Raw genomic sequence first — 72,089 nt, 5'->3', positions numbered from 1 at the left:
CAAAAAACGAGATTTCAAGAAAGAAAAAAGATCACCTCTTTTTTGTATTTCTCTTCCTTCTCTTTCTCCTTGTCTCCTCAATCTCCTCCTTTCAAGAAGTTACTTTTGTAATCTCCTCCTTCCTCTAACATCTTATTTGAAAAATGGTATGTTTCCTCTCTTTTGTAGGGCCAGTCCACAACACCGAGCGGGACGTACTATTTCAGGTAAGTGCTTCCTCTTTTTTCCATTTATTATTTTTTTTATTTGCATTGGCCTGCAGCTAGCGCCTTAAGCGCTAGCTGCAATGATGGGTGTAGGAACCCTCTCTTCCCCTCAATCTTTTTCCTTCTTCTCTCCTTCAATGTCTTTTCTCCTCTTTTTCCCTCTTTCCTTTTCCTCTTCTTCTCTCTTTCTTTTCCTCTTTTTCCCTCTTTCCTTTCCCTCTTCTTCTCTCTTTCCCCCTTCTCTTATGCTCATGCATAAACATAAGCATGAGCATAAGAGAAGGAGACATATGCTCATGCTTATGCTTATGCATGAGCATAAGAGAAGTAGACATATGCTCATGCATAAGCATGAGCATATGTCTCTTTTTTCCTCTTTTCTCTTTCCCTCTTCTTCTCTCTTTCTCTCCCTCTTTCCTCTTTTCCAATCTCTCTTCTCCTCTTTTCCCCCTCTTTTCCCTCTTTCCTTTCCCTCTTATTCTCTCTTTCCCCCTTCTCTTATGCTCATGCATAAGCATAAGCATGAGCATATGTCTCCTTTTCTTATGCTCATGCTTATGCTTAAGCATAAGCATAAGCATATGCTAGCTTATGCTTATGCATGAGCATAAGAGAAGTAGACATATGCTCATGCATAAGCATGAGCATATGTCTCTTTTTTCCTCTTTTCCCTTTTCCTCTTCTTCTCTCTTTCTCTCCCTCTTTCCTCTTTTCCAATCTCTCCTTCCTTTCCCTCTTCTTCTCTCTTTCTTTCCCTCTTTTTCCCTCTTTCCTTTCCCTCTTCTTCTCTCTTTCCCCCTTCTCTTATGCTCATGCATAAACATAAGCATGAGCATAAGAGAAGGAGACATATGCTCATGTGGGAAGACTAATCACCTCTCAAAAGACTGCTTCAAGATCAATCCATGCAAACACTATGGCAAAAATTATCACCATGGATCATCTCTCATATGGCTGTAGTAATAGTCAGCCCAATTTGTCTCCTGGAAATTCACCATTCTTAGCAAGATATTGGACACAATGGATTGATGATGGTCCATGTGCTTCACTTGCATGAGACATTGCAGGGCTCTTGCTGGGCACTCTACCTTAGGCTTGTGGATGGTGGTGAACTCGATGCGGCCTCTGCACTTGTGGTAGTCATAGTGATAGACCATCTTTAGGGAGTCGAGCTTCTTTTCTTGCTTGGAATATGTTTCTACCACTACTGGCAGGTTGAATGCTACGTGCACTGCATTCTGATTGATCTGGTAGTGGTGGGGGTTGCTTGCTCCATCCCGCAAGACACCAACATTGGTGTTGCTATCATATGTCTTGAGGAATTCTGCCGGCAGCATCATGTCTAGGTGGCATGGGAAATGGTCTACTACTCTTCCCAAGCCTGCAAAGTTAAGTGCCTCCACAACTACCGGGTCCTAGAGAGTGGCATATGCTACTACAGTGTGGTAGTGGAGGGTGTAGTCCCGACCCTCGTAAGCAAAGCACGAGTGGATCATGCAAGCATCTAGCTCTTAGAGCCATGCTTCTCCCAATGGTGAGTGCACTTGTGAACACAATCTTATACTCGCTTGCGATTAGCATCGGGCATGCTTTCGTGTTTTTGTGGGGGGCATGCCTACTGTAGCTGGCTCTTTCTAGGCAACGTGTCTGTGGAGGTGTCTTCATCCTGTAAGTCCTCCGCAAGTATTTCAGTCGACATTTGAATAGGGGCAGAAGGAGTGCTCTAATAATATGATGGGCCAGTGGCCTATAGAATAGGGCGAGGGTGGAGACCCAAGTCAGCCTTAAATTCGAAAAAGTCATGTTCGGATTCCATCACAAATAGGAGGGGGAGTTGCATGATGAGCGAATCGGTGGATGAGGAAGAACAGGAGGACAAAAATTTGCCAGTGCGAATGTAGAGAAAGTGGGCAAGAAACTATCAGATTTCTGGATAAATTTTGTTAGAGTTTTGCTGTAATAGCTATGGTGACGACTCGGCGGGGTAGGCCTACTTTTATAGATTTCTATCCCCCCAACCGGTGGGATATTGGTATGGTGACGGTTGGTGTTGAATTTGATGGTGACGGTCAGTGGCGAACCTCTTAGGCCATGGCCAACGTGGAGTTTCTTAGGTCACAGTTGGCATGGTACTCAAATGGCGAGGGGTAGTGCTGATTCGATGGCGATGACCTAGCAGGGTATCATGATCACGACGATCAACGGGGAATATTTCGGCTACGATCAGTGGTGAACGCTTTGGCGACGGTCAGTGGTGAACATTTCAGCGACGGTCGATGGGGTAGTGACTGTGTGAAAATAGGGAAAAGAGAAGGAAGGTGGAGTGGGGTGGGGGAAATGCCGACTGAGCGGAGTGCACCTGTATTGTGCAACGTGATAGTGGGATCAATATGCAAGAACATGAACACTTGTAAAAATGCAACAACGGACTCTAATGGTCATGTGTGCACATGCGGTGTGTTTGACAGGGACTAGTGGGCTACAGGTGCGTTGGGTGAGATACCTAGCGTACTGACTTGCCTAGACTAAACGTGATAATTATGATGAATGTGGTGGAGGTGGGCATCGTACTGTAGCATAGCGAGTGAGGAGCCATGTAGAGTATGCGTCCAACTTGGTCCTTACCTTGGATGCCAGAGGCACCTTTGTGTCGGACTTTGTTGTTGTTGCAGGATCTAACTTCCTTGGAGAAATGAGCTTTTGTGAATCTATCTGTGGGGCTAGCCCCTACTTGTGTGAGTGGGGCGGTGCCATTACCTTCGAGTGTCCATCCCCAGGGGAAGGTTCTTGTGTAACTCTTTGTGGGGTGGAATGTGGTTCCTATGGAGTTCCTCGACTGGTGACGATGCTTGTGTTGAGTCGACAGCCTGTGGCACCAATACGTATTTGGTACTCGGAGGCTAGCCTACTGTGTCAAGATCATTGGCAAGTTCTTGTGGTGCTATATCTTGGGAAGAAATAGGTTCTTGTGGTACTTCCTTTGATGCCTTTAGGGTTTGTACTATCTTTTTTTGGATCCAGGCAACTTTATTGCCTTGGCCACCTAAGCGGGTGGTGTTGCTTGAACTATTGGCGATGCATGGTAGTGGATGAGATGTGAGCACTGGGCATAGCTTTCTCCGGGCAGTAAATGCGTGTGGACGGAGCAATCTTGAGGTGACCGGAGCTAGTATTGTAGCATTACCATTCTTGAGGCATCAATTTCAATTGAAGTGGCATTGGGCATAGAGGATAGCATCTTGTACTTGTTGCAGCTTCTGAACTTCTTGAGTGGAGGATGGTAGTGTGGGTTGAACGTGCAATGGCATTGGTTTACCACTATGGCAAGCTTTGTTCTCCTTTCAAGCTGGGCCTTTGAGTGGTGTGTTGGTGAAGGCGCTTCCAGTTGACTTTGTTGTGTCGCTTCATTGTCGTGAATCGGCAAGGTCGAGGCCGAAGAGAGGGGGCTTGATCTGTACAACGAGACTACTACCGTTTCATTGCCATTGGTAAGCGAAGAAATTCAGGTGTGCCAGTCAATTTGGCAGTTGACAGTGTAGCACTAGGTTCTTCCTAGAATAATCTACTCTTCGGTGGCTTCTGTAGGGAGAACATAAAAGTGTATATCCATAGCTTGGCAAACAACCATTAGACTTAGATTTACATAACCCAAGGTTTTCATAAGTTGGCCATTTATAGCTCATATTGAAGCAATAGTGAGGGTTAGGCATACCTATAGCTTTTCCCATACCTTTGGGAGATGAAATTGTGGCTCGCTCTTGGGTCCACAAGTGCTTTGATGCGCATGCATGGTACTTGTAGCTAAACAAGCAACCTAGCTGGCTCTATTGTTAGCTCATCCATTAGTTGCATTTGTTCAATCGTTTCCTTAATTAGGGTCATTTGTCTACGCTATTGGATCTTAGCATTACAGATTCTGGCTTCCTCGATGGCCTGGCACTTCATCCTGGCCACCTCTGCCTTGAGTTCTTTTTCTCTGTGCATGGCTTGAAGGGTGGAGATAGTGAGTCGTCTATAGTATCTTTTCAATTTGCTTCTGTTTAGGTAGCCATCCACTTTTGTTCCATCAATGATGGCTATTCGGCACGACCCTTGGGGGGTGATCTCAACTACATAGTAAGGACCCATACCTCGGTACTTAAGCTTACGTTTGGTGTTGCAGACACTATACAGGAGTGCCAATTCTCCTTCCAACAGGCCCTTGTTCTTGAGGTTGCAGTAGAACCACTTTTTATGTCAGGCCTTTCTACTCAAAGAGAGTAGGCTGCTCGCAACCTTGTCTCTTCTAGCTTTTTGATGTTGACTAGCCTTTCGGCTAGCATGTTTTTTGTGAGTCTTTCCTTTACGGCAAGATGGAGGCTAGGCACTACATACTCCATTGGCATTACTGCCTCTACCCCAAAGGCTAACTTGAAGGGGGTACAATGTGTTGCCACCTTGTAGGAGGTCTTATAGGCCCATAACGCTACTATGAGTTTATGCACCTAGTAGGTACGATTGGCTTCTATCGTACATGTGATAATCTTACAGCATGTTTTATTGGAGCTTTCATCCAAGCCATTTGCTCTAGGGTAGTATGGCATTGACTTCCTATGAATGATCATAAATGCACTTGTCAGGATTGCTATGGTATCATTGAGGAAGTGAGTTCCTTGATCACCGACGACTAACTCCAATGGGGATCCAAACTACATGATGACTTATTCATATAAGAACTTGGTGGTGGATCTTGTGTCAATCTTTACCGTGGCTCTTCCTTCTACCCACTTGGTAAAGTAGTCAATGGCTAGGATGACATATCAAGCCCTGGTCCTGAGCCCTGGTCCCCTTAGCGGTGGCTGGGCTTATGGGACCAATGAAATCGATGCCCCACTTCTAAAAGGGTTGGTCAGCCAGGATCCCAGTCAGGGGCATCATGTTTGCCCTATGTGGGATTTGGATGTGCTGGCAGGGGTCACATCGTTTGACAAATTCGGCCACATCTCCGAAGAGTGTTGGCCAGTAGAGACTAGATTGCAGCACTTTACGCACTATAACCTCTGTGGTGACAAAATGGCCTCCTATGATTCCTAAGTGGGCTTCTTCAAGCACCTCAATGTATTTGCATTCGCACATGCATCTTCACACTATGCCATCATTACCCATGTGGTAGAGTTGGCTTGCTATCAATTCATATGGCGCTGTATCCTTAATGAGTTTACAGGCTCTATCCTTCTTAAGGTCTTGGCTTAGGGGTAGTCAATTGGCCAAGTAGTGTCCGATTTCGGTGGCCCATTATGAAATGACATCGAGGAAGAAGAGGGAAGCATCGGGGAGATCATCTTTTACTCCTGTTGGAACTTTGCCATTTGGGATCCTCGATAGGTGGCCGGCTAGAACGTGGGTTTTTTCCTTATGCATAGTGACTATAAAGTCAAATTCTAGTAGGACCAACATCCACCTAGTGATGCATCCTGTCATGCAGGGTTTGTTGACCAAGTACAGTAGTGCTTGATGGTCCACGAAGAAGACAAACTTGTTAGCTAACAAGTAGTGCTTGAACTTCTTGACTGCATAGACCATGGCAAGACCCTCTCTCTCGATGGTGGTGTAGTTAACTTTGGCCTCATTTAGTTGACAGCTCACAAAGTATAGCGAGTAATCCAAATTATGCTCCATGGGCTAGGCTAACACACATCCAATGGCAAAGTTAGAGGCATCAATGTGGATGTGGAATATTAAATTCTAGTCAGGAGATCTTGGTACTAGGGCGGTGGCTAGAGCTAGCTTGAGGGTTTCAAAGGATGTTGGGCATTCTTTGGTCACCACTCAAAGGATACTAACAATTTGTATAGTAGGTGGGCTATATTAGCGCAGAACAAAATAAATCTCCAATAGTAGGTCCATGACCACAAACCTGACAGGGTACATGAATCTAAACACCTTAACGTTTATGCTAGTCAACACTGCCAAATGTTCAGTGATTCCTCCATTGGCTAGCTTTACTACCAAATGGGTCTACTCGAGTTCAGATTTTCCACATTTTTCCCAGCATTCCTTGGTGCAGACACTCACTCCTACTCCCCCATCCACGATGGCTTCCACTTTCTGGTGTTGGTAGACTATAGGGATTGAGGCGTTTGTGTCATCACCCTCAAAATACTGGCCTACCTTGTTGATGGGAATCTTGGATAGGCTCTTTCCCTTTTCTAGAGTTGATTGGTTGGGCTTAGGGCTAGTAGGGGCTTGAGGTAGGAATGGCATGTTCATCCAATTGGACAAAGAATGACATAGGATGTGATTTCCCCTTAGCAGAGATGCAATCAACATTTTGACTTCTAAAGATAGGAAGGTAGCTAGCCCGGCACTGTCGCAGGGTTCTGGTGAAGCTTCTTCCTCCATGGACAACATGTCATCGAAGCCATACAAGTATCCTTCATCTTGGAGGTTATGCAACACTGGGTCTTCTTGGAACATCTTCTGCATTAGATCCGAAGCTTCCGATTGCTCCACGCTGAGGGGTTCCTCTTCCTCCACTCTTTTTAAGACCTTGAGCGATTTCGCTCCTTGATGCCCCATTAGCTGGGTTGGATGGATAGTATCTGACCCCCTACTAGCCTTTAGCCGATGCGCAAACTTATCTTGGCACTCATGCACCAAGTTCTAGGCATCCTTTATGGATTGCTTCTCTAAGACTGGGTCAGGGTAGCTATCTTTATAGGTGGGTGCCGGCGTGGTGCCAGGCCCTGCACTGGTTGGTTTACTTTTGGAATTAGGGGTACCTCAAGGTCACCCTGAATGGGAGACTATTCAGAAGCAGAGGAGGTGGCAAGGGTAGCCGTCTCCTCATCAGAACCATCTTAGATGAGCACCTCATCAACACTGTCACCTACTCGAATGGCCTTCTTGGAAAGAGTTAGAGGCTGTAGAGGAATCTTGGAACCAGGCAATGGGGATACCTTACCCTTCTTGGTGAGCATCTTCATGGCCTTGCCTTGTGCCTTAGCCTACATCCTTGTAATGACTTGTAGTGGCACTATGGCCACATGGCCTTGTTCAATGCTAAGCAAATTGAGGCTTGTGCTCTTTGGCAGGGTGAGTGGAGTGGTTGGTCTTCTCGTGGGACAGTCCTGGAATAGATGCTCCATGTCGCATCCTACGCACAAGGGGGTGGGGTTGGTTGCGGTTGGGGCAGTGGGTGTATAATCCCTATATGGATAGTAATTTGAGAAGTGTGGGCCCTAACATTTGAAACAGGACACCGATGGGTTTGAAGTTCCTCGGTAGGGGCATTCACTTGCTCTATGGGGACATTGGCAAGTATAACATTGGAGGGGGGGCCTTCGAGCGATTGAGTTCAGATCTCTTACTCTTACATTTATGAGGGAAGTCTAGAATACGGGAGCTTGTTGATCCTCTGCTGGGAGGTAGTGAGCTAGGGCTCCACTCCCCTCCTCATAGGGATAATAATTATGAGGTCCATGATCAGGGTCCATTTCCTCCTAGTCGTTGGTCAACTCTTCTACCAACACTTGATTGACTGGGGCAATGCAAGGTAGTAGGGGTTGTGGACCTAGTATGGGTGGTGGCAGTGGAGCTGGCTACACCTGGTACTGGGCTAGAGCTAGCCACAAGACCACCTTGCAAGATCTGGGGGTTGTGTGGGGTTGTGAGGGCCAATGGGGGTCGTATTTGGTACATGGGTTGGGGAAGGGACCTCAGAAATCAACATTGGGAGGTATCATGGTTTCCCCACCTATGGCAGTGTGCACATTAGAGTGCCAGCCTTGCCCTTAGGCATGGGCACTCATTGGAGGGGTGGTTGCCATTACATAACTAGACATTGTCTCTCTGACGAAACAAGTGAGGGTTGCTCGGCACCTCTTTGGAGGTTTTTGCTCTCCATTGCTAACCTAGTTGCTCCAACAGATTGGAGGCTAGCTCACTCACATCCAAACTTTTAGGCTCGTTAGCCTCCTTCTTACTTGACTCTACACTCGAGGACCTAACCGATGGGGCTACTGTGGAGGGGGCCGAGGCCTTGTCTATTGCCAAAAAAAAAAAGTCTGGATTTTTAAACTGTATGAGGAGAAGGCATTTGAGTAGCTCGGTTATCCGGTAGGTCCTGGTTTGGACACCAGATGGGGGCCATGTGTGGCCTGATGGATGGACGGCTTCAGATAGAGTTGGCACACCGCCAACTAGGCTACATGCAAGTGCGGGAAGGCATCCCTTGACTGACCGCACTGAGGGTAGACGGAGCATTTCTCGGGATAGCCCACTCTCGGGTTGCGGGGCCCGTTTGGAGCCTCAGATGATCCCAGATGGTTGTGGGCCGAACGACAACCGCAGGTTAGTTGCTTTGTTTTGCGCACCGGTTCTTTTGTATGGTCGGTGGCCTAAATCCACTTTATCCATCGTATTGTCACAAATACGAATAGCCACCCTACTGCATAGATCAAAGGAGGTGGGGTTCATCACCATGAGGTGGTCATGCAGCTTTGGGTCTGCTAACCCAATAAGGAAGCAAGGCAACAATCATTCGTCGCTCATCTGCTCATAGGGTTCACAGCGATCATTGAGGTGCTTAATTCTCGCAATGTAATCCCTTAGGGATTCCTTGTCGTTTTGTTTTACCCCATACAATTGGTTGATCGGGTTCCATTTATGGCCGCTGGGGGCAAATACCCCACTAAAAGTCTTTCTCAATGTCTCCCACTTGATCCTTTTTGCTAGGGTGAGAGCCCTATACCATTGACCTGCCTTGCCATCCAGCGAATGCATTAGCCATCTCGATGTCACCTGGTGCACCAAAGGCTTCACAAATCTGCTCAAACCTTTCCATGTGGGAGACCGGGTCTCCTTCTCCAAGGAATTTGGTCATTAGCTTGGAAATGGCTATGGGACGGCTTCTCAAGGGATTTGCCATTCTTGCAGGGAACACTGGGGCGGGTGGAGGTGGTGTTGCCCCCCTTCTTAGGGCGTTCACTAAAATAGGCATTGCTTCATCAATCAACATTGTTTAAGCAGCTAGCGGGGGTGGTGTTGCTATGGGCCTGACAAGTCACAGGGCTAGCCTTAGGCCTAGCCCAAGTGGTGGTGTCCATGTAGTTGCTAGTGTCAGCATTGGGACCTAGATCAGTGAAAGTAGTTTCTATCCCAGTCTATGGCTTGGGAACTGTATGTTGTTGGCCTTCCCTTCCTATAGACATGCCAGAGCAAAGGGGTTTTCCATGTCCACCAACTCTGTTCATCCTAAGCGGCCGAACATGTTAGAGAATGTACCTCTAAGCCTAGATGCAACCGAAGGTCCAAGAGAGTTGGGAGAGGCTACACTCGTGAAGGAGGCTTTTGAGGCCCTTGGACATGAGGGTTCTTGCATCACTCCTTCAAGGCTCTCTATTTCATCTGAACTAGATGGAGTGTCTGAATGGGGACCCACGAATGAGTGGAGGCTTAGGATCAAAGGCTCAGGATCAAGCTTCTAGACTCCCAACTAGGATGGAGGGTGGGTTGAGCATAGCTCGACGTACTTTCTTCTAGCACAAGAACCTTTGGCAAAATTCTTCCAGACCTCAAGTGCATGTGGGATGCCTCTCTATCTGGGGACACCCAAGCTAAACTGAGGTTCTAGAATCTTTTATAACTTCCTTAGCTATGCCAAAGGTATCGCACCGGTCGGCGGGATATCTCTACAGCACCTGTCAGTGTGCTACGAGTATAGCAATAGGCAATGTAGTACGGTTTTGGCAGCAGGCAGTGGCATAAACTTTGAGTGAACGATTGACAGAATAAGGAATTTGCACCGGTCGGTGTGATGAATGTATCGTGATGATCGGTGTGATGAGATGAGTGCCACGTGGTCGGTGCAATTGGTTGGAAGGGATATCCCCATGGGCGTAGGGATATCAGATAACAGCGCATGGCGAGATAGGGAATCGGTGAAATCTTACTAACGCACCGGTCGGTGGGCTATGATTATAGCAACGACAGTGGGGTAAGCGTAAAACATCAAATGGCAGAGAACACAATGATAGGCACTGTGATGGAATTAGCGCAATAGGCAGAGGGGAACGATTACGACTACGGGGGTGGGGGTGGGTTCACTACGTCGGCGACGGGATAGTAAGATAGCAACGGTCAGTGGGGAATCACTATAGCACCGATCAACATGCTGTCAATTTGATGCGGAAGTAACTCTGACATGCATTAACTCCGAATGATGGGGTAAACCATAGTCAGAGGTTAGGTTGGCAAGGAAGCATTACAGCACTGGGTCAATGCAGGTTGATCGGCGAAATTCGGCTAACGTGCCAGTCAGCAAGGTATCTGGTCGGTGCAATACACTACAGCGCCGACTCGGCAAGATAGTCATACATAGTTTCATTAACTGAGATTTGATGATTTTTGAGAATTTTGTAGTGTGTGTTCATGATTTTTTGTGATGGGGGGGTGCTACATTACCTAATCTACCTACTCAATGAAAAAAAAGTTGAAAACAAACACGTTTTGAAAGCCAAATGCAAAAACTCAAAAAAGGGGAGTTCTAGAACTTGAAACTACTTCAAAACTTGACAAAAATCCTTACTTTTATTGTTTTTTGAGGTGATTAGACCACACACACACCTTAGCAATCAAGGCCAGTAAGTTCCTATCAACTTGAAACACCAAAAAGCATTCAAAACAAGCTTCCCATGCTCACAAATGGCATTCCTACATGAAAAAATAGATTTTCATCCTCTCTCTCTCTCTCTCTCTCTCTCTCTCTCTCTCTCTCTCTCTCTCTCTCTCTCTCTCTCTCCCCTCTCTCTCTCTCTCCACCTCTCTTCTCTCCCACAACTCCACTAACAAGCTCTAAGGTAAGCTTGAAACTTGTGCAATGGGTAGACATCGAAGGAAGACAAGTGCAAATGTAAAAGCGTACCTTTTATCCCCGACAGTGGTGCTAGAAATGTAGTGGGTCTTAGTGGTGACTCACGTGGCATGGGGTAGATGAAGATATGCCAATGGAGTCTCCACTCCTAGCTACTCATTGTGGGAGCAATGCATAGCACGAGCCATCTGCAAGTGTCATTCAAGCCTTCCTCCAGATTGTTGCAATGTGGTTTCACATGAGGAAGAGGGAAGAGGAAGAGGGGAGGGGAGAGGGAGAAGGAGGGAGGGGGAAGGGAAGAAGGAGAAGGGAGTGAAGAGGGATAGAGTGACAACCACAAAGGCACTACAATGGAAACAAGAGAACACCCAAAACACTCTCTTGGAAGAGAAGAGGAAGCTCGTATTCAAACTTGTGCAAACAACAATGAAAACCAAAGTCAACCATTTGGCCTTTTATACAAGTCACCTTTTGAAGGGAGGGCCAACCCTTTTCCTTTTTAGCACTCTCCCTCACTTTACAACCATGGGCTCTTGGGCTCATAGGGTGCCAAGGCATATTGCTCTTCTTACCGACTCTCCCTACTAGCGGAAATAGCGCTTGTGTTAACCATATTAAAGCGCTTGGGACAGTGCTTGGGACAAAACCTAGTATCAGGAGGTGGTCCTAGCCGGTTCCCAAATAGTGCTTATGTTAGCCTCACCACTCCTAAGCTTGGGTGAAAAAACTCCTTGAGCGCCCTCACACCTTCACCTATTTGGGGTTCAAACCTCATAGACTAGCTCAAAACTTGGAGTGACGAGGCTCGACTTCTGTGAGACACTTAATGGTAACCCTGAATGTTGCTGGGAAGCCTTTTCTTCAGAATATTTGGGGAACAAACTCCTTGAGTTTGAGCTATACTCTTTTCATGGCTATTTTCATTGGTGTCACTATTTCCTATGGATGTGGAGCTGAAGAGTGCAAGGCGCATGCACTCTTCATGGCCCAGAAGTGTGCATCTCCTTGTTCCTAGTATACACCTCCTTGTTTAGGGCAGGGACAGCTAGAACAAATAGCTTGTGCATGTTGCCTAGAATCTTTGAATCCTTGGACTTTGGAGCGGACTTTGGGTATTTGGGGATCAAACTCCCTGAGTTTGAGCTATACTCCTTCCGTGTGCACATTGCTTGTAATCATTAACCTTGGTGTATTTGGGTATCAAACTCCCTTGAGCTTGTCCTGTTGGAGTAGATCATTTGGTTTGGTCACGTTTACTCATTAATTACCCTACATTTGGTGACTGTACTCTATAGATGTTAACAAACCATGATGTAATAATGGGAGATAAAGGAGTGGTGAGAGTATGGTAGGGGTCAGTGAGTAGTAGGGGTACTTATATAGGGAGAAGTAGAATAGTCGAGAATTGGAAGGGTTAGTTTCGTGTAGTTTAGTTTGAAGTGTGTAGCATAAATAGAAAAATAGGGAGAAAATAGCTACAAAATAGGAAAATTAGGGAGAGAAGAGGGGGGTCTGGGGAAAAAATTAGGGAGAGACAAGCTAGAAGAAATGAAGGATAATAAGAACCATGAGAAAAATGAGAAAGTAAGGAAAATAGAAAAGATGAAAGATAATAAAAAATAAGCAAAAATAATGAAAATTAATTAAGAATAAATTATAGAAAATACATTGAGTAAATAGGGGGAAAGAAGGAAATTTTAAAAAATAAATAAGAAAAATATTAAGAGAAATTAAGAAAAAATAATAATTGAGAAAAATAAGAACAAAATAGAGAATTAAGAGAAAAATTATAAGAAACAAACTAGGAGAAAATTTAAGAGGAAATTTTAAGAAATTAGGAGAAAATTTAAGAGAAAACTAGAAACTTAGAAAAAAATAGAGAATAAGAGGAAAGTTTAAGAAGAAACTAGGAAATAATTAGGGAAAAGAGGAAATAATTAGGAAATTTTAAGAAATTGGGAAAATAAAGAAGACTAGGGAAAAGGGAGGAAATTAGGCAAAATATTTATTAAAAAAAGGAAAAAGTGTAGGAGGAAAATTAGAAAAAAGTAGGAACAAATAAGGAGCAAATTGGGCAGAAATAGGAAAAAATTGGGGGAAATTATGAAAATTTAGGAGGGAGAAAATAAGGGCACTTGGGGGGAGGGAAGATAGTTTAAACAGGTTTCCGAAGGATTATAAAGGGAAGAAAAATAATTAGTATGGTCAAAAGGAAAAAGGGATAGTAAGTGTGGGGGGGGGGGGGGGGGAGAAGACAAGACAACAATTCCTTTTGCATAGTGAAACGACAAAAGAGTCAAGGTGAAGGATAGAAAGAGAACATTATAGAATTAAGAAAGAGTTTGAGTATGTAGGTAAAGCACCTATGAAATTGCATAAAAAGTATGCAAGAGCTTTGATAAGATATGACAATAATGTTTTTGCCAAAACCATTTTGCAGAAAGAAAAAGAGCTTGGTGAAGTCCTGATAAGCATCTCTTTTATTGAAGAAGAGAGTCTGCGTACCTGCCACCATCCAACAAGAAAACATGGTAAGAATCAGCTTAACTTTATTTGGGAAAACAGGTGTCATAAACACCCCTCCCTTGTTATCAGGGTCACAATAAAATAGTAGCTTAAACACAGACTTAAACAACTCGATGTGGAAAAAAAATGCATAGAGAGAATTTAAAAAAAGGAAAAAGGATTTAAAAAGTTAGTTTTAAAACATTAATAAAAATTATTGGGGGGAAATCAAGTGAAATTAGGGAAACTTATAGGCGAAGGAAGAGGAAAAAATAGGGAAGAAAATAGGAGAAAATTACTTAAAGATGCGAGGGGGAGAGAGAGAGAGAGAGAGAGAGAGAGAGAGAGAGAGAGAGAGAGAGAGAAATTGAAAAAAAATTAGAAGGAATCAAGAAAAATTAGGGTGTTTGTGAAAAATAGGAAAAGAAAAATTAGGAAAAATAGGAAAAGGGAAATTTTGAAAATTAAATGGATGCAAAAGAAAAAGGAGAATAATAAGTGTGTGTGTGTGTGTGTGTGTGTGTGTGTGTACCCACCTTTGCCCCAGTAGGATACAACACACTCGGTGAGACAGTAGGTCATCACCTAGTGTGATGACCTATTGTCTACCCAAAAAGGACTAGAAATGCTTTAAATGTGTCAAATAAGCAGTGGAAAAAGAGTAAGAGCAGTGCTTGAGTAAGACATGCGATTTTGGAGCAATGGGAGCTGCATGGGAGCTATTGGTTTTGCAATGTCTCCTAGTTCATCACCCTATTTATCATTATTTGTACTTGGCGATGCTCACAAAGTGTGTACTTCTTCATCCATGGATTGTGTATCAGTGGTATTGGCACATTGTATCAGTGGGTAGATTGCAGACTATTATACATTTGCACTTCACATTGCCACCATTGTAAAGCCTTTAATTAGGCTATTTTCTAGCATTTGTGCACATCATTTTTTATCCTTGTAAAGCCTCTTGGCTATTCCCAGCATTGTTTGCCACAAGCCTTGTAACATATTGGATTATATTACAGTTCTATCTTCACCGACAGTTCAGATTTCACTTGCTATAGTCAATGTTTTGCAGTTGATATAGACAATGATTTCACAGACAGTTTGAGTTCATTTCTTGCACCATTTCTACAACTAGCAACCTCAATCTAGAGGCATCTGCTAAGCTAGACAACTCCAATTATGGAACATGGAAATACCAAATGGAGACCATTCTTGTACTTTAAGACAAATGGGAATATGTCGATGGATCTACACTTAGACCATTGGACGATCCAGCCAGCAGTAGCTCTACTCCACCTGTTGTCACACCATTAGCAGTAGGATCTCCAGCTTCACAAATAGTTTTTGCACCTGTAGTAGATCCTGCCATTTCTCAAGCACAAGTAGAATGGGACAAGAAAGACAAGTATGCATATCATATGATCAAGCAGAATGTGTAAGATGTCATGTTAGGACAGCTCAACATTGTCAAGATATCAAAAGAAGCATGGGGTATGTTCGCTTTTCTACGAGTCCAAGAACACTTCCAGGATTGACACCGAGAAACCAAATCAACCAGAGTTTCCACAACAGTAGCGAAACCGATCATGCTTACGTACTCAGAATCAAATATTACAACAATCAACTCGTAGCAGCAGGAGAGACTATGAATCTTGTAGAAATGGTTCAAGTCATCTTGAATGGACTAGGAGAGGGATATGAGAATCTAGTTCAGGGTATTCCCATTCAATGACAAATTCTGACAGTGGAAGAATTTCAGTCAATTTTACTTGGTGAAGAACTCAGGACTCAAGCCATGCATGCACGCAAAGGCCATTCCAATGATCAAGCATTCACAGCTTCTTAGAGAAGCAGAGGCAGAGGTAAATCATTGCATCAGCGAAGTGATCATCATTAGCAACAAAGTCATATTAAAGTGAGAATCAGCATCAGCATCATCCTCAGTGACATCAAAATCAACAAAGAGGAAACCATTCCAATCGAGGAAGATTCCAAGGACGAGGGAATGCATCCACCACCGTGTCAAACATTCAATGCAACTATTGTCATAAGTAAGGACACTATGAAAGAGATTGCCGCAAGAAGCAGTACGACCAAGGTGGTCAATCCAATAGTAATCGAGGGAATTTCCACAGAAGAGGAAATCATCGTGGTGGACATTCTAGTCACAGTCATTATGCAAATGAACATGGGAATATGTTCCTTGCAAACGAGGAAATGCAGAAGACCGATACAGTGTACCTAGACACTTATTGCAATTCAAAAGAGGATTTCATCTATCAAGTTGACCAAGCAGATCAGGATCATTGGTACATCGACAACAATGCATCATCTCATATGACAAAGCATCAAGAATGGTTCATAGAGATGAAACCATTAAAAGGTTAGAAGAATATCATCTACACAACAAATAATAAATACATCGAATCTAGTTCAAGGGATAGGCGTTATCCCTACGAAAATTTTCACTGGTATGAAAGGATTGGTGAAAGATGTACTCTATGTTCCGAAGCTCAACAAGAACCTCTTGTCAGTAGGTCAAATGATGGAACACATTAGAAGGTTTGAAGAATGTCATCTCTACATAATAGATAATACATCGAATCTACTTCAAGGGATAGGCATTATTCCTACGAACAATTTCACTGGTATGAAAGGATTGGTGAAATATGTACTCTATGTTCTGAAGCTCAGCAAGAACCTCTTGTCAGTAGGTCAAATGACGGAACACAACTATCGAGTCATCTTCGACGGAGGTGAATGCATTATTAGAGAGGATTTTGACTAGCAGGAAAAGCAGTCAAGGAAGGACGCTTGTTCAGAATGCTAGCTACAATACTAGATTTGCATGCCATGTCAGCTCAACTGCAACAAATGCCACTATCCACAAAATGGCACAAGAGATATGGACATGTCAATTTGAAGAGCTTGATAGATCTTAGGAATCATAATATGGCAATTGGGATTCCTAAGCTACAATTTCTTGGAAAAGTTTGCGAAGCATGCTACTTCGACAAACAAAAGTGAACCAACTTTGGCAAAATCACCTCTCGAGCAAGAGGTATTCTTGATTTGATTCACATAGATGTATCAGGTTATGCCCAAACGGTTCACTTCACTACTTAATTGTAATCGACGACTACAGAAGATATTGTTGGGTCTACTTTCTAAAAGAGAAATTTGAAGTCTTTTCCAGATTTCAAGAATTCAAAGCCATGGTACAAAACCAGATAGGCAGAAGGATCAAAGTCATGAGATCAGACAGAGGAGGAGAATACATGTCTTCAACATTCATGAACCTTTGCAGAAGTCAGGCATTCGAAGAAAATTCACTTGTGCAGATACTCCTCAGCAAAATGCAAGAGATGAAAGGAAGAATGGTACTTTAGCAAATAGTGCTAGAGCAATGTTTAGTGAGAAGCATCTTCTGAATCAGTATTGGGCAGAAGCAATAGCCACTGCAAACTATTTGCTTAATCGGCTTCTAATAGAACCGATTCAGGGTATGCCACCTTATGAAGCATTCACTGGGCACAAGCCAAGCATTGGGCATCTCCGCATATTTGGTTGCATAGCATATGCCCACATACATGATGACCATCACAGAAAATTGGATGCGAAATCACGTAAATGCATCATGGTTGGCTACAGTGAAGAAAGCAAAGCATACAAGTTGTATGTGTTAGAATAGGGCATCTCATGTGTGCGTCTAGAGAGGGACTTGTTGTGGGTGTGCCCACCTAGGGTGTGTGAGTAGGTTGTGTGCTTGCGAGGGGGGGGGCCCAAATGGGTGTAGTACAAGATTAGTCTCTTGGGTAGAGGGTCGGCCCTTTTGTGCATGGGCTGACTAGCCTATTTAAAGGCTCCTAACCTTTGTATTTGGACATCCTCCATTAAGCTTTTGGTTGCCCCATCTGTGTGTCTCTTCATATTCTCCTCCCTCCTTCTCTCTCCTTTGTGCTTCCGCTTCTGGTTTCTAACATGGTATCAGAGCATGGGTAGACTTGGCTGAGACCTAGGATAAGGGAGGTGGAAGCATTGTTTGCAATGACCTAGTCAGAGGGAGCTTGAAAGCTCTCTGCAATTATCTGTCTGCGATGCAACCATTGATGTTGGCGCATGTGTAGCCAGTGCATGGTGGTAGATATGAACGTAAGGAAGATTTTTTTTTTTGTAGGAAGTTGGCTTCCAGATTTCTCTGTGTAGAGGCTTGGATCGCAAGCTTAAACACCGCTTGGCTATGGAAGCGAGCTATCGATGGCGATGGCATACTGGGAACTTGTTTCAGGGAGTCGTGGTATAGGAGAGGTGGTAGTTTGTGATTCTTGGCAAGCTTGAGAAGTCTGGCTGTAGGATGATGGCTTGGTGAAGCTACCCAACAACGGAAGTGAGGCTTGAAGACTCAAGGTTGGACGGGATCTTGAGATACCCATGAAGCCAAGGTAACTATGATCAATAGAAACTTACATGCTGATTGAGCTTAAGAAATAGTGATGGGAGGAAGTGGTTCCAATGGCAGCATGAAAGCTTTGGACATCAACTTGTAATCGTGTACAGGTTAGTGAGCTAAAGGCTGTGCAATAACAAGGTGCTAGACAAAGTGCTAGTCGGCAGATTTCCTATTGAGGCTGAGATCATCTCACTAGCTTGTTGGCATGGCTAGCATGAGTAGCGTTGTTTGCTGTTACTGCATCGATGCATGACAAGAACAACAGAGAGAATTATGCAAGTCCTTGGTGCACCATCAGGAAGAATTAGAAGGTGCATGATGCGCTACTGCAAATAAGCAAATGGTGAATCGGGCTCGAAGAAGGAGATCGCATCGGCCCATCTCTTTGTGTTGGTCACTTGATGAACTAGGATGCTCTCTTGCATGAACTCGTGAGCACACGCACCATTAGAAAAGAAGCATGGCCTTTATTCAAAGCTCAACAAAGATTGATATTATACAGAAGAAATCATTTCTATAGAAGGACGTTGTAAACGACTTTGGTGCTCTGGAATTCAATGGCTCCCCCATGTACCAGTAAGGAATAGAGTAGAACCTATTTCAAAATCACTACATATGTTTAATCATGAATAGCTTCTAGGATCCACAATGCCTAGCATAGGTGCATAGTTCACAAGATGCTTTTAAGTCTAAAAACCAATAGTTCAAACTATCATTCAGCTCTTTATACCACCGGATAGGCTGGTTGCTTCTCTATCACCATCTCAAGAAGTTTGGTTGTTGGGTGAGAAATTGTTTCACCTATGCATAGGAACAAACTTAATCTCCTTTTGTGGGTGTGTATCCCTTAACTTCTTGTACTAGCATTGTGGCCACACTTCTTGGAATATAGTCTTGATCCTTAGTACTTGGGTCTCCATCTTGCTTTGGTAGTTCTTGCCATGCATCCAAACATTATGTTGCTCATGCTTTTAATGAGAACAACTTGTGTGATGAAGAAGATCCAATCTCATTTGATGAAGAAGAGCAACTTAGGAGGAGCCAGTGTCATTGGATGAAGCATGAGAGCATCAAAATTGAATGCATGTCATGCAATATGAATATGAGACCATTTTGAAATATGGTATTTGGGCTTTAGTTGTGCCTCCCATTTTGGTAAAAAATCTATTGACACAAAGTGGGTCCATATGATCAAAACAAAGCCTTGATCGCTACAAAACTAGAATGGCAAAGGGATATGCATTATAGAAGGGATAGATTATGATGAGACCTTTCCCACTTCTTTTATGAAGCATCATCAAATGTATCATTGCTATGGCATCCAATCATGTTTGGATTATGCCCATATCTCATCGATGAACCTAGTTTTGTAAATTTTCTCCTTGCAGATTTAGATCTAATGATACCCCATAACGGGCATTAATTTTAACAATATACAACATCACCCATTCTACAAATATGATATTTATTTTTAATTGTAGTGTTATTATGTTTCCAAAATTAACACACATACTATCCTTTATCCCTTTAAGCAACCCATAACATTGGTCCACCCTATGGGCATTGCTTGGTCTAATCTGAACCATCCAAAATTATTGGTTATGTGCCTCACAATTACTTCTTCTTCTTTTTGACTCAATGTATAGCGATTCATAAAACATGAGTTGAGTATCAAGAAGAAAGTCTATCTTATGGTCAACCTCTTGTGTAAGTGGTAACCCATATTGCAATTGCTTTGGAAATTCATCAAAGTAATCATTTTTATTCTTTTGATTAATTACTATTTAATCAAAATATAAAGAAATAATAATACATTGAAAAATGCAAAATTCAAATCATGTACTATACTAAACACTTACATGGAGAATACAATACTTGTAGGTTTAACAATAAAATTACTTTGGAGATGAACGTTGGTACTATTCTAAACAAAATGAATGATATGCCTTTTCTAATTAATCTTTGGAATATGATGTTTGGCAAAAGACTATTCTTATCCTCAAAATGAGGTCGGCCCTTCTTATCTTACTATTCTTTAAGGAGAGGATTTACGTGGAAGAAGCTGAGGTATGCCACGTGGACAAAATCTGAGGTTCGGCATCTTTGGGGAGCTTCAAGAAGGTGGGAGGTGTGAAGAGCAATTTTGGAGATTTGGGAAGGAAAGCTGAGGTTCGACAATGTGCAAACTTGCCACATGGAAGAAGATCGTGAGATGGTAGAGCTCAGACGCTGAGACAAACTACAACACACAATCATACACATGTGCAAACTGTGGAACTACATAGACACATGGCAATGGCGCGGTTGATTGGATGACTTGACTTGGCACATGACATAGCTTTTGTCCACCCAAATGATGTGGTGCAGTAGCGAAGCTCTGCAAGTTCAACCAGCAGGCGTAGTGGACCAGAAGACATGGAAGGTGTTTGATAGCACGACGTGGGTCCCGAAGTTGAATGCGATGCATAGTGTGAAGCCGTTTGCATGTTGGGGGTAAAATGGAGGGCTTTGATGACATGGCAAACATCGCCAAGCAAAGCATTGCATTCAGATTGCAGCCACAAACCACAACAGGACACATGGCATGCTGAGGCAAAGAGTAGAGGGCACTAAGAAGTCCCATTATACTGGGACCCGTGTGGGTAGAGTTTGGGGCTAGCATTTTTATATTTAAATAAATAAATGAAAGTACAATAAAGTAATTTTAGATTTATATGTACATTTGAATTATTATGTATCTATAGAATATATGTTTATGTATTTCCCTCCCCCCCCCCCCTCTCTCTCTCTCTCTCTCTCTCTCTCTCTCTCTCTCTCTCTCTCTCGATCGATCTGCAAAAGGAAATATATGGGGCACGTTTTAGAGTCATTAGATTCTAAGGAGATTATTAGGAATGATCAATGAAGGCAGGTTTTGGAATCAAAGATAGGTCTTGGAAAGAAATTCTTGATGAGATCTAGCTTAATTAGAGAGTTAAAGTTGTTAATTTCATGAGGTAAATTCCAAGTAGAGGTTTCTTAGATTTTGTCATGCTTCCTACCTCCTTGCATAAACGAATATTGAACAAGTTCTAATTGATTGAGAGCTCTATCAGACCTTTAAGTTTGTTGGGTGTTGGATTTAGTAAAAGCGAGCAAGAAAACAACTCAAAATGTGAGCTCAAATTTAAAAAACATTTTACTTTTGGAGTAAGTGAGGAGCTGAAGGCCATCTTGCTCCCCTATCCTCCTTCCATTTGTTTTGCAAGGGATACTGATGCATAAGAAACTAGAGATTATGAGAGAGAGAAAGTACATACCCACAAAGCCACGGCTTGCTGGTACTTTGCTTCAACATCCCCCCCCAACACTATATATATATATATATATATGTATGTATATAACATCTATGTAGAGGTGAGTATATAAACAGTTTGCCCACTAGAAAACCCCACTTCTAGATTAATTGTTTCAATAATTTCTCCCAGATACCATATCAAATTTAGTACCCCCATTGAAAAACACAAAAAAATAAACAAATCACATTTTGAAAACCAAACTAAAACGAGAGAGCTAGAGAATGAGAGAGAGAGAGAGGTTGTGTGTGTACGTGCACGAATGAGGGAGACAATCAAAGGAAGAGAGTGAGAGCGAGAGCGAGAGAGAGAGAGAGAGAGAGAGAGAGAGAGAGAGAGAGAGAGAGAGAGAGAGAGAGAGAAGGATATATGCATGTATGTGTGTGCTGGAATATATGAGAAAGAGAAAGGGTAAGGGGGTGGGGCAAGAATCTCCAATGTTTTAGTATCCATGTGTGTCTGCATGTGAGGAAGACACTCAAGAGAGAGCACACATGGGTGTGTGATGGAGAGGTAAATATCATATTTGTAGTAAGAGACAAAAGTGTGTGTGTGTGTGTATAGAGAGAGAGAGAGGTTTTGTGTGTGTGTGTGTGTGTGTGTGTGTGTGTGTGCACGCGAATGAGGGAGACAATAAAAGGAAGAGAGAGAGAGAGAGAAGATTCAAATGCTTAGACATTCGGTTCCTCTGCCTTAACCGAGGCTAAACCCTTACTAAGACTAGCTAGACTAGACTCTCGTTGGCCTATTGCAATCCTAACAAGAGAAAACTAAAGGATCTCAGCACACACAAATGGGTCTTGTGTGTCCTACCTTGGACTCACTTCCAGTGATTGAGGTTGCCACCTTCCTATTCTAGACCTCAGAATCTACTAGACCACTACCACTTTGTGTTGGCCTAAAGTGGTGTATCCTATGATTCACGGTCACACCACTCCAATTGTCGATGTTGATTACTCATCTTCTAAATGGTCTCTGTTCAAACTAACTTCACCTAACTTACAGGCATGATCTCGACTCTACGTCATCAAGACAAGGTCAACACCCTCCTCAGGCCGCTTCTCTCCTTGAACATTTTCGCAGAACATTCTAGCCTCTTTCTCTTGAAATTCGGCCCTTTGTTGCTACATAAAACTCCAACAGGTTTGCTTTTCCCTCTTTGTCAACAATTACATCCTCCATGCCTTCTCTAGACCCTTTAGCTCCCCAAATAGTCTCTGTTCCTATACATCTACAAATGCACCACAAGATTTCTAGACCCCTTTACACCTCTAGTTGATCAATACACAAGGGTGATTTCCTTATTAATCATACCCCACTGCATGAAGAAATTTTGCTGGACTAAATAGATAATAAAGCAACATACTTATGTAAGTATTTTTTAAAGCATGGTGGCTGGGCTTGGAACTTCCATTGTTGTTCTTCTTGAGAATGCCTATGCACATGCTTGCATTTTAATGCCACCACATAGCACAAAATACCACCAATAGATCCCATTTTTAAGATTATCAATAGAATTTTTTTTTAATATCACCTAACTAGATCGAGTGCCTTACAATATGCATCACGTTGGCTCAATTGTACATCAATATAGACCTAACGATGGAGAAGTACCAGAATGGATCATCATTTGAAATTTGCTCATCATCCTATAAATGCATGAGCTAGCATTAACATGATATTTTCACAAAACACATCATTGATGCACACGATGGAGTCAGTTTCTTGGTGAGGTTCTCCCCCTAGAACATACACAACTCTATGTTTTGGTCCTCAGAGAGATGTACAAGCAGAGGTGTGTACTGGTGCTACCCAAAAATTCTCCAGATTACACCCCGGGTCCTAATTCAATAAGTTTGAGCCCACCTAACCAGGGCAGGTCATCTAACCATGGCTCCTAGGTTAGAACTTTGTTAATCAACTCCATAGACTATCATTCTTGGGTTGGGATTCCATTAACTAACTCCAAAGAATTCACCTTGTAGTTACAACTTGGGTGGAAATTGAGTCCCTGCCCAACCATCATTAATGTTATCTAAAATTTCAAGGAAGACTTTTAAAAGAAATTTTCTTATAAATTATTAGAAGATACTTATTCAAAGTTATGAAAACACCCCCTACTTAGGAAATCAATAATTGTTAGCTGAAGTTTCTTTGTTAAGATTCTAAAAATATAGTTCAATAAGGATTTCCACGAAATCTAGTTAGAGTTGTAGTAAATCCACTTGCTCATTATCTTGCAGTTGTAAAGGGATCAAGATATAAAATTTCCAATTGAAGGCTTGCATATTATGGTGCATTTTTAGAGGAATCAAGGTATAAAATTGCCACTAGAACACCAACATATCATCTTGTAGCTCTAGAGGATATATCATTGCCACTTGAAGTGGATCTTTCAAAAGTAGCTCTAAAGAAATTGAACTTGCTTATTGCTTAAATAATCTCTGATACACACCATTGATAACTATCTGTGAGGTGGAGACTCTGAGTGCAATCAAAGCAACAACTCATTGATCTAGAAGCTCTAGTAGAATTGTGTCATCGTAAGATGACTCTTGGGCATCCAATAAGGTGAGTTTCATTCCATATAATTGGAAAAAGTTATCCATTATTCTTAAAGTTGCCATGTTAAGGCTGACCAACATTAGTAAAGGTGGCATCTTGCTTCCTATCCTTGGCAAAAGTTACTAGTGAATTCAAGTTCCATGATCATGGTTGATCTCATTCAATAAGGTGGGAACAACATACTTTTGAAGTGTACAATAGTTGTTTGACAAGAATCCCATTAGAATTAATTCCCATGGTACAACCTAATAGGTTTGTGTTCAACAAAACATTTGTCTTATGTGATTTAGAGTTCATAAAATCTAAGTTGTTTCGTTATTCTTTTCTTAGATGGATTGTCTCATAAGAGTTAGCCGGTATCATTATTGTACTTCTTCTCGACTCATTACAATAATTATGGAGTCTTGAAAATCTTTGCTGGCTAGTAGCAAGGCCATTTTAGAAATGATATTTGCAAACTCGCAAACTTCTAAGATGATCTTGGTAGAATTTCAGCCTTCCCAATCCTTAAACATGATTGCTCGCAAGAATGGTGAATGTAATGAATAACTACATAATATATCATTGATACCAATATTGTATCAAATGCATCAAGAGCCTTATGCACACAATGTAAGAAAAATCCATGTTTCCAAATAAAATTTAATCATCCCCTTGAAACAACAGTTTGATGGCAATCCCAAATGCCTTAACATGCATTACCAAAAAAAATCCCACTAAACAGCAAATACCATGCATAGTTACATTATCTACCCATAAGAAGATCATAGGGGCTAAACTAACACAACCACATATGCCATATATATGAAAAACGCCAATTGTGTTGCTTGTTGCCAAAATTATTTACAAAACCAATGTTTGGATTGCTTGGTGCATGCATACCCATTATAATAAGGTCCACAATCCACATGATGCAACCCAAGATTCCAAAGACTAAAGTCTCCCCTTTAAAATCACATGTATTAAAACGTCACTAAAATTAATGCTAATTGCACCAAGGGGTAACCAAAATAGCAAGGGCATTAGCACAAGCCATAAAATTTGTTGCTCCTCCAATGATCATTGTAATTACCCTAGTCCACCACAAAGGTCAGTGCAAGGAGGAGTAAGCCCTTGAATTTTCTCAAATACATAGAGCTATTCAAATGGTTGAATCCCATAAATTCCTAAGTATCAACTCTATAGTCTGCTAAAATTTTTATAAATCTCATACATACTTTAATTTGTCTTTAAAAATTTACCTATATTAATGTTTTGATGATAAAATTACAAAAAATGTGTAAACAACAAAACATAGAACCAAAATAGAGTTCAATGAGCTAGAGCCTCACACAAACTGACAACTTTTGGTGCAAAATGCCCACAATATGCACAATGATCAAGTTGCCTCCTTGTAGGACTCCTCTAGTCAAACTAGGTCAATCATTGCAGCACTATGAGGGACTCAAAAATAGCTAAGAGGATATGAGAACAGTTCTAACTTAGAAAAAAAAATATTGTATTTGATTGGCCTTGAATCGGGATAGTTATGAATTCACAAAGCTACTTCAAAGACTACAAAATAAAGTCCACAGATGTCCATAATTTCTCAAATCCATGGGTAGCTGTTCTCAAGTAGAGCAACAATGAGAGTTTCAAAAGGGCCTTAAACTATTTGGTTAGGGGGTTAGGCCTTCCTTCAACCCATTATCACTCACTTGATCAACCTCACTAGATCTCTTAATCCATTCCTTTCAAGGGGCTTTTGAGAGCCCAAATCTCCCCTAATGTTTCTTTTGTGTTTAGCAACATTTCTTCATGTTGTGGGTTTGATTAACACGGAAGTCTCCCGTGTATATTCATGAACTAGAATACAACTCATTCAAAGGTACCCACAAACTAGTGTAATTTTAAAATCAACTTCAAGAATGCACCACTTGAGTTCCGGAGTTGTAGGAATGGGTTGACTAGGGTGTCCTCGACAAACCAAGGAGATGGCACATGATAAAATCAGAAGAGGGTGTATTGGAAAGCATCTTGTGCTATATTTGCAGATGTATAGGAATATAGACTGTAGCAATAGAGGCAATTTGGGGATGTAAAGGGCCTAGAGAAGTCCTTGAAGTTGCAAATGACAAAGAGGGAAAACAACACCTGATAGCAATAGCTTCTAGGAGTGTCATGTAGCAACAAAAGGCCATATTTTAGGAGGAAGAGAATGGAATGTGCTACCAAAAGGTCCAAGTAGGAAAGCAGACTTGAGGAGGAAGCTTATAGGAGATGCTAATGAAGTAGATGGGCAAGAGAAGCTCGCTATAGAGAGCAACATGGAATTAGATGTGGGATTTTGAAAGGATGGAACAAATGAAACGAGAGCCCATGGGATCTTTTTGTAGAAAGAGGGGGGGTTGAGGTGAATGGAGGGCCACCCACTTGTCTCCCATGAACTTGAATGGAGGGCACGTGTCTTAGTTCTCCTTGAGTGCTACTATAGCCCACCAAACCTTGTGTGTGAGCCACCTTTTGATAGGGGCTCTAAGAGCTTTGTAAGAGCCTTGGGTTCTTGAAACTTTGAATTTTTAAAAACCATTATAAAAATTCTACCTTTGGTTGCTTCTTTGGAAAGGAAAAAATGTCGACTCCTATTTTCAAACTTTCATTATTCTATGGGAAGGTTACTCTTTAAACTTGTGATATAGCACGTTTGTCCAAAGGATGCATTTTTTAAATTAACTTACATGTTTTAATTGAGAACAATTGTTAAGCTGCAAAATAAATTCTTGGTTCTTAAAACTACAACTTTGTGGATGACTACATTGGTGGAGAGAAAGAAAGATCTATTAACGTCTGTAGACAAACTCACGAGTCTATGAGACAAATTACATATACAAAAAGTAACTTACTACATCTAAACAACCAAAGAGTCAAGGAAGTGCACCAAGCTCAGCTCCTTCCGAGTTATTATAATGCATAACTACATTCTAATAATATCATAAGATGGCCTTTATAACGTCGGTTTAATATTATAGCTCAATTATCCAGTAGGTCTTGGTTTGGACACCAGATGGGGGCCATGTGTGGCCTGATGGTGGATAGACGGAGCATTTCTCGGGGTAGCCCACTCTCGGGTTACGGGTCCCGTTTGGAGCCTCAGATGATCTCGGATGGCTCTGGGCCGAACGGTTAGTTGCTCTATTTTGTGCCACGGTTCTATCGTGTGGTCGATGGCCTATATTCCCGGACCAACCCCCAGTCGACCGTTTTGCGGGACTGGGTCGATCACCCAATTGGATCTAACCAACTACTAGTGGTGGCAATATAAGAGCAAGCCTGTGAAGCCCATTTCATCACTGGCTATAGCAACCTTGATTCCTTAGCATCCAGCCTTTGTTCTGTACTGTTTCCAGCATGCCATCGAAGCTCCTGTCGTCTTTTACCGAATGGAGACCATTTTTGTGCTTCAGGACAAATTGGAGTATGTCGATGGGTCTACACATCTTGTATGCCATTTTGACTGATATTGCATATATCATTTTCATCCCATTGAACTTGTGGTACTTCCTTAAGGCATATGATTATGTCATCTATATCTTTCCCCTCATCGCCATGAAAAAAACCATCTTTCATCCCCAACGCATAAGATCATTCTATTTTACACTCTGGACTCTTGCTCTTTTACTTTCATATAAAAATAAGCTTTGTTTACTTTGATACTAACATCAACAATCATCTCTTCTTTGATAGAAATTACTTGATTAATGATCACCTCCTTAATCGAGGAGACAAACTGTGGTGCTGGTGGAGATATTTGTGATGCTTCTGTCATAAATTCATGTATTCTGTCGCTCTCCATGTCATGTACCATCCTTCCAAGACCTGCTAGTTGGAGCATGAGCTCTTGTATTTCCCTGTAGATAATAGATTTGCTCTTGCGGGTTTTGAAACAATCCTCCGCTTCTAATTCATCTTTGCATAGGGAAAAGGCAATGGGAGGGCTGCAATGGTCAAGTAAGAGAGCTTGTTGGATGGAGTCAAGGCAAAGGCCTTGATCTTGGAAAATTCCATGGTGGCCTACGTGCATTGGGCACCCCCTCGGGTTGGGTTTCGTGGGGTTCCACCCAACTTGGGGTTAGGGACAGGCTGAACCTTTGAACCATTGAACCTTTGAGTTGAACTGAAAGAATAAACGAAAGAAGCGAGTCGGAGCTAGAGCTTGAAGTGAAGACCGTGACAATGGTCTTGAGCAGACCCTGCGTGGACACGAACCACCCTGAATAGATGCACGCTGGCTTGAAGCTGAGTCGCACTGCTGAGCCGAGGTGAGCAGCTGGAGAGCTGAGGCGGTTGGGAACTGTGAGTTGGGGCGGCTGGGAGCTGAGAGAGAGAGAGAGAGAGAGAGAGAGAGAGAGGGAGAGGGGGGGGCGGCGTGGAGAAACAGGAGGGGCACTAATTGAGTGAAAACGCGGCAAGGGTAGCGGCTACAAGGGCGGTTGCGGATGAAAAAATGGAGGGAGGGTTGAGGGTATTTATGGGGGGGATACAGTTGGAAGGTGGCGGGGTGAGGGAGGTTACGGGGGGCTGCGAGAGAGGCACCATAACCTATGGCCGCAACATCAAATAATGGGTCTGAAAATCATAACATTCAGAGAACAATTGCCACAAAGATCCATGCAAGTGATATGCTATAGATAGGTGACTTACTGGCATATGTGCCCCCTTTTTTTTTGGGGGGGGCGGGGGGGGGGGGGGGGGGGGGGGGCGGGCGGCGGGAAATTGTGACTTATATTAGTGGGGAGGTCAGCCCCAAAAAAAGACCAAAATACAAAATTTGGCTTTCTGATATGGGCACACTGCCTATAGCCTATGCTGCTAAAGCTGGAGATCAAATAAGCTAGAAGAACTTATTTCCAAAAGATATGAACTGACCAGTGGGTCCTTCCTACAGGCTATCACACCCACGTCAATCAACAAAGATTCCAAATGAGCCACTACGAATGCTCACAATATCCTATCCCAACACCTTGGTTAAAAACAATCCGACTGTTCAGTGAACAGTCCATACTGCCAAGAAGACAACAGCTCGTGAACATGGCCAGCACGCTGCAGGTGTTAACGGAGGGCCCATCAGATCACCCGTGAGGTCCATCTTCTGTTTCGAGCACAATACAAACTGCACCCTCCACACAACAGGCAGCTAGGATTCACATTTAGCCATTTAGCAAGCCTGCCTCTAAGAGGCAACCACATATGCAATATTTTCCACAACAAAAAATTGGCCTGGGAGTTTGACAGCCTTTCCATATTTTACTTATGCACGCGTATGAGCTTCCATTTAGCATTGAGAGAAGCGAAGAGTGAGTTCTTCTCCATCAGCCTTCTGTAGAATACCCTTGATGAAATCTTATGAAGACAAGTTCAACAGCTAATTCTGAGAGGAAATGCAGTTGGAAGCAGGAATACAGTTCAACACCTCTGCCATTAGAGGAGTTTCCCTTTTATTAAGCTGGAACTGATCTCTGATGTCTGCAAAAGACAACCAGCAAGCCCTCCTCGAGTTCCAAAATACAAATTTGTTTCCTCTGAGCACTTCTGGCACATGGAAGGTCTATCCATGCCAATGGCTTGTCATTCACAGTAACAGCCCAACTCCACCACAAGCCTCCATGCAAACTTGCATCACCCCGCAACCTTGTTTCCTTTCCACTGCATCAGATGCCCACAAGACTTCCACGCCTCTACTAAACCGCGGATCAAATAAGACCCCACAATTTTTGAAGGCCAAGAACACAGGCTGTCATACCATGAAAGGCCCTGCCAAACTCCTACTCGTCTCCCTTTCCCATGTTTTATAAACCATTTAGTACAGTCCATCCAAGGAGCCTGGCATTCAAAAAGGTTGCATAACAAGGAAACATTCCTCTTCGAAATATCTGGAATTCCCAGTCCTCTGCACGACGTGGAGATTTCATGGCCTCCCAAGGGACATAATGCCACTGCGATTCCCCCTCTCATGTGCCCAAAGACCTTTCGACCTCCTTGACTCTCTTGAACATCCAGATTCACGCCAAATACGTAGTAGCTGCTGCCAGAACATGCTGCAACACTTGTATTTGGGCATTCCACCCCAGGCAGAGCCCATAACAGTGCTTTATTTTCTGTTTGATCCTTTCCTTGAACCAGTCAAACCTTTGTCTGAGGGAAAGGACAACCCCCAATGGAGCCCCCCACTATCTGATCACTACACCTCTTTTTAAACCCATTTCACTGGTAAAGCCTGAGCCCATTCTAGAAGAGCAGCCGAATCATTCCTAAGGGCAAAGGGGTTGTCCCAACTACATCAAGAACCAGGACTTCACAAAATCTACTCAAAGCATCACACAGATTAGCCACTCTCAGAACATTCAATAGTCAAAGAAACCATATCATCTGCAAATAGCTGCGGGCAGATCTGCTTCCCCAATGGTAAAACAACACCTTTGATTAGACCATTTTCAGCTGCTTTCTTTATCATGTGTAAAAAAGGAACAATACACAACGCAAACAATAAAGAGGCTAGGAGACAGTCCTGCCTCATCGATCTCCGCAACTAACCACCACCATTTAGGCATAATATTGCAGAGGCATTCTCAAACAAAATCCCAAACATTTTCCCAAAAGTAGGTCCAAATCCCAAACGTTTGAGCACTGCCAAAATGAAGTCCCACTTTATTCGATCATATGTCTTATTGAACAAAATACACTGTTGACTTCTGGCCAAGAATACTCCAATTCAGATGAGACTCTCAAAATATCTTTGGCTTTAATAAACCCATTCTGTTCTCTGTCAACTACCAGCATACATATTGCCAGAGCCTTTCCTGTGACTTATAGATAGACCTTGAACAGTTTTGCCACTTGGGAACAACTTAACGGCCCAAGGCTCACATCTTCTGACAGTGTCCACTTCTGCATAGCAGCATTAACCATAGCCTCAAAAGCCTGTTTGATCACTTTCCAAAAGGCAACATAAAATTCAGCTATCAATCCATCCGGCCCCAGGGACTTGTCGTTCCCAAATGGGGCAATCAAGTAGGGCACTTGTGAAAGAGGAACTCATCCATGCTGACGAAGGGGCTCCAAGGAATGACAAGTACAACAACTCCAGAAAACACAAACGCTTTTCCCACAAGACCATTCCTAAGTGCTTTCGACACACATCAAAGCAAGAAGAATCTCTTTCCCAAAAATCTGGCCACATAACCATTTTCTTGAAAATCGCATTCACATGCAAGAAATTGGTCCAGTTCTTCGTCCCATAAAAAACAGATACACTCCACCCTTGGCGAGACACTCTAGCTCAGGCTTAACTGTATGAAGATGCACCTCACAAGCCCCTGCATGACATTTTCCATTTCCCTTGGAATATGTTTCCTTGTTTCTTTGCATTGTCTCAGCATGCGATAGTCTATAGGCTTCCTCCTCAGCCAGTGGTGAGAATCCCCCAAGCACTGTTTTGGCAACCATGTTGACGTATGACTTTTCAGCCACCTCCTTCACTAAGATCCCATCTCACACTCCCTCACTCACCCCGTGCTCTGCCTCGTGCTGGGAACCCACGTTGCTCACTAAATCACCTTCAAGACACTCCTTAGATCTATCTTCCTCTTACGTCTCTTCCGAAAGTCGGAGTCCTCCCATCCTGATAAGACAATGCACGCATGTGAGCCATGTGACTTGCTCTCTTTCTTTGTCGTGCCCCTTTGTTTTGGTTATTGAGATAATCTTTGGAATGATATCCTCTTGTTGGATGGTACGATCCCATTGGCTTGTTCTTTCTAGTTCGTTTACTCTATTTTAAGATGCAAAATTGCAAATTTCGTTTACGAAAACTATTGATTTCCCCCATATTTCAATGAACAATAAATATGTATTTGCATCAAATTAAATTCAAAGAGTAAAATTTTTCAATATAAAGCACATATTTACATTCCACACAATTATTGGAATTTGATTAATCAAGTGCTTGATCAAAGAACCCACGTCAAATTTTCAAGTTAAATCCAATCCATCACATTATACCGGTTTTTGCCAAGATGCCAGCAGGAGTGACGCTATAAGATCTACTTCAAACCCGACCATATCCATAGTCTCTTCAAGAAGTGAAGAGTGGGCAGTCCAAAGAGTATTGGTATGGGGGAAGGTGGTCAATGGGTATATCTAGTAACACCTGTGTAACGACCTCTCTCATCCGCATCAGCTAATGATAAAGGAGCCTCCATGGTAGCGGTTGTCTACTCCCTTGATCCATGAGAGAGAGAGAGAGAGAGAGAGAGAGAGAGAGAGAGATGATTAGAAGCCGAAGGGTCTATGAGACTGAAAGAAACCTAATACAATAAATTGAAAGGATGGAGCCTCTAATCAGGCATCACCCATAATGAGTACAACATAATCAAATCATAACATAGCACATGAGAGAATCTGAATTCATGGCCAGAGTGGAAGGCTCGAGGGGGCCCCTGACGACAAATGAGGCTATGATGACATAAAACTTGTGATAGCGTTGACAATGGTTTGTATGTACCACGCGATGTCTCTCCTACCAGAGGCCCTACGCCTAATAAGAGCCATTATAACCTTGGTTGGTTGTATACCCGATCTAATGAACATGGAAGGAAGATCCCCAAGCATGATCCGTGCGTCAACCCACTGTCGAATCAATCATGTCGTAGACCCTGGATCTAGGCCTCACCAATTGCCCATGATCAGCTGGTCCGTACAGTCTGGTTTGAAAACTCCGTGATCATGCTCTCAGTAGATTCTGGCTATGTATTCTGCCCCGCCTGTATACCTAAGTAAGTGCTCTCTATGTCTCACAATCTCATGGATGAAGGCGGCAAGGCATCTCTAATCTGGGTAAGAGAGGAAGTTGAAGAGGGTTCCAACACCATCTCTGAATAGACAGTGATATCAACCTCGAATCATATAGTATAAAGGGCATCTGAAAGCAAATGCTCCTCTGATTACACAAGATGCAGATGCAGCTCTCATGGGGTATGCCCTCAGCCCCGTCCACTCTCAATACAGAGTTGGTGCGACAAGACACAGAACTGTCCAATCAATATCCTCAATGAATGTAGGAGATGGATCCGGAAAAATCTTAGTGCATCAAATCCATAAACAATGGTACCTGTAGAAGCTGGGGTTCAATAGAATCTTGATGGATGCTAATCAGGTCCTGAATGTGTTTAGATGTAGAAGGCATCTCAAATGACCTGGTTGACCTCGTGATACGTGAGAGGGACTAAGGGAGCCCCAATGCTATACTAGGAAGGGGGTAATCAATCCATGAGCCCCAAACTCTCAAACCATTTGCATGTATGCGCATACCAATCACCCTCAAAAAATGCTATGATCATAGAAGAAGATAGGGCCAGCCACAATGATCTACGTCATCTTGAGGTGCAAGCCACAATGATCTACGTCATCTTGAGGTGCAAGAGCTATAGTCTTTAACTCGGTAAAGGTACGTGATGACCTGAAATGCCGCATCAAGCTGCATTGGAGATGCACCAAACTCAGCCAGATCAATCTGATGTGGGCTCAATGCGGAGCTTCCGTGATAGCAAGAGAACATGGAGTTGCTCTACCTGAGCCCAATTTGCCTCTAATAAATGAAGCCACCAACAAGGGCCGCCATACACACTTGTCGGGCGGACCAAGGAATAAAAAAGAAGAGAACTGATGGTCCTTGAATTGGGTGTAGAAGCATTGCTGCTCTAAACGAGAAAGTGTGGCATACCCCCTACTCAACCGGGCTTGCTGGACTTGCATTGCCGATCGCATCGTGAAAATCAAGCCAAAGAAGAGAACACCCAGGTACATGTATGATGAAACAACTCCACCATCTAGCGTGAACTGCCCTTTGTGCATGGCTGCTCGGCATGTGTTGAAGATCATAACCTTGGTCTTGCATGCAATGCAACTCACAAAAGGTGTGCAGCACATCCAAATGTCTCTAGAGCCCCTTTATTGAGGACGAGAGAGGGACCTTGTCATATGCATATAAGAGGATTTGAATCAAAGTGCCAACGAGAGAGCAATTGGCCCTAGTGTCGCCATGAAAGTCTCAAGCTCATCTATGTAGAGGCCAAACAAGGTAGGTGACAATGAACAGCCTTGTTTGACTCCAATAGTGCTCATAATCTCCTCCGTCCATCCTGCGCCGATGCAAATCCTACTTGAAACCCTCTAGTAGAGTGCCACGACGGCCCAAATGATCTCTTGATCATCACCCAAATCCTGCAAGCGTCAGATAAGGCAGCAAGCTCTCAATACCGTGACAAAAGCTTCGCAAAAGTCCACAAAGCGACAATATACCCTCTGTCTTCATGCCTTGGCCTCACCCTAAGTGTGGGTATGTGATCTAGAATCCCATGATCGCATCGAAATCCAGCCTGTCCCTCTAGCTTGAGACCCTGCATCTCTGTAAATTGGCTGAACTCTGTATCAAGCACTAATGCATAGTCCAATCATAATGGTCCTCTAGTGTTTCAGACTCTTGGGATCCTCTGCTTTGTGAATGGGAGTGATGGTGTGTGCCTGAAGCGATGGAAATCGAGCTGATACGAATGGGGGCTCAGCGACGGGGGGGTGGCTGAATGAACTGAGTGAGAGGAGGGGGTGTGGACACAGCGGTATGAGGTAGAGTGTAATGAGAGGACTCATGGAGGGCTGGCCAGGTGAGCCCACCTACAAAGGGAAATGATGACTGGCCAAGTAGAAGAGGTGGTGGCAAAGAGGTATACTGTGGATAAGCATGCAATATCACCCCCACACATGGTGACATCGGTGATGAAAGCAAATCTGCAGAGGTTGGAGATGGGGACATGGCTGCTGAGGTAGATGCTGTGGTAGTTCCTTTTTGAACTGCCGTGCTATCAGCTTGAAACCCGCTGCGATTGCTCCGTTTGTTCAGATCATCAAGTCGGAGCTGTTTTTGTTTCTCCTTTTCTTTTTCTTCTCTTCTTACTTCTTGGCTTCCTCCCCTTTAGCCATGTTGATTGTTATCTCTACTTTTATCCTTCCCCTATATCTATATCTATATCTATCTATATATATATATATATACTGATTGCCTCGCCTCCTTGTCTCCCTATGGAGGGCAGAGGGTACACAGCCCTATGTCACCCCCCACTTTCTGATAAAAAAGAGGGCTGATTTTGGTCTGAAGCTATTTTTCTATGCTGCTGAACCCCCCAAACTAATGTGGTGAAATCCCCTACTTTATTTCATTGGAGCTCGAGTTGAAACCCCCGAACTGATGTGACAAAAAACCCCTTACTTTACTGCATTGGAACTCGAGCTGAAAGTACTTTTTGGGGGACTGTTGTGAGCAGCTACTGAGTTCGGAGCAGAGAAAGGTTCGACTCTCTGATTGGAACGCAGGGGCCAATATTGGACCAGCTTCGGGGCCCCGAAGCAGTCCCATGTCAGTTCAGGGAGTGTCTTGTAGACCCGTGGAAGTGTGGCAGGCCCGGGTGACGTGTGGCAGGCCCAGGTGACAGACGCCACAGTTGGAGCAGCCCCCGTGGAGTTTTGGACAGGCCCGGGTGGCAGGCACCACAGTTGGAACAGCTCCAGGGGGGCTTGGAGTGTTCACCCGGCAGCAAAGGGTAAGGTGCAAAGCGCTAAGGTGATGCTAAGGCGGTGCTGTGGCCAGACAATGGTGAGGCTGTGGCAAGGAAATGCCGAGTCTAAGCTGTGGCGAGGCTATGGCAAGTATATGTATATCTGTGGTGCAGGCTATGGCGGGGCTAAGGTCCAGCAATGCAGTGTGAACAGCAGCGTGGAGATGGCAGGTAGCAACAGCTTGGAGATGGGAGGGAACAGCGGCGTGGAGATGGGTGGGGAGCTAGGCGAGGGAGCAGGGGGAGAGGGGAGAGAGAGAGGGAAAGAGAGAGAGAGAGAGAGAGAGAGAGAGAGAGAGCAGTGTATAGCATTGGGCAAAAGTATCCCCAATATAGCATTATACATATTACCCAATGATATACACTTCTCTAACTATGTTTCCCTCTTATTTTTTAGAAAATAGAAAGTACATCAACAAGGTGATTTACAAAATGCAAGAGTGAATGCAAGATGTCCACTCAATAATCCCAAGGCCGACGGAACACAACCACATGCATACATGTAAATAAACTCAAAATTAATGCTCGGCATTAGAAAAGAGAGGGCAAGTCAACAAGGAGATCATACATAATGCACAATTGAAATGCAAGATTCTATTCAATCAAATAATACAATTCTGCAACCCAAGGTTAATTGACTGGGAACACTAAATTATTAGCCAGAATGTGCCAATTTACACTAAAAAAGATCCAAGAATTACAAAAATTTAAACATACCATACACAAGGTAAACCTCGACCAAAATATATGGATATGGAGGGTACATCCTCCAAAATTCTTTGTAGAGCACAAAATGGCATCCAGTTTGATTATACCGAATTTTGGTGAGATTGGAAAGTTGGACAACTTACAAAGTTGAATATGAATATGTGCACTGTGTATGGAGCTCAAATCCCTTTTAATTTTGATTAGCTGCAACTGGCATCGCAACTTGTGAAGATTACGTTGCAGAAGTACAACAAGAATTTAGATGGGGTTTCTAACTTGTGAAGATTACGTTGCACAACTACAACAAGAATTTAGATGGGATTCATTCTGAAAATGTAATACTGCATGCCTACATCTTGAAGTTTACTGATCTTGCGATAGATACAGCTTGCTAGAAAGCTAGGTGATTTCCCTAACTTACTTGTCTCTGTTTCTCCTCCGCATATTTTGAGGAAGCTTCAAAGAACTAACCTTTTTTATTTGTACCCCACCGCACGTGGAACACTGGCAAATAGAATTTATATTAATGTTGATGACAAAGACAAAATAGCATTCAGTACCCTACCTACTTTCTATGGCGTATGACAAAGTACATCAAGATCCCTTATTTTGCAACCACATGCTACTCACTTGAGACATCAATGTGTATTTATTCATCTTGCCGGATTTTTTTAATTTTTTCCTTGCCTACTGTTCAAACTGTGTCCTCCCCTGGCCCTTAGGGCTCTTCATATGTGTGAGTATACCTCTCCTAAGTTTGTTTCTTGCTCACAATTCAGATGTATCTTATGTGCTCTCCATGTGTGTTCATGCCTCTCCTCTCCTTTTCCCAAGGACTGATTTGGCAAGTGCTATGTAAGTACTGTAAAGAAGAAACATTTAATCCAAGTAATACAACATATGAGACATTACATGATACAATTTCCTGGGCAAGTTACCTTTTCATAACGAGATCCAAAGCATAGAGGACATGGATCCAAATGCCTGAATTTTCCTTCCCACACAACTGTTCCACGACCTCTACAGAGGTGACATAAAAGCAGTCCAAACCCATCACAATCGGAACAAAGTTTCTGCAAAGGAACATCAAAAGAACAGATCAAACTACAAGGAAAATATAAATCTTAAGCTTTGTTGCTAGTGAACAAGGTCGATCAACACCCTCCAGTCAAACCACTCAAATTCACTTTTTAACCTGATGTGTCAAGGATAGTACTTTCAACCAACGTGTCGAGGATAGTACACATATCCTCACGTAAACAGAGAAACCATATTTAGCACTTCACACAAACAGTTAATAATCCATGGTGCTGAATGAAAGGTGTCAACTGTGAGATTAGAGGTGGAATAAGAGTACATTATGTCCTGAATTTGCAAGAAACCTCCTTTTTGCAGCGGCCGAAATTGCAATAACCGCAACCACCAAAGCCATAAATACACCAATAGGGCCTGGTAAGGCAAAAATTTGGACCAATACTTGCTTAGCTTCAAGAAACACTTAGCTATCACGCCCAAAACCGTTGATAATGAATCTGGCAGAAGCAATCTTAAACCACTTACCGTGTATTCTACCTGTTCTAGTCACAGCAGGTCCCTTTGCTCCAACCGTGTTCATAAACATGCCACCTGCACTTCGATTTGAGCCTTGCAGGGAGGAGGGGTGCGATCTTGCCCTTCGTCTAGTATCACCTTCACACCATGTGTCTGAGGAACAAACACAAAACGTTTTTGTCATTCTCCTCTTTAAAAAGCATACTGTTGGCCATGGAGAAAAGAAAGGGCATCTGACTGAGTCTTGACTACAGTAGGTACAATATACAACAAGCCATTTTAAGATGCAATATCAGGGAGGAGGGACATAATCTGGTTCTTTGTCTAGCACTACTTTTGTGCCTTGTGCCTGAAGCACAAATCAAAGTCCACTACTTTAATCCTTCTCTTCAAAAGATATATGAGACAAATAACGACCATGATCAGACTGGCAATTCCTTGGATTCTCTGATAGGGGACCCTTAGAAGAATATCAATCTGCATTTTATGTGTTCATTCTAATTGATGTCATAGTGTTTTGGCAAATCTTGAAAAGTTGTAGAATTTCCAGGTAAGATATCATTTTTTGGACCGAGGGAGAGACATTGGGTTACCCAGCAAGTGCCCCGGGATGTGCACTCCAGGTTCTGGACGCAGTTGTAGTCCAGCTTGTGGCCGAGGAAGATCTCTTACTTCTTCTAGCTGGCCGCCCACGGAGGCTTGCCCATCGGACCGTAATTGGACCAGATGCGAATGGATGGGCAGTGCCATCGTTGCTCCAATGGTGCCTTGGAGACTATCCCGCATTGCCTGTGGAGCTGTCGTAGCGCAGCGAGGATCTGGATGGGGGCCCTCAGGATCATGACACATATGCAGAGTCTTCATAGAGACTAGACCTGGGGGATGGTGGCTTAGTTGACAAATGGAGGACGCGTGTTTCAGATTGATGAGATCTCCCCAACCTACCGGATACAGGGTCAGAGCATTCGGAGAATCGCACTCCACGAGGCAGTCCCCCCTGACAGGCTAGCTCCTCCTCCTCCTAAGGAGGACAGTGTCTAGGAGGTGGTAGCCAGCATCACAGCTTGGAACATTTGGGTGGCTCGCTGCAGTCTTGTGATGGGTGAGCACCTAGTTCCACCCGCGGCTACCCTAGTTGCCATATGGCAGGATATCATTTACCCTCTACGGTCCACCGGGAAGCGCGGGACTCCAAGCTCCAGGGCGACCATCAAGAGGCGTACTCGTTTCTACAAGGCTTGGCCTGCAGGTATTTTCTACATCTTCACTCCACGAGGGATTCACTGGCTGTATAGTCCTCCCACTGGAAAAGGCTGAAAGAAAAACCGGCCTGTTCCAGGCTTTTTCCATACTCAGCACCTTCGGGGCTGCTATCTTGTATGAAAATCTTTCAAGCATTAATAGAAGGTTCCTTTCTTTGGAAAAAAAAAAAAAAAGAGAATGTGATCTTGGTTATCACTGATAATGCAATTGTAAGTATTTGAAGGTACGATGCAAGTATAGTAAATATCAAACACTGAAAAAACTTGCAAGTTGCAACTTGTCACTTGACTCTTGAACGTTAAGGTACTATGTTTAAGAGAATAGAAAATGTAATCCAGGTTGTAACTTCAAACTTGGAACCTATATGCAGGTAGATCCCACAAAGATTGACATCAATATGCTACGTACTTATGATTCATTGCAAGAGGATGGGGAGCAGATATACATACAGCTCCATAGGAGCTTGGGACCATTGATAGACACGTCACTCATTCACGCCATAGAGTTGTTAGAAGGACACTGCTGTGGCTGTAGTGGAGCCACAATATGATAATGAGGGCAACACTACCACAAACAGGGGTTTCAGGTCTTCATATGATGAGGATGAGTCTTGAGTCAGGAATCATGACTCATGACTTTTGACTGATGAAAGTCCAACTCAAGAATTCTTGATACTTATAATTTTTCACTTAGCACTATTTATTTTTCAGTTTGACACTCTATTTTCAGACCTGAGTCAAGAGTGATGAGACATGACTTTTGAGTCATGATTCATCTTAATACCTTATTATGAATCATGATACTATTTAGTTTTCAGTTTCAACTTTGATACCTTATTTCTGTGAGTTGTCACATGGAATACTTTAAAGTTCTAATTTGTAAAAATGATTGCTATTTGCTATTAGTATGAAATTTTAAGTGGCATGTGCAGTTTCTAACGGACCATGGTTAAGGACATGATCTAAACAAGCTATCCTATAAGTTGTCACTATATTACTATATAGTATATAATGTCACATGTGCGTCTACTATTGAATATTTTAAGCCTCCTACCAATCCGTGTGGTGTAGGAAAAGAAGGGCACCTCATCCACCTGCTCCGCTGGGCCGCCCCTGGAGGGCCAGAACGACTCTCCCAGATCCCACTGGACCTCCCTCAAGGGTCTACCCTCCCACAGCCAAAGGCATCATCTAGAGGCATCTTGCTCTGAAATACTGGGAGGGTCAATGTACCATTCCTTCCCCAAACGGCCCACCACTTTGATCATCTGCCAGTGTATCCCATCAAGACTCCCATCCATCTCGGGATCACTCTCAGTGAGTGGCTAAAGTAGGCCTCCAAGTCCTACACAGAAGAAGCCGGAGTGCGTGTGCTGCCGCGCTGCATCAACATCCTCAAGGGAACACCAGTACTGGAAAACTTCCCCAACCATCTGCTGTCTCTCCAAACGTGAAGTCCTTCCCACCAGGATTCCGGAATGGCTGAGTCAATCTCGCCCATCCGCTACCCTGCCTCTCGCAGATGCGCTAGGGCATCAAGCCTCGCCTCTGTCTCCATAGGTAGTCTGCTCCAACAGCCAAAGGACCCTGCTGGACCACTGTCCCATTGTGCCCAACCAATGTGAGTCCGCTGTCCGAGCATACGGCCCTCCTGATCTCTGATCTCTGGGTGCCACATAAGGGGCTGGCGCTCAAACTCCTTTCTGCATCTGGGCAGAGCACGGATGAGACCCCCTGCCAGTCTCTGCCATACCCTGTGAAGACTCCTCATTAGGGGGGAGCCTTCCCCACAAGGAGGGTCTCTGAGAAGATCCATCGATGTGAATGCTGCCAATGCTCCCCAGTGTGTGGGGTGTTCCTCAGAAGCCCTCGCTATAAAAGGAGCTTCCAAGGCTCTGCAACTAGGGTGAGGCCACGAACCACCAACTTGCCCAAAAGGACCCTGCTCTGCATCTCTGGATCAATGACACCCAAGCCTCCCAGTGCCTGCGGCATGATCACTGTCTGCCAAGCTACTCGGGCCCTAGTGTTCCTCATGCCATCTGAACCTGCCCAAAGGAAGTTCCGTACCAACCGTCGGAGCAGCCCAATGCAACCTTTGTGAAAGCACCAGCAGGAGGCGATATACCAAGCCGTGGCAAGAAGGACCCGGTTTGCCACTAAGGCACGACCTGCTAAGGAGAGTTTGGCCGAGCTCCAATAGAGAAGCTTGTGCCGAACACTCTCAAGGACCGGGGCAATCTGCTGCTCTGTTGTAATGTCAATACCCACCTAGCATCCGAGGCATCTCGCTGTCTGGGCCCGCGGTATCCAATTGAAGCCAAAGTCACTCCCCCACTCCCGAATCTCCTGTGTCTCCTCGAAGCCTGTGAAGAAACCTATAGATTTCATCCAGTTGATCTGTGCCCCCGAGGCCTCACAATAAATAGCCAGGGTGCCCCTGACTCTCTCCAGACTCGCTATGGTGCCCTCAACATACAAGGCCGTGTCGTCTGCAAACTTCGAGTCAAGTAGCTCCTCCTCTTGTCTGATTGGGAGCTTTAACCCTGTGAGACCCGCCACCTGTGATCTCAAATAGTAGCCCAAAGCCTTCGCCACAAACAAGAAGAGGAAGGGAGCAAGTGGGCAGCCTTGGCGGACTGAGCGAGAGAGAGGAAAGGCCTCGACTGTGTGTCCTCTGATAAGCATTTAGCTAGAGCTCCCAGCATATAACGCTGAAACTCCTCTGACCCATCTGGCTGAGAAACCCAATCTCCTCATAGTGCCCTCCAAGAAAGACTACTCCACCCTATCGTAGACCTTCTCAAAGTCCAAGAGAAGGACGGCCAACGGCTGTGACTCCTCTCTGGACCAATCCACTACCTCCCAGAACGTGAAGATGTTGTCCAGGATGCTACGCTCCTGGACCAAACCCAGTCTGTGTGTCATGGATGATGTTGGTAAGATGGGGCCGTAACCACAAACTCAAGACCTTGGTGAGGATCTTGTATGCAGTATCAAGTAGAGTGGTCGGCCTCCACTGTCGGATGTCTGACCTATCTCCCCCTTTCAGGATCAAACAAATCCACCCCCTGCTCAAAGACTGAGGGAGAAGGCCTGTGTCAAAACTCTTTTGGCAAGCTAGACGGAAAGGGGTGGAGATAATCTACCAGAAGTTCCAGAAGAAGGCGGAGTCAAGCCATCCTCACCTGGGCACTTTTGGGTCGGGAGAGCCTTGAGGGCTTCCTAGAGCTCCTCATCTGTGAAAGGCTCCTCAAGTCTGCTGCATAAGTCCTGCGAGACTACTGATGGAACGTGATCCCAAACTAGCTCTCGCGCCACAAGACCAACTGGGGTCATCCTCTCCGTCTGAAAGAGCTGGCTGTAGAAATCCATGGTCATGTCCAGAAACTCATGCGGGTCAGTGTGCATGAAGCCCTGTGAGTCCCGGAGATGCTGTAGCTATGTGCCTGCCAATCGGGGCCCAGTGGTTTGAAAGAACTGCTTCGTCATCCTATCCCCTTGTTGCACCCATCGGGCCCGGGAGGAATGATAGGAGAACTCAGCCCCCCGCACCTCTGTGTCCTAGAGCTCGAGATGAGCGCTCTTGAATCTGTCCCTAAGCCACTGAGACACTGGGTCCTGCTCCCTGAGCCTCTCGATGGAGGCGAGGTCTCTCCTCAAAGCCCGCTCTCGCTCCTGAAGGGTACTCCTCAGCCGAAGGGCGTGAGCCTGCAGCTCCTCATTGCTCCTCTGAATCGCATCGGCCATCCATGTAGCCCAGCCCTCACCGATGCCATCTCTGATTGCTCCCAAATCCCCGCCATGACCTGCTGAATCTCCTCGTCCTGCAGGAGGTCCTCTGAAATGCGGACCCCCTTCTAGGGGAGACCTCGGCGGGGCTGATCCAAGTGAAGTACCACTGGAGAGTGGTCTGACATCGTGGTACTTGCCTGAATCCTGATAGATCCGCCTCTGTGTAGTGCCCAGTGAAACTGAAACCTCTTGCTCTCATTTCTCTATGAAATCTTACTCGTAAAGGATGGCAAAGACACTCTCTTTTCTCTCCCTCTCTCCTTCTCTCAACAGATACACTAGGGCCTAGGACAATCGTCGGGCTGGACCCCCCCGAAGGTTTTTATTCATTAGAGAGAAATCAAGTACATGAGTTCAACGTAGAAGCTGTTCATACATAAAATCCAAACGTAACAAAAATGAATCATTACATGAGCTCTTAGGCTCCCTTTCTTGGCAACAAGCCACTTGTCAAATTCTACTTTACTTTCCTAATTACATGCCACTAAGGGCAACTCTATAGTCTTCGAAGCACTTGGTCATGCGAACCACCTCCTAGACTCTTGTTAGGCTCCCGTAACGCTTAGGAAAATAACTCTTCCTAGTACCTACAACAATTAATTAAAGCGCACCACCATGGTACCCATTAATTGTTAGTGCTTTGCATGCAAATAACACACTGTGGACTAATTCTAGTCATGGTGGGCGTCCCCACTGAACACATGTGCACACTTAACAAATACAAAAATATATATATTTATTCTCTGTTTGACCGAAGTCAGCCCTCTTCATTATAATTAAGAGGCTTTGACCAAGGGTCGAGGTGCCTTAATTATAGTAAAGTCTCTCCAACCGAAGTTGGCACAACTCTCCAACCGAAGTTGGCACATCTTGGTTAACCGGAGTTAACCCTCTTGGCGCATGCCAAGTCTCATTGACCGAAGTCAACACTCTCTGACCGTAGTCAGCTCTGTGGTTCTCTGGTTAAGTGCAGTTAACCCTCTTGGTAATAAACCAAGTCTCCCTGACCGAAGTCAGGTTTACTTGACCAGGGTCAAGTATCTTTGACTGTAGTCAATTCTTTGACCATTAAAAGAACTCTTTGACCATAATTAACACATATGAAAACTCTTTAATTACGATCAAATAAATGGTCAACTGTACTTTGACTTAGGATATTTACATTGTGGTGACATCCCCTCGCCTTCTATTCAGTTGACCTCAACTGAAAAGCTTCCTTGTAAACATCCAGAAGCTGTGGATGATCGGATAACATGTCTTCATCCATCCATTTGGCATCTAATGCCGTATAATTCTTGAATTTTACAAGATACCTGTAAAACTCCTTGCCCTGAGGGCCTTTGTGTACGGTATGGTACACAATATGCTCTAGCTCAAGGACCTCCTCCAGCTCATCCACTTTTGGTGGATCCTCTGATACTCGCTCTGTAGCTCTGGCCCCTGGAATTTCTTTAGAAGACTCACATGGAATGCATTGTGAATCCTCCAATGCTCTGGCAATGTCAACCTGTATGCAACCTCATTTATTCTTTCTGTAACCCTGAAAAGGCCATAGTATCTGGGAGATAACTTTGCATACACTTTCTGTTTGCCTTTAAACTTGCGGAGCCTAGCTTTCTCGAACTCCAAAAGTACCCAATCCCCTTCCTTGAGATCTAACTGTCTCCTATGCTTATCTACAGCTCTTTTATGTTTCTCTTGAGACCTTTCTATTGCTGTCTGGACTTGGCTGTAAGCTGTCTGGAGGTCTCTCACAAACTGATCAGCTGCAAATATTTCATCCTTGGTCCTCAGGATAGGTGGCAGAATCACCTTCCCATAAATGACCTCAAAGGGGGCTTTCCCTGTAGAGCTGTGTACTGTATTATTGTAAGCAAACTCTACCAATGGTAGGTACTTTTCCCAGTCTGAACCTTGGTCACCCACGTAGCATTTCAACATATCCAATGCTGTAGAATTTGCTACTTCACTTTGACCATTTGTCTGGGGATGGAAAGAAGAAGAAAAATTCAGATTCGTCCCCATATTATCAAATAAAGCTCTCCAGAATAGACTAGTCATTTTGGGATCTCGATCACTAACAGTGGACTTAGGCATACCATGGTGCTTAAAGATTTGTGCCATGAAAAGCTTAGCCATATGATCTGCCTTTATGGTTTTGCGAACCGGAATGAAATGAGCTTGTTTGCTGAATCTATCAATGATAGTACAAATCCCATCATTCCCTAACTTTGATCTTGGCAAATAAAAAATGAAGTCCATTGTAATACTTTCCCACGGTGCCTGAGGCACGGGAAGAGGCATAAGTAGGCCAGGTGCCTTCCGTCAATCATACTTCACTTTTTGACACATAAGGCATTCAGTAACAAACTGATGTATATCTTTTCGCATCCCTTGCCAAAAGAAATACCTCTCTAGTGCTAGAGTTGTTGCTGTAATTCCTCTATGTCCAGCATAGGGAGGTGCATGGCATTCCTCCAAAATCTTTTTCCTCATCTCCTGGGTGATGCATAGGCAGTCATCTTTCATTAGATACCCATCTTTCAGGGAATAGTGACTGGTGGACTGCCCCTCTTGCATTTGCTGTAAAATCTCGCCAAAATCTGCATCATTACCATATTGCTCCCTCATGCCTTCCAGGTCCTGATGATAAGCAATAGTCACATTGTTGACCTGGGGTCTTCGGGACAAGGCATCTGCCACTCTGTTCCAAATTCCTGGGGTATGGACAATCTGAAAATGATACATTGACAGCATATTTGCCCATTTCATATGCTTCTCGGAAAGCTTTGTCTGAGTTGGAAAATATCTCAAAGTTTGGTGAACTGTTTTAACTGTAAAATCTGCACCCAAAAGATAATGCTTCCATGTATGGATGGCATGGATTATAGCCAATAACTCTTTCTTATAGATTCCCAGATATCTTTCAGCATCACGCAATCTTCGGCTCTCGTATGCTACTATATGTCCATTCTGATGTAATGCAGCCCCAACACATTCCCCACAAGCATCACAATCCACATCAAATGGCTGATACAAATCTGGAACTATTAAGATTTGGCTCTGTAGTCAGCCTCTCTTTGAGTGTGATGAAGGCTGTCTTTTGAGGAATTCCCTATCTGAAAGCTGCATTTTTCTTAGTAAGATCATGGAGCAGAGCGGCTATATCCGCAAAATGCTATATTCGTGAATGGCACGGATCTTTGCCGGATCCATCCGTATCCCATCTTTGGATATTATATGCCCCAAGTAATGGATTTCTTCGAGGAAGAATTCACTTTTCTTGCTGTTTGCATAGAGCTGATGATTTCTCAGCTCTTGAAACATAGCTGAGGAATTTGTCAATCCAAAAGGCATCACCAGATATTCGTACAACCCAAAAGTAGTGCGGAACATTGTCTTGTGCACATCTTGAGGCTGTATCCTCACTTGGTGATAGCCACTCTTTAAGTCTATCCTGCTGAAAATTGAAGCTCCATTTAATTGATCCAGCACATCATCAATGCGCAAAATAGGGAATCTATTCTTGATGGTCATTTTGTTCAGAGCGTGGTAATCGACACACATACGGAATGAGCCATCTTTCTTCTGTACTAGTAGTACAGGGGAACAAAAAGGAGAAGAACTGGGCTGAATCAACCCCTTAGACAACAAGTCCTGCACCTGAGTCATAATCTCTTCTCGCTGAGTTGCACTAACTCTAATTGGGGCCTATTGGGTGGCTCGCTGTCAGGAATGAGTTCTATGCCATGATCCTCAGGTCTCTCAGGGGGTAGCTCCCCTGGCAAAGTGTCAGAAAAGCAATCTTTAAAATTTTCAAGAAACTGAAATTTATTCTGATCTGCCTCGCTTATTTCAGCATGCATTTCCACATCTCTCTCTTTTACAAAAATCATGTACGCTGAAACTGCAGACTTTATTTCTTTTCCAACAGAACTATTTGATACAATGGGAATAGTTTCCCCTCTATTCCTAGCAACCACACGATATACTCTGCCCCTATGTACAAACTCCAGCACTCTTTCAGGAAGATTCAACTTCACTGCCTTGCGATGGAACCAAGGCATACCCAAGACTACATCATGATGTTTCAGTGGAGAAATGAAGAAGTCTTCCTGATCCACATAACTTTGAACATGAAGACGGAGCTTGCCTATCAAGGGAGTGACTGGCACAGGGTTCCCACAAAACATCTGATCGGCATCCAAAGCCCTGCCCAACTCCTCCGTCTTTATTCCCAGCCTCAGGGCTAGGTCCTCTGATATGAAATTATCAGTAACCTCTGGATCAAAGAACATCAACGCTTGCTGGTCTCTGACTTTGCCCCATGATAGCAGCAGTTCTCGTTCTTCTGGGCTTGGAACATGACCCAGTATGTCATGAATTCCTCCTGCCATTGGCTTTTGCCATCCTTGTGGCTTCTCTGCCTCTTTTCCCTTCGAAGTTGAAGGCTTTTCTGGGCACTGGGCAGCCACATGCCCCTCTTTGCCACACTTAAAGCATTTCCCATCTCTGCGAAATTCAGCTATCTGTTTAGGAGTGAATGGGGATTTGCCTTTATATGACTTTGAAAACTGAGTACCCCTCGGCTTCTGAGGTTGAAATCCTTTCTTTTCAACCTTGGGATACTCTTTCTTTTCTGATTTTGAAAAATCAGTTTTCTTCCTTTCAACAAGTCGTGCATGCAAGGATAGTACTGTGGATGGATCTTGTAACGGCACAAGACTAGCTACTGAAGATGAATGCATAAGGTCTTGAATGTTCTTTGCCCCCAAAGCATTCACTACTGCCTGAATTCTTGGACTAAGACCTGCTCTGTACTTTCTCATTTGGGTTCCTTTGGAGATCTTTTTGAAAGGTGCAACCTGCAAATAAGCATCCCAAAACTTTTGGTTGTACACATCCACTGTATCTCTTGCATCCATATCCAAACTGTCCCAATCTTGAAGAACATGATCTCTAAACTGTTTAGGCATAAACTGCTGGTAGAAGGCTTTCTTGAAGTCCTTCCAACTCTTTGGGGCTGACCCATCTGTGGTCTATGCACTCCACCATGCACTAGCTGTCGCTGTCAAGTGCAAACAGACCATTCTTAACTTGGAGGATTCTAAAAACTTTTTTGTACCGAATGCAACATCAAACTACCTGATGAACTGCAATGCTTTGTTTGTATGACCATATTGTCCATTATAGGTCATAAACTTGACAGATTTACCTCCCTCCTTGAATTCTTTGGTCTCTCTGGAAGACTTACTCTTCCTAGACTTCTTGTGTTTCCTTCTTTTCCTAGATGGTTTATTTGATAAAGAAGAAGATACAAAGTCGAGCTCGAGGTAGACGGTGAAGGACTTGGAGATCGGTGATGATGCCTCGATCTCTTCCTGCTATGAGACCGTCCCCTATGAATTCTCTCTTTCTCTGGCTGTACACAAGAGTGTGCCTCTGGCATTGGCACATCATATGCTGCATTAGGCATAGTTTCTGCTTGAAACAAATGCTGAGCTCTTGGATCCCTTCTGAGATTTTCCATCTCCTGCATACGAGTGCGTACCATCTGCTCAAATTCTTGTTGAGTTTATTGCACACTTCTCTGTCTTGGATGTGCATCCCTATCTTGTGAATCCCACTGGATAGGTGATTGAGCCATTTTCTTACAACTTGTCTGAGATCTGCAAATTTCTTACACACACTGTGTATGCAACTGATGCACGTTGCCTTTGCTTTTCAGAAAGAAAGTACCTCAACAAGAGGTGTCTTGCATTCACAACATGTACCAGTAATGGGCTGCCAATTCAAAGCATAAACCCACAAAATTGCCAAGGCATCAACAACTATATTGCCCCTTTTCTCGCTGTTGCAAAAAGCACTCAGAATGCATCTGACTCATCTTTTCCTAAGCACAAGGCATGCATATTCTTTTTCTGCAAATCTCTGATTTTACTGTGTTTCTGCTTTTTCTGATAGTAAATACCCTCGCAGATAAGCGGAAACTGCTAGCAGAAATAGTCTCTGCAACTGTCTTTTTCTCTTTTTTTTTGGACAGTAACTAGATGGGTAACCGGCTGGTTACTCTAACCAGACTAACTGGCTCTGGTCTGGTTGGCTCTCAACTGGACTAACTGGACTGGTCACAGTCTGGTTACAATGACCAGACTGGTCTGGTTGGGTCAAGTTAGCTAGACCTCTGACCAGGGTTAACTAACCAGAGTTAATTCTAACCACTGGTTTGCCACATCAGCCTGCCACGTGTCTTGCCACGTCATCTACTGAGCTGTCTGCCATGTGTCAGTGCCACGTCATCATATGCACATGCATGGCACCTGGCTGCCACGTCAGCTCGCACGTATGGACACCACGTCACCTGTGTGCCACGTGTCTATTGACTGCCTCTGCCACGTGTGAGCCACGTCAGCACCTGAACTGTACACTGCCACGTAAGCCTAAGGTTTCAAACCTTAGCTTGGCTGGTCGATGTCACGTGTGAGCCACATCAGCACCTGAACTGTACACTGCCACGTAAGCCTAAGGTTTCAAACCTTAGCTTGGCTGGTCGATGTCGCGCATCGCCTCAGTCTATGTCGCCAGAAATTGGAACAATGGCAAGACCCGCTGCTTTGCACCTTCTTCACAACAAACCCCTCGGAAGCTCTTCTCTTTTCATTCACCCCTCGATACCCCACACTTACCAACCGTCAACGCACACGTCGGAATACTCCTTTGGGGTCTTCAACGTAGCATTTGGCTTCATGAAACCTCCACGCTATCAGAACCTCCAGACAACATTGAAAGGCCTTTGCAGGTCCTTTTGATCGTTTGGCGTCGTGAGATCGCCCGGGGATGCACGCCAAGGTAAGCGTCACGTGAATAATTCACTTCACGGAGAGGCGTGTCGTTGCGTGGAGATCTTCGTCATCCAGCTCTTCATCAGACGCACATGCCCCTTGTGAAAGCGTGTCTACACCGTCACCATGCCTGACTTCAGATTTGCACTCCCAAATCTCTACTTGCGTCACAATAGCTTCGCTGCCCATGCAATGGCCTGCGGTTCTTTTCCCCTTGGTCGCTCCCACCGTGGAAGGTAGGGAGATCCTTATGCTCTGATACCAATGAAACTGAAACCTCTCGCTCTCATTTCTCTAGGAAATCTTACTCGTAAATGACAGCAAAGACTCTCTTTTCTCTCCCCCTCTCCCTCTCTCAACAGATACACTAGGGCCCAGGACAATCGTCGGGCTGGACCCCCCCCGAAGGTTTTTATTATCAGAGAGAAATCAAGTACATGAGTTCAGCATAAAAGCTGTTCATACATAAAGTCCAAACGTAACAAAAATGAATCATTACATGAGCTCTTAGGCTCCCTTTCTTGGCAACAAGCCACTTGTCAAATTCTACTTTACTTTCCTAATTACATGCCACTAAGGGCAACTCTGGAGTCTGGGATGCAAGTTAGAGCAAGCTTGGCTCTTCCTTGCAGGTCTAGATCCTGGATCGTGTTGCAAACACACACCTACTTTCTAGCATAGCCCAAGGCCTAGCAGTAGATCCAAGGCCCCTATGGGCGCCAAATGGTGGTATGGGATGCCTGGCTGGTTGGGAGATGTGCCAGTGTGCCAGCAACTCAGCTTGTGGCTTAGAGGGGTCATCCAAGTCTTGGATGTCGTGGTTGGGTGGTGAGCATGCCTGCGGCTATCATCATTGTTTTATGGTTGAATTCTCGTGTTTGTTTGCATGTCCAAGTTCTCAGGAGCGCTAGGGTCGTGTCAGTTGGTATCAGAGCCAACTCCTGAGGTATGAATCTCTGAAGAGAGAAGGTGTGGACGAGATTTCCGTTAGGTATGACTAAAATTCGAAAATTCCTGTGATACCCTGCAAGAGCTTGTGATTTCGTCAATTAGAGTTATAGATTTGTTTGGATTGGGATAGAGAGAATTCGTGAAGAGGGTATAAGATAAATCCTTGAGGAAGTAAGGAGAGAGATTCGTGAGTTAGGGGTTCATATTTGAGATGAGGAGACCAGTCTACACTAGGTTGCACGATTGATGTATAGGGCTGTTGCGAATTTAGGGTTTAGTCTAGGGAAAGAAGCAAATTCCCTCACTGAGGGTTTTAGGGTAGGTGCTGCAAGGAAAGGGGAGGAGATGGTGTGAGCTGGAAGCTGGCCAGGTCCGGGACTTGGCCGGGCAAGATTTGGCATGCTTGGAAACCCTAAAAGAAAAAATCATTCCAATTTAGGTGGACGGCTAGACATAAATGCTGTCTCATGATCCATCCCCTTTGTGTAGAAGGCAAGCCTGTGATGGAATCCATTGCTATATGTGTCCATTTGCCGTTTGGAATGGGTAATGTTGCAATAGACCAGCTGGTAGTTTGCTGTCCACTTTATTCTATTGGCAAGGCAAGCATTCCGCAACATATTTGACCACATCTCGCCACATGCCTTCCCAAAAGAAACTCTGTCTAACCGTCTGATAAGTCTTGGTGACACATGTATGTCCAGCCATAGAAGAGGAATGCATTTCTTGCAGGACCAGCTGCCTATATTGTGAGTCTGGCACTAGATTAATTCTGACTTGCACCACAACCCATTATGCAATTTAAAGTTAGGGTGGCTTTGGCATGAGGGATCCTGCAAATCTGAAAATATGGCTGCTGCCTTTGAATTCTGATTCACATCCTGGACAAGGCATCTGCAACCACAATCCTGTACTCAATGTCAAACATAGGACTGCACAAAAACCTTTTTGAAGATGGACAGTGATGAGTGCCTGGAGCCATCTGGGTGTTTGCTAGTATTGCTGACGAGGATTCTTCGACAAAACATGTGGCCTCAGAGCTGTGACTTAAAGAGGGACATCATAGGACTACACATGGAGATTGCCCAGGTGATTTGCAATTAGCTTGGGAATTTATTTCTTGAGTATGTTATTTGATTGCAAGCCTTGCCAGATGGAGGATGGCTTGTAATAGACCCTGAGAGCATGGTGCTTGGACTTCAAGCTGTTCAGCCATCATGAGGGGAACAGTTGGAGGATACTGGTACCTGAAGTGCTCGAGCTCGAAGGCGGGTACGTGACTGAAAGAGGTCATGCCATCTGGTGCTACCATGGCATCAGGCCAAGATGTATAGGTGAGAGGGGGTGTTGGAATTGGTTTGGTGACCTCCCAATCTGTAAGCTCCCATATGAGGAGAGCATGGGGGGGGTGGCCAATGTAGTGGGGCTGCCACATGGGCTGCCATGTGGGCAGCAGGTCCAAGGAGATACCTGGCAATTCAGAGCCACCAAGGTGGACATCAGTGGTACGGCTATGCCACATGACTGTCAGCAATTGGAGGGAGCTTGACTGCATAGTAAATCCATCAGCGATGACATCAGCAACGGTAGGCATGGCTGGTACAGTGGTATAGAGCAGTACAGCAGGCTGTACAGAATTGTTTGCACAGGATCCAAGGGCTGGAGGAGCCTGGAACAGAAGGACAGCAGAGACGGCTGTCTGAAGATGGTTTTTGGAGTAGATCAGGACCTAGAACATGTTGGGGTAGGGGCTGCACGGCCCAGGCCAGTGGCTGCCTGCCGCATGGCCAGGCAGGGCCAGCCCTACCTCAGCAAATGTGCCCTCTCCAAGCCCTATAAAAGGAGGCTTATGGGGCCTCACTCTACATTCACCAGTCCAGCAGATTGGAGCATCAGATCAGCAGCATTAGGAACTACTCCAAGAGGTCTAGAGCAAGCTGAACAGTGTAGGGCTGCACACCTAGGCTGACATTTAGTGCAGCAAGGTCCGGGGATCAGGCACACGATGACTAAGTCAGCAAGGGCTGTAGTTAAACACTTCCAGTGCGTAATTCTTGGGACGCTATATCAGTCTTCCGCTGCAGGATACCCTTGCTGGTTCATTCCTAACAACCTGCAAAGGAGTCTACATGGCTGCACTTCTGCCAGTCCTATGTGGTTACAAGGGTGGCCTTATAGCTGCCCTAACAACGATCTGCTGTTGTTGCTACACACGTGGCAGCCCTCTCCTTAGGGTGCACAGATGGGGTATTGACCCTAGTATTCCAACAAGAAGAATCACCACCACTTGGGAAGCTCTCCATGTGATATCTGACACACACTACAAAGCAGCACAGCATTGTAAATCTCCTCTCATCTTGGCCCTTATTCCAAGCTCTGAAACAGGGCCTCCTTGACACCACACCCTCCTCAGTAGCCTCTCACATGCAATTCATGCCTCTGATTTGTTCAACGTATTGATCATTCGGTGGCAACTTGTGTGGTTTGATTGTTCTAAAGAAATTGTTTTGCATGGAACTTTCTATCACAAGCAATGCCATATTTCTCGCATACATGTGCGCCTTTTTTAATTTGTTTTATGTATTGGTTTTCTATATTATCACATGGTTTCACCAAGCAAGTCTTTGTAGTTGTAGTTGAATTCGTTGGCATGTTCATTGATAATATCGATCTCCATGTGTCGTGTTCCAATTCTTCAGTTCTGCTTGTGAAGAACGATCAGTAAAGAACTTGTTCCCTTTTAACAGTTTTCAGGAACTTTGTGGACGTTGTAGTTGACAAATGTGATAGTACGAGGCTTCTTTAGTTTTGAGACTTTTCCACTCGTGCATTTGGCCTAGCTTCAAGCCTGGTTAATTTGAATGGTATACTCGTAGTCTTTTCACTTTGTCCGTCGATGTACATGAACCTTGCATTTTTTGTTATTAACACGCTTTCACAATGTTGGACTCAATATGAAGTGCCTGAAGTGACACTTAACACGTTTAATGAGGGTTGAGGCCTTCTATACCGTTCCAACGTTCAGCATCCTCCGAGCCCTGACTACTCTGAAAATCCATCTCGCTGCTTGTCATCTGCTGAGAAGGTGCCTCTTTCCAAGGGGGCCGGTCTGCCGACAGAATGAACGAATTCTGAGCAGTAACCTTGGAGTTTGGGTCGGTCCTAGATGATCTGTCCAATGAGACTTCGAACGGTCCTGGCGTGGATCTGACCACGCATCTGAGAAGCAAGCAATAAGTTTGATTGGATACACAAGACAGCGCCATTATTTGACCCATGACAGCCGCTGAAGCCTATAACCGACCTTCTATGCTTCACGTTCATAAGACTAAAGACTTTAAATCAGACCTGGAATGCCCGTTTTCGTAACTGCAACTCAGCCCCAAAGCGTTATGCTGCAATTCATACGAGCCCTTGAAAAACTGACGGTGTTTTACAAAATCGCCGGCTCCAAGAGGCTCCCGGACCGGATCAAAGTCCCAGCTTCTCCGTTGAAGCCAACATGGTTCCAGATTCAACAATTTCATTGTGGCAATGCAGCAGGATCAAAGCTGAATATAGATTGGCGTCATTAGCAAAGTTGGTGTCCAAGAAAACACCATAAAGACCAATGATCAAACAGGAAAGCAAGAGAAATACCAGTTTAACGAACACCAGACGCAGTTCAGATGAGTCACGCAAATTCGATGCTCTGAGGACGCCACCTCGCGCTCAGCTGCAACCCTCCTGCATGGTTTTTGCCCTCTCTCACGACGCCACGTCGTCCGCACCGCCGCTAGCGCCAGGCCATGTCCACGCTTTCCACGTGGCCCGACCCATACCTGCACTTGCACGTGGCCGTTGGCTATTGGCTGGCCTGGCCGTTCTTCTCTTTGTAGACCGGGTTTGTGCGCCTTTGTTGCTAGAAACCTTCCTCCGTCTGTGTTGTGGGCAGCATGGTGCCTTCCCTGGACTATGCCAGCAACATCAACATGGGCGATTCATGGAAATGTTGGATGTGGTGGCCTTCATCCTCATGCATGCGGAAATGGGGCCAGTGAAAATACAAAGGATTCGAGGAGCTCCGCAATGTTGACACGTGTACAGAGGGGAATTTGATCCCATAATCACTTGTATCCTTATGGTAATCGTGACTATATTAAACTTCTTAGCCCTCGACAATTAAACCCCTCCCAGGACCTGTGGAGCTTTGTGGCCAGCTATGGGGCGAGATTGGGGACCTTGCACTCGGCTCACATCCAGTTGCCTCTGCGTGCTAGCAGGAAACTACGAGAAGGAACGCACTGTCTATATCGTCGCATTGTCATGGAGTTCCATCATCGTTGTTCAACGGTTGATACCAGCCATGGGTAGTGTCGAAGAAGAAGATTAGGTTGACGAAATATGAGGAGAGGAGAGGAGAAGAGTGGAGCTCAGGAGAGAGGGCACAGCTAGAGAGCACACCACAAATGATTAACTGTACACTAGATTTAGTTGAAAATGTAGAATATATACAAACCCATTTAGGGTTAGGTTAGGGCATCTAACCCCTTCCTTTATAACACTCTATATGTGTTAGTGCTATGCACATGTAATCACATGATGTTGAGCGTGGTCTCTCAACACCTTCCCTCAAGATCAACATCATGAAGTAGGCCTTCCCTCAAGATGATGATTCTGGGGAATCGAAGAAGGACTGAACATTACATTCCATCACACCCCTTTAATGGGGATATCCTTCCTCTACGTCAAACCAAGAGCTTGTCGGCTTTTCTCGAAAAGCTCTTTACCGAGTGGTTTGGTAAAGATGTTTGCAACATTCTCTTTGCTATCACAATGCTGCAGTGTGATGTCACCAAGTAACACTCTTTCTCTGATGAAGTGTTCTCTGACATCAATGTGCTTTGTCGTGGAGTGATATACTGGATTCTTGGTCAATGCTTGAGCCGATTGATTATCACCGTATATTGTTGTCAAAGTAATCTGTTTCTGACAATTCTGAGCCATATAGCCTTACATGCACCTGCAGTGAGTGCTCTATATTCGGCTTCAATCGAAGACAAAGGAACAGGTAGCTATTTGTTTGACAACCATGATATAGCACCTTGACCAAGGAAAAATGCATATCCTTGTGTCGATCTCCTAGTCTCATGATCTCCGGCATAGTCACTGTCACGCAACCTTGGATAGCTTCCTTTGTATTCTATCCCAAACTGTCTTGTACCTCTGACGTATCTCAAGACTCTTTTGGCTGCATTCCAGCGAGTCTGATTTGCCATAAACTGTGCTAGCGAACTTACTGCATAACAAATATTTGGCCATGTGATAGTCAAATATATAAGAGATCCGATGAGCTGCCTATTGTACCTGTCATTGACTGTAGGCTTTTTTGAATCTTTTGTAAGTTTCAAACTCTGTTCCATGGGAGTGGCTGCAATCTTACAATCTGCCATATGAAACTTCTTCAAGAGACTGTCAACATATTTGAGCTGACTCAGAAAGGTGCTCTCTGAATCTCTCCAGAACTCAATTCCAAGACAATAGTGCATAAGTCCAAGATCTTTCATATCGAACTATGCAGATAAGTCTTGTTTCAATTTCTTGATGAAGCTATCCTTGCTTCCGGTCATAATCAGATCATCTATGTACAAAAGTGCAATAGTAATGTCTTCCCCTTGAACTTTGTCGTAGAGAGTATGATCTGCATTGGATTTCGTGTATTCTAGATCAGCAAAATACTTGTTGATTCTATTGTACCAACTTTTGGGTGCTTGCTTTAAGCCGTAGAGACTTTTCTTGAGATGGCAAACTTGATCCTTCTCTCCTGGTTCAAGATAACCTATTGGTTGTTGCAGATAGACTTCCTTGTCTAGGTAACCATGTCTAGGTAACCATTGAGAAATGCATTCTTGACATCGAGCTGATACACATTCCATCTACTGAGTGTAGCTAGTGATATCAACGCATCTCCTATGTATTTGAGATTTTCCATTTTGATTCCTCATCAAAGATTACATCTTTGGAGATAATGACCTTGCGGTTGATGGGATCATACTGTCAGAAACTAGAAGCGGAAGCACGAAGGAGAGAGGAGGGAGGAGAATATGAAGAGACACGCAGATGGGGCAACCAAAAGCTTAATGGAGGATGTCCAAATACAAAGGTTAGGAGCCTTTAAATAGGCTAGTCAGCCCATGCACAAAAGGGCCGACCCTCTATCCAAGAGACTAATCCCATACTACACCCAATTGCCCCCCCCTCTCATAGGCACACAACCTACTCACACACCTTGGGCGGGCATACCCACAACAAGGCCCTCTCTAGACGCACACATAAGATGCCCTCTAACACCCTCTCTGCAGCTCAGGTGTGTAGAGAATCCGTAGAAGAATGTCGATGAAGATGCAACCATGGACACTCCAACATCGCGAATACTGGATACACCTTGGAAAGAGCACCTGTCTGCCTTGCATCTCAGAATACACTGTCACCACAAACAGAGGAGGATTTGCTTGCCCACTCCAGCTACCCTGACGTGGAACCTTGAGCTATATACGCAACATGCTCTATATTGTCCCCTATCAGTTGACATGAACACATCATGCCTCGAATGATGAACTCGCAACACATCCGTCCATATCCACTTCTGTACCATGCAGTGACCTCGGAAATCATCCTGTTCGAAAGCTAGTACCCCCCCAGAGTAATTTCAACATGAGCTACTACTAGCCCGTTCCCCCGCCCACAAGCCCTCTTTGCCGTGACAACTGGGGGGAACATTCACTGCTCAGAAAAGTTATGGGACATGACAATCTTGAGCAAAGTCTGCTCTCGGATTATCACCCTGTGCCTTTGTCGATGAAGTCGGGTCACTCTCTTCAGATTTGCCCTTGTCCTTAGACTGACAATCTTTTGCCCGATGACCTTTCTTCCCACATTCAAAGCACTTGCCCTGGAATTTTCTCTTCTCTATCGACGTCGTGAGTGCCTACTCATCACCTTGAGACCCCTTTAGCTTACCCTGGGACACAAGGACAGTTTCCTCCTCTATGAGAAGAGAGCAGAGATCTTTGAAATCCAACTGATGGCTCATGACCTGGCACCGCAAGGATCGAGCAACCATGTCATACTGCTCTGGAAGTTTTGTGAGGAGAAGTGCAGCCAACTGTCCAGATGACAAAGCAGCACCCATTGCTGCTAGCTGATCATGAATGATCTTCACCTTGACGTATATCTAATATGTAGGTCATCTTGGTAGGGTATAGTACGTATACGTAATATGTAGGTCATCTTGGTATACAAAGAACCTATGACTTGGTAAATTGAAAATCTTATCGGATGAAACTGAAAGGATATGTCTAGAACTATGCAGCATAGTCTTAGCACCAAAAAATATCCAAATATTTTCCATGGTTATTGCAATCCTTTTAGCATTGTTAAGAGAATTAATGATACAACATATGGTTAGAACTGCACTCCAATGTCAAGGTTCATCAAATTTTCCATCTGATTGGACTCAAGAAAAAACTTAGAGACGGAGACTAATTAGTATCTCCTAGATACTTGACAGAGTTGGAGGATTTGACTTATATTTCACATGAAGAGGTTACCAAATCAACCTAGGAATAGAATTATTTGTAACTTGTAAGTACAGTAAGTAGAAGTATAACCTCATGAAGCCTGAACTTGGGAGAGAGTTTCTCCAATGTAAGCATTATCTAGCCTATAAGTTAATTTACCTTATCATTGCCATATTTAGCATAATCATGATCCAAGGAGAGACATCTTCAGTTTGGGTTTCATGTAACTATATGCCAGGAAGCTAACCTGAAGATGAATCGTTTTGTACTTAACTCTACTAAGTCCAAGATGTTAGAACAAATGGCAAATTGTTATTTTTTCCCAATCCTTCTAGAGTGTTGAATTGATAGATGCATATTCTTAACTAGAGCCTTGTATTTGGATAGAGGTCTAAGGAAGGGAATGAAGCCCATATGCTAAACATAGTAGTAGACTGGGGCTATATATTGGTATAGGGGATTAGCAATAGGAACACTAAGTAGTACCTTGACATTAGCTAGTATCTTGAATGAATATGACAATAGACTGAGAATATATATTGGTATTGGGCCTTAGTATTAGGAACATTGATCAATACCTCGATAGTGGGTCGGCATGGATGAGACTAACAAGCTAAATCAATGCATCCCTCCTTGATGGGGATTCTCTGGTATGTGAAATGGAGGTCTAGTGAACTAGGGCAAGGTTGTATGACTTTCCTATGACCTCCAATGCTAGGGCAAGCAACTTGCTTGAGTAGTTTTGACTGCTTGGGGGTGAGCATATTTCTCTCTACACTTGGGTAGTGAGTTTTAGATAGCACACTCAGTGGTTACGATTCTAGTCCATGGTTTAGAAGTTGACCCAGTGAAGGAGGCCTTGCAAGTTGACTCCATGAAGTAGTCATCTCAGATGCGGCTTGAGCGAGCTCACCTTTCAAACCATTTTCTTCTCAATTTTATATCAAACCAATTTAAGACGACCATAAATCTCTTGTTCCATGGCCACATGCTTTCCCAGTTGATCAAAGGGAGAGAGTCTAAAGCATGATCCATCTCTTGCTGTCGTATTTAACCTCCTCAAATTGGACTTCAATTCCGCTAATGGATTCCTTCCCACTCTTTGCTACACCACTCTTACCCAATACTTCATTTTGCCTAGTAAGCAACAAAACCTCCTAGTCATAAGGCTTAACTGTCCCTTGCCTTTTGAACACTTAATGCAAAGGGAACTTTTTCGTGCCCAATGAGTACATAGTCGTCCCTTCCACTTTCTTCCAACTGGTCAAGAATTTGAGGCTTGAAGGGTCTTTTGCACCCTTTAGCATATGTCATCTCTAATGTGGAGTAGTTGCATCTATTGTGGAGCTATTGCCCTATCTTTTGTGACTTGGTTGTTGACAAACACCCTTGGATAGTTACAAGGAAAGCAACTAAAGGTAGCCTTGTTGATCTATTCCTACCCTAGATTCTACACAACGTTTCTTTTTTATTTCCTTGCACTTAACACAGGGATCTACCCAAATTTTCATTCTAGATTTGGATCCAGGTGTCGTCCTTGCCTAACCCAAATTTTCCTTTCACACCTAGATCGATCCTGCTCAACAGATCCATTTGACCTCCTAGATTTTCCTTTATCTAGATTGTTCTCCTCTCGAATCCTCTTGCAACATGCACTTGAATCCTATTGTCCTAGATCCTCCTACCCCAGATACTTCTAACCCATATCATCCTACCCTAGGTGTTGCTACTAAATCCCATCCGATTCCCAGATTCTATCTTGATCCCTGGACTATATCTAGCTTCCCAAGTTCTTGTTCTATTTGAGACTCGAATTAGCCTATATTTTCACCCTACTACTTAGATTCTATTTTGAATTTTGCACAACCTCTTGGTTTTTGTCTTTCTACCCAAATTTTGAGTTACTGTTTTCTTGACTACTTTGCTAGTTTAGGCACTTAGAAAGAGTTGCATTAAATTTCCCTAAAAAATTTAGGGTTTTTGCTTTATTTAGCTTGCATTTTTACCCTCATCTTAGAGGGAATATTGTTTGATTGCACTTATTTAGCCAAGCGTTGGGTTGTTGGGTGAATGTGTTTGTTTAGCGTAGAAACCAATTACAATAAGTGTGGGTAGCTTGTGCATGACTTAGAATGACAATTTATTTATCAAAGCTTTGTCTTAGCAATAGATCGATGGCACCAATTACCCCTTATGGAGTTTCATGGTCAAAATACTGTTGGTGGCCAAAAGCTCATAGGGACTGGTAAATGGGGATGAAGTCCATCCCATTGATGTTTCCCTAATGCAATAGCCACACATGTGGAAACCGAGCTGCTATCTTAGCTGGGCCTATGCCAACGATTGCTATACTTGAAAAAAGAAGATGGGATGCTCATGATACAAAATCTCTTGCCTTAATTTCTTTCAAGTCAAGAGGTTCATTATTCCTCATACTAGGTCCTCTTTGTGGACCTAGCATGTCTTTTAGACAATGTATTAGGCTAAGAATAAGGCAAGGGTCTCATTTCTCAAGAAGAGCTTGAGAAATTGAATATGCATGAGGGAGATAGTATGTTTGAGAGTTTTTGACTAAGTCCATGATCTCAAAGAGCAACTTCTCAATATTTATAAGATCATTTCTGAAAAAGGCTTGATCCCTAGAACATGGCAATCGCAGTGGGAGTCCTACCTAAGTTTCCACACTTTGCTTACACTATCTATATGAGTGCCTTCTAGACATCCTTTATGTTTTAGGCAAAAAGAGGAACTTGCTTTTTATTTTCTCTTTTAGCAAAATAGGATATGCTATTATTTTTATTCTTTCTAATTCCTCTTCTGATAAAAAAAGAGGATATGCTATTATTTTTGAAGATCAATGCATTATTAGAGCTAGAGACAAAGACTACCAAAATAGTCACTACAGACACTCTTCATCATGACTTGCGTCACTTGGATACGCATGATAGTAGCAAGCAAAACGCTTGTGTGGTAACAATAAAATCTACAAAGATAGATGCATGATTAGGGCATGCTAGATTTGCTGATGTAAACTACAGTTGTTTGCAACTTTTTAAGAAACACAATATGGGTCTGAATATGTTACACTAGAGACCCCTCCAAAGCATGTTTGTGAAGGATGCATAGAAATGCATTTCCAAGGGATGGATCCATCCGGCTATCTGAAAATTGTAGCTTATACATACTGATATGTGTGGGCCCATGAGGACCATGGGAAAGTATCTTTTTTTGTGATCACTTTTGTAGATTTACTTGGGTCAATACTTTGAAGGAGAAGTCAGAAGTGTTTATGTATATTTAGCAATATGTTGCCATGCCTAAAATCTTTGATGGAGATTGTTAGGTGTATCACAAAGTGTAGAAAGTCGCTATATAAGTTGTGGATGGAAGCCATTATATATGTTGCACACATTTTGAACACCATCACGTCCTTTAAGGCTTGGCATGACAAGAAACCTGAGGTGGGTTACCTTAGTGTGTTTGGACATAAGTATATGCAATGTGCTTCAATAGATAAGAGGTAAACTAGACGACAAGGCCATGAAATGCATATTTATTAGCTATAGCAATAAAATAAGGGATACCATCTCTACAATAATCATTTTTTATAGAATAAATGTAATCTTTGTTGAAATCTCAAATTAGTCCATGATCGCATTTGAATAACAACTTTCAGGTTGCATGTTATAGGAGCTACTCTCATTGCTTGATAATTGCAGATTACAACAAACAAAAATTCACAAGGTGTCTTTAGGAGCGAAAACAAAGCATGCCACCTTTAGTTAGCTTGACCCAACCTTCTCTAAAACTCCCCTATATCTACCCCATCAGATGTCTTCCTGCTCTTTGTGAAACCTTTCTTAGCTTTGTTTTCCCTAGCAATGTCCACCTTGATTCTCCATGGACATGTGCTTCAAGAGCAAGTGACACAACGGATTCTCTCTTTGGCGCACGCTGCTAGTGTTGTCTCGTCCACAATCAATACAACCAGTGAAGAATTCCTCCTTGTGAACTTGTGAATCTAAGACACTCATTTAAAAGCTTAGATCAATGTGATGCACCGGAACTGATTTGTGAATAGATGGGTGCAGAGGTATCCTTTGCACATGCATGTATCACGTGTTGGAGGGCCCTCTGTCCTTGTGGGGTTGAAAAGATGGCAATCCTTCAAATGGTAAACCCCTCTCATTTTTGCGAGTCATGTGAAAGCGTAAGGTTTATGAGTGAAAAGGGTTGGAGGGTGTGGAAAGGTAAGTTTCATCATATGAGGCTTGGAGAAAAAGCAAGGGCAGAGAAGGGGTGAGTGGACGTGAGGAGGAAGGACTTTGGATGAGACGTGAGGAAAGACTAAGGAGGAGGTGGAGGTGGAGGTGGAGGAGGATGAGGAGGACTCGAGCAGAGAAGTAGTGGTCTTTTGTGAATTTGCACATTGCCATGAATCGTCAGAGGAATCTCTTCTGACGTTCCTTTTTTGGAGCACTGCTTCCCACGGTCCCCTCCTTTTGCCTTGTCTCCTTCCCGCTCCTCAAGACTCGCGCATGTTTTCATCCTAGTCTTTCGATTTGCCACGTATTTGTTTCAACTTGCAACGCGCAGACATGAATTTCATTTTATGCATTTTCCGTGCCGCGAGAGAAGCCGCATCACTTGCAGAGCGATTGACGAGAGAGAGAGAGAGAGAGAGAGAGAGAGAGTGTGACTGATTTTGATTGAATGATTGATTGCGGTGAACGAGAGAGAAAGAGAGAGAGAGGCGTTTTGCGATTAAGAGAAGGTGGGCACTGTGCAGCAGCAGCGCGGGAATGGAAAGGAGGGCGAGCTCTGCCATTGGGTATTGCGCCTGGTGGTGGGACAAGAGTTTCTAAAAATAGGGGAGCAGGGGAGTGGAGGGGGCAATTCGCGGTGGAGGTCTGTGGCGTCGGAAAGATTCCACTTCAACAGTCTGAGGAGAGAGGGAGAGACAAAAAAGAGAGAGAGAGAGAGAGGCGATTGGAGAAAGCGAAGAAAAACAAGCTATGGAGCTGACCGTGGAAACGGAAGCAGGAGAGAACCAGAGAGCTTGATCGAAAAGGATTATTCTACACAGGTCGAGATTGGATGCAAGAGCAAGCTCGCAAACGTTGGCTTGCATCAGAGTTGCAGAGAAAAGAAACCACGGAAAGGATTGATACAGAGCTTTTGGCTTTTGCTTGTGAGCTTGTAGCTGACTGATTCAGAGCTTTGGCTTTTTGCCTCTTCTTCAGCTCTCCATCTTCATTCTCTACATCATCGATGGCGAGCTCGCCTATGACTCTCTGATCTGATCTTCATCTGCTCAGCCTTCTCTTCCTTCTTTCCTGCTTCGCCATCGCCATCGCCATCGCCATCGCCATGAACGCTATGAAGCGACAGAAGATTGACTCTCCTCCTTCCTTTGCCCCTTCCTCCTTCCCCAACTCTTTCTCCTCCAACGAACCCCATGCTTCCCTCCCCCCCCTCCCCTCTCCTCCCTTCCTTGATTGCCCCTTCCCTTCCTCCTCTCAGCCTGCTCCCTTCGCCGCTTCCTCCAGCTTCTGCACTGCCCTCCACTCCTCCTCCTCCGTCGCTTCCCATCGCCCCCCCATCCGCCTCTCTTTCTATTCCCAGTCCGCCAAATCTACCGTCAAAACCTTGACCCTTCCTGCCCAGTCCACGCAGTCCGGGATCACTTCCGCTAGCCTCTCCAATCAGCAGCCCCCCAAAGACCCCGATTTTATCGATTCCATTCAAGAAATTCTCAACTTTTCGGACGAGACGTCTCAATGCAGCGAGCACCAGGGATGTGGTGGGACTGCAAGCGGGACTGCCTTCAGCGACGGCCGAAATCGCCGCTCAGAATGGGAAACGTGGGCTGACCTTGTGCCAGAAGAGGACTCGTTTGCTACATGTTGGAATGATCTGCTTGGAGTGGAAGGTGAAGACCCCGGTTTACGAGTAAGTTTCTAGCGTTAGCTTTGGCCCCTTTTCACATTTGGGTTTTTGGTTACCGCCGAGTGCCACCCCTAAGATCGAGGGTTTCCAATAGCTTTTACTTTGGGGTTGGGATTGGAATGGGCTTATTAAAGAAATGCAGCGTCCCTCGGCGATATAGAACCTGTCGCGTATTGATGTTCTGAATGCTTGTCAGGTTGGCTACCATCCAAAGAGAGCTGCCAACTTGAATTTGGAGCCACAGGTTGCCCAGCAGTGGCCAACTCCAGCCCCCGCAAGTAGCTCCCAGTGTGGACCTGCCCCTGCAGCATCAGATAGTCAGAGTGGAAACAAGTCCCGGCTTAGGTGGACTCCAGAGCTTCATGAACGATTTGTGGAAGCAGTGAACCAGCTGGGTGGTGCAGAGAGTAAGTTCGAGGAACCAGTGATATGGAATGCCAATAAGTCCCTCAAGCTGGTTCAGCTGACTAGTCTGTGCATTTTTAAAATTTTGAATGTCTTGTTGTAAAAGGGGATTGCGTTAGAGAGGCCTGATAGCATTTTATGCTGCATGCAGAAGCCACACCGAAGGGTGTGCTAAAGGTCATGAATGTGGAGGGACTGACCATATATCATGTTAAAAGCCATCTGCAGGTTAGAAATAAACGGTCTGGAATAAGCAGCTGTATATTGCCTATCTCACTGGCATCATGTCTTAAAGCATTGCGTGGCAGATCTCACGTTTCATCTTTTTGTGGCTGCAGAAATATCGGGTTGCCAAGTACATCCCAGATTCTCCTGAATGTAAGTGTGAATCATATATTCTCGTTCAATACCAATTAATCTCTTGATCCCAAAACAAATAGACAGTTCTAAGCAGGTAGAATGGTCGCTTCTATGCCATCAAACTGAAGTAAAGCTTTAGGACTCATGAATCTGGTGGAAATGCAACTTATATATTTTATGGGCAATCTATTTTGCACCATTCAGACAGCGGCACAGGTTTGAAATTGCGTTGACATCTTGAACAGAAGAAGGCATAATTTGAATGCCAAGGCTTTTGGGAATTGGGGTGGAGGTTTAGTTATGCCAGATGTGCTATGGCCTTGCAAAGCTAATTGTGTGTGTGCATGGATACTTGCTGTTGTTTATTCTGTCTTTTGGTCAACCTTGATACAGGTAGAGCCGACAAGAAGAGGACTGCAAATGAAGGGCCTGCTTTGGACCCAAAAATGTGAGTATGCCTTTTGTGATTAATGAAACTGGTAAATTTTGACTGGTTTGCGTGGTCTGTAATGATGCAGGAGAAGCTGGCTAGGTTTGGCGTGGAATGTGCAGTCTCTTTCTAGACTGAGACTTTTAGTGTTTTATTCTGCTGTGTCAGATGCATTACAAGGAAATAATGTCTTGTGACATTTTTCCTTTGCGCTGGGATAGTATTGACTGGGGGTCTTGCCAAGGGTTGTCCCAAATTTGCCTAAAAGATTGGCCTAATTAGTAATCTATGTGTTTCTTGCTCTATCTGTTAGGCTTTTATCTGTTTTAACTGCAACTTCCAATGTGGTAAGGCTGACCCTAGCTGCGCCATTTGGTGGCAGGGGTGTCCAAATAAGTGAAGCATTGCGCTTGCAGATGGATATGCAAAAGCGCTTACATGAACAACTGGAGGTTTGTCTACACCTTAATGCTGGGAATATGGTAGGCATGGTGGTCTAGATGTCTGAGCTTAATGTGCAGGTTCTGATTACTTGTTTTTGAAAACTGATTCCACAGCTTCAAAGGAATTTGCAATTGCGCATTGAAGAACAAGGGAGGAATCTTCAGAAAATGTTTCAGGATCAGCAGAAAACAGAGACATTAGTGAGCTCGCCTGGCATTGAGACTTCACAGCCTCCTTATAAGTCTCACCTGGCCTCTTCTGAAGCAGCTCTTGGCCCCCCTGTTCCTGCACCATCGGATCTGCCTACCCTACCTACAGTTAAAGCCCAGTCGGCTGGACAAAATCACTGTAATTATATTGTTTCTGAGGAGGAAAAAAAGAAAAGGATCCATGAAGATAATGAAGACCCTTCTGCTGCTCCAAAACCTGATGCTGAGTTACTGGAACACGTGAGAGTCCCACTTTAACTGTGGTAACTTCATGCCACATTTTAATCCCTCAGCCCTTTCTCATGCACCGAGTTTAGTAATGCTAGAAGATCTGCAGCAGCAGCAAGTCCTACAAAAGTGGCTTGCCATGACTCAGAAAGGATGCTGCTTTTCATGTTATCATTGCAGCTCCTTGGTCAAGGGAGATGAGAGGCCATTATTGTTAAATAATTATGTTTGCATCAGAAATCTGTACAAACAGACAAGCCTTGGCTGCCCAATTCTGTTGGCCCACGTGTGTGGATCTCGTCCATTTGAAGGGGATGTATATATTCGTTCAATTGGTCCCATTATTTAGCTTTGTTAGTATGAGAGAAGGCCAGCTGTGCTATCAGCTTGCAAGCCAGTCTTCACTCAATCGTGGCCCAGTCGTTGGAAGCACACACCGATGTTTATGATTTGTGTGTTTAATTGGACTCTCCAGTGTTTCTTTGTGCCTTTTGTTACTTTTTTTTGTGAAGTTTGGAAATTGCTACTTTTCCAAAGAGAATTTGGATCGGGAGGCTGCCACAAAACATGATTTGGAACATGACATTCCCTCCTAGGGTGTTTGGGACTAGTTCCAGAGTCAAGGATATTCATTGGTTGTGCTGTTCAGCAAAAGGTAATTCATATGTTGAATGCTTTTCTTTAGAATGAATGCAGGAACATACTGCACTTGTGTCTCTGGGATGTTCTTCTCTATCTAACTGAGCTTTTGGTTGGTTAGCTCTAGTGTGCAGTGACGTGAATTCCAAGTGAAAAGATCTGTCAATTTATGCATACGTGCAACACATCATATTTTCTGGTTACTAGCTAATCTTGTCACTAATCTTTATTGAAAACAGGACGATGTTTGTCTTTACTGATGCATAATTTGGGGAGAGTTTATTTATTGCTTAATTAAGGAGAGGTAGTTTATAAATATAGACAAAGTCATTCAGAGTTTTGACCTGCCTTGTCCGGTTGTGCATGCTGTGCCACTGCGAGACCTTGTTGAGATGGCTGCCGTTTTCAACCACCTAAGAAGAGAAATTTGTTTCAATACAGGAGTGCAGAAGCATTTCAGTACAGGAGTGCAATTGTACGGAGTTTTATCAGCTACCATGCAACAGATGAGTAAAGCTGGTAGTACCCAACTGTGTTGTGCTGTGAAAAGACCTTGGACATAATATGGAGAATCTTGGGACCCAGTCCTGGGCAGAATGGTTATGGGACAGATCGAAAGATATGACCTGTTCTGAAAGAAATACATTTGTCAATTTGTGAAGAGAAACTGTCATAATACAAGTGTGGGATTGGTGAAATTACAATAGGCATGAAATGTCTGATTCTTCATCACTTAGTGCTGCATTATGTTTGCTTCCACATGTGCTCGCTGTATTAATATGAGAGTATACAATGTGAGTTGAGTAAAGATTTGGGGGGGCAGAATACCCATTGAGATTTTTGCAGCCAAAATTGATCACACTACACAAGGGGTCAAGGTGGGGATGAGGAAAAGTGCTCTCCCCGTGGGCTATGAGGCCTCCCATCTTTCTCCCTATCCCCATGACCTCCAACCTATCCTCCTAATCTCTCTCTATGGAGGATCTTCCTTCTCTGGACTTCACTCTGCTACAATGTTCTCGTGCTCCCTTCGCCTGAAGGCTTTTGATTTAGAAATACACCACATTACACATAGAAAGTAAGTAGACTCAATCATGAGAATACATCACAGTGAAAGTAGAACTCTGGATTGTGGTTCAACATGGTGACAGAGATATTTGCGTATTATCTTTCAGATAACACAAGATAGCTTGCAGAGGTTGAGTCTTTGATTAAGAGGAAGTAGATATTGATAGAGAGAGAACTTTCAAGTCAGTAGCTCCAAACCATCTTTGTCCTATTAAACTAGGGGTTTAAAATTTCAAACAGCAGTGATCTTTGTAGGGCATCATTTTGCCTTTATGAGCTAAAATGTGCACATGTATATCAAAAATATTCAACCCTCCATGCAATTTGGGTACTGGAGGAATTTGCAAGCTTTTCTTCCCATGCTTTGACTCCCAAAAAAATTCCATAATGGTGGACATGAAGGAAGACAAATCCTTCTTAGTAAAGAAAATCAATGGCAGATAAAACTGAATATAAGCCACCAAGATAGACTGAACAATGCGACGGCAGACATGCAACGGCCAAGTAGCCAACTTCCAATATTCCTGTTTTTTCTTCAATTTAGCAAGAACCCAGTCAATCTTTTGATGGCGAGTAATGCTCCAACCTAAAGGATATCCAAGATGATGAATCAATTGATTTGGTGGAACAATTTCCCCTGGCCAGAGTAGTCTTTGCCAATCCTTAGAATGCAATGGCAACAAGTGGGATTTCTGAAAATTAATATGTAGGCTAGCTGTAGCAGTAGCCAATCCATACAAAGAGAGTCTGCATTAGCGAAGAAAGATCTCTTGGAGGTTTTTTGGCATGAAGAATGAATCATCTGCATAAGCATGAGCAACCAATGAGCAACTTGCAGGAATTTCTAGCCCATGTAATGTAGTCGTCGCCACCAAATGATCAATATATTGAAGCATTGGATGCTTGGCTATAGCATACAAAATAGCACTGAGAGGGCGACCTTGCCTAACTGAACATCTAAGTGTCCAGGGCTATGATAGGTCTCCAGATAAAGCCAAAAGATAACATGCTGCAATTTTTGATCAAATCCCAAAGCCTGCATACTCTGAGCTGTAAAGTCCCATTGAATGGTGTCTACAGGATAAGCACATCCTTCTCTATATACTTGGCATACTCACTCCCAACATAGGCATCTGCAATGCTATCTGTACTATGGCCATACTGAGCTAAATGTAGGCCATCATGTAAGTATTCCTTGATTCAATCAACCACCATTTTGGTGATTATCTTGTATATCACCGGCATCAGAGTAATGGGCCTCCAATCAACTAATGACTCATAAATGGGCTTTTTGGGAAGAAGTTTAACCAACCCTTTCTTCTAAGGATCCGGCATACATTGATTTTGCTAATGCAGTATTGATCATTTGCAGCAAAGGGAATTTCAGCTGATCCCAAAAAGCCAAGTAAAATTCCATCGTGAGACCACCCAACCAGGAGATTTCCATCTACCACATGATTTGACAGCATCACTTAGCTCTTGTTCAGTGAAAGGAGCTTCTAAATCCAAGGCTTGCACATGAGACACAATTAGAGTGACATGCTGTAATAAATTTTCCCTTGCCGTAATAAACTCTTGTGAAGGTAAGTCAGCTTTTCCAAAATGAGAAGAAAAATGTTGAACACAAGTTGCAGCAAGTTGTGCCTTGGAAGAAGTCCAAACACCATCTGGTTATAAAGCCCTGCAAATATTTTGAGAAGACCATCTGTAATGCAACCCTTTAAAAAAGGCTTTAGAGGAGCAACCTTTATCCAAAAAGGCTATCTGTCTTGATATTTTCCTATTGTCATTGCATTGCAAATAATATTTTGCCTGACATAAAATTTGATTTTTTTGATAAGATAGATTCTTGAGGTGACTCAACTCTGTGAAAGAATGGCACTGAGATTTAACCCTAGCAACATTATCGCAAGGTCTTCATGTAGTTTTTGCCATAACTACGAATGACAACTTGCATTCGTGTGACAAAGGATTCCCATGCAAAATCAATACCAATGGCTGTCTATTGAGATAGTGGCTGAACCGCATCTTTAACCAGAGTCTTGTATGCTTCATGTTGCAAATAACTGTTGTTGACAATTAGCAATCTTCTATGAACAAGCCTGTCATCAGGTATCTCTTGGAGAGCAATCCTCAACCATGCTGCAAATAACTGTTGTTGACAATTAGCAATATTCTATGAACAAGCCTGTCATCAAGTATCTCTTGGAGAGCAATCCTCAACCACAAAGGGGCATGATCAGAATGTGTAAACGTGTAATCCACCCATAAATTGACAGTGAGAAAATCATAATGCTGAGGATCACAACTCTATACCATCTATCCAACATACACACACACACACGTATACGTGCGTGCACATTTTGTTTTAGGTCACACACACACACAATGGAAAACAAGGTGATGGGTTTTAACAATTTTTACTGCTTGTGTGCATGTCTATATGAACTTCTCTGCAGCTATGTGATTTGTTTTAAAACAAGTTAGAACGTCCATAGAATAGAAGCATGGGTTGTAAGAAACGATGTCCATTTTTGTCCAGTAATAATAACATTTTAAACACAGGGGTGTGATGGCAAAAGTTAGGGTCCATTATGCAAGCCTTGCTTCTTTTTTATCCATGGGCCACTGACAACTTATTATCTGCTCATCTGTTGAGTTGGGACTGTGACATAATGAAATGGGAATGCCCCTTGAACTTCCATTGGCTCTACAGCCAAGGATAGGAGAAGCTATGCACTGTAATTCCATATGTGGGGAAACTCAAGGTTCGGCTACTCGGATTTGTGGATCATGATAATTTTCTAATTGCTAAACTTAAAGGATCTGATGTCATCTTAAGAAAGCTGTGAAGGATTTGGTATATATTGTTTGCTTTATGTTAAGGATGATTTGCATGCTTATAAAGAATGACCTTTAGATTTTGATAGGTGATTGTAATTCCATATGTGGGGAAACTCAAGGTTCGGCTACTCGGATTTGTGGATCATGATCATTTTCTAATTGCTAAACTTGAAGGATTTGATGTCATGTTAAGAAAGTTGTGAAGGATTCGGTACATATTGTTTGCTTTATCTTAAGGACAATTTGCATGCTTAAAAGACGACCTTTAGATTTTGAGAGGTGACAGCTACTTGAAGCATATGATGATTGTATTTTAGATAACCTACCGAAAGAACTACCTCCTACTAGATGTGAAGACCATAATGTAGATGGTCCTTGGAAGTTTGCCTCCCAACATTGCTTCTTATAGGCTTACTCAACATAGCAAGCAATTCTATGGAAACAAGTAGAAGACTTACTTGATAGAGGATTGATTAAAAAAATAGTTTGCCTTTTTATTCTCTTGCCATTCTAGCTCTCGAAAAGGATGGAACTCTTCAAATGTGTTTAGAGTAAAGGGATCTAGACAAAATTATTATCAAGAAAAGATTGCTTATTCAAGGTTTCATGACATTCTAGATAAGTGAACGTGATTCACTATACCTTTAGTCAAATTAATCATAAAAGTGGATATTATCACGTTAGGCTAGTTCAACAAAACGTCCATCAACTACCTTTAAGACTAGTTTTTGAGTTATTTGTTGTACCTTGTGTACTTACCAATGCTCTGGACACTTTCAATTGTATGATGGAAAGGATCTTTCATCAGCACTGACACTTTGTGGATATTTTCTTTGATGATATCTTAATGTTCAATCCAAATGAAGCTAAGCATCAACATTTAAAAATTGTTCCACAAATCCTTAGAGCGCAATGATTATTTATGAAAGAAGAGTAGACAAAGATCCAATATCTTGGACACATTATCACTCAAGGGCAAATGCAAATGGATCCTAGTAAAGTAAAAGCTATGTAAGAATGGCCCCAACTTAAAGAGATTCAAGTACTATCTATACCTGTGTTGTGCTCTTATTATGGATGCTTCATCAAGCATTTTGCTCGAATAGTTGTTCCTCTACATCACTTCACCAAGAAGATCAAATTTTAATGGGCTCATTACATTTACAAGAGTTAAACCTATAGAACTTTCAAGCATACCACCTTTTGGGAATCTATTACTATGGATTTCATTTTTGAGAATGAACTCCACATGGAAAAACAGCCTATTATGGGTTATAGTGGATAGGT

At 43.6% G+C, this 72,089-nt stretch overlaps 2 protein-coding genes across 3 annotated transcripts; one reads left to right on the top strand and one right to left on the bottom strand.

Moving 5' to 3' along the window:
* Positions 1–36,260: 36,260 nt before the first annotated feature.
* LOC147879528 (uncharacterized) lies at positions 36,261–54,377 on the bottom strand. The gene is made up of 8 exons (XM_087372094.1): positions 54,307–54,377; positions 54,016–54,218; positions 53,678–53,886; positions 37,827–37,970; positions 37,624–37,715; positions 37,205–37,339; positions 36,688–36,770; positions 36,261–36,476 (listed from the first exon to the last, which is right to left on the bottom strand). Exons 2-8 carry the CDS (start codon positions 54,192–54,194, stop codon positions 36,467–36,469), a joined length of 852 nt encoding a protein of 283 aa, XP_087228220.1. The 5' UTR covers positions 54,195–54,218; positions 54,307–54,377; the 3' UTR covers positions 36,261–36,466.
* Positions 54,378–62,783: 8,406 nt separating this feature from the next.
* LOC147879527 (protein PHR1-LIKE 1-like) lies at positions 62,784–67,594 on the top strand. Of its 2 annotated transcripts, XR_015540638.1 has the most exons (8): positions 62,784–64,178; positions 64,372–64,582; positions 64,732–64,808; positions 64,919–64,958; positions 65,334–65,388; positions 65,753–65,822; positions 65,928–66,906; positions 67,332–67,594. XR_015540638.1 is itself a non-coding variant. In XM_087371565.1 (7 exons), the coding sequence occupies exons 1-7, from the start codon at positions 63,597–63,599 to the stop codon at positions 66,279–66,281; spliced, it is 1,389 nt and encodes a 462-aa protein (XP_087227691.1). In that variant the 5' UTR covers positions 62,784–63,596; the 3' UTR covers positions 66,282–67,594. The 2 variants fall into 2 exon arrangements, 1 of the variants encoding a protein (XP_087227691.1); XM_087371565.1 differs by having other exon boundaries at positions 65,928–67,594.
* The last annotated feature ends 4,495 nt before the right edge of the window (positions 67,595–72,089 follow it).

Source organism: Dipteris shenzhenensis, chromosome 33 (genome assembly GCF_047967505.1).
Source record: "Dipteris shenzhenensis isolate YYH24624 ecotype China chromosome 33, Dip_SZ_1.0, whole genome shotgun sequence".
Classification (NCBI taxonomy): domain Eukaryota; kingdom Viridiplantae; phylum Streptophyta; class Polypodiopsida; order Gleicheniales; family Dipteridaceae; genus Dipteris; species Dipteris shenzhenensis.
This window is presented reverse-complemented; position numbering and strand designations above follow the sequence as displayed.

Bases quoted from the DNA above. Each gene is read 5' to 3' on its own strand.
- LOC147879528 (XM_087372094.1), bottom strand. From the start codon at position 54,194: ATGAAATTGTTGAATCTGGAACCATGTTGGCTTCAACGGAGAAGCTGG. The intron at 37,340-37,623 runs GTACTCTTATTC...GTTCCTTTGCAG, and splicing joins TTGCAAATTCAGGACATAAT to AAACTTTGTTCCGATTGTGA. The intron at 36,771-37,204 runs GTAACTTGCCCA...TCTATTTGCCAG, and splicing joins TTGGATCTCGTTATGAAAAG to TGTTCCACGTGCGGTGGGGT.
- LOC147879527 (XM_087371565.1), top strand. From the start codon at position 63,597: ATGAACGCTATGAAGCGACAGAAGATTGACTCTCCTCCTTCCTTTGCC. The intron at 64,179-64,371 runs GTAAGTTTCTAG...AATGCTTGTCAG, and splicing joins GTGAAGACCCCGGTTTACGA to GTTGGCTACCATCCAAAGAG. The intron at 64,583-64,731 runs GTAAGTTCGAGG...TGCTGCATGCAG, and splicing joins CCAGCTGGGTGGTGCAGAGA to AAGCCACACCGAAGGGTGTG.